This window comes from Rana temporaria, chromosome 3 (assembly GCF_905171775.1).
Source record: "Rana temporaria chromosome 3, aRanTem1.1, whole genome shotgun sequence".
NCBI classification, from domain to species: Eukaryota; Metazoa; Chordata; class Amphibia; order Anura; family Ranidae; genus Rana; species Rana temporaria.
Window position 1 is genome coordinate 437,897,020 of NC_053491.1, and position 62,846 is coordinate 437,959,865.

Genomic DNA, 62,846 nt, shown 5'->3' on the forward strand with positions numbered 1-62,846 from the left:
CCGCCCCATTTGAATTAAGCGGGCTTGCGCCGAGCGCATTTACGTTACACCGCCGCAAGTTTACAGGTAAGAGCTTTGTGAATCAGGCACTTACGCTGTAAACCTGTGGCGGTGTAACGTAAATGGGATACGTTACGCCGCCGCGGAGTAACGTAAGTGTCTGTGAATCTGGCCCACTGTTTTTGGCATATTTATTGATTGTTGTCTCAATATATGTGTTATACTCTCACCGGCCACTTTATTAGGTACACCTTGCTAGTATCAGATTGTTATTCTTCATGACATAGATTCAACAAGGTGTGGGAAACATTCCTCAAAGACTGTGGTCCATATTGACATGTTTGTGGTTTTTGACATTATACATGCTGTTTACCATCGATACAAATGTAAGTGCAATGCTTTTTAAATAAAACTGAATGCTTTTACAATACTGTACTATGTGAAGCCTTTATCTTGCAGTTACCTGTATATATGACCTATTGGTTAAAGGGATGAGGACCCGTTGGATTGGCTATCTGGGGTCACTTGATTGGTTGTATCTGTGAATGGGCTGTTTGGAGTCACCTGAGTGGGGGTTCAAACTCTTGCCATTAGATCTACTAACTGATAGCGTGCTCTTTGACCTCCCTATGGATGACTCATAAGAGGGCCAATGAGAGCTGCAGAGTTGGAGATGTGTCTGTGTAAATCCAGGAAGTGAACAGGCAGCAGCTTCTGCTGCCCACAGTTAAAATGGATGCAGCCAGACTTAGTAGAGAGAGATTTCTGCAGCATATTTGGCAAGCACAGAATCACAGTATATATAAAATAATATGCAAAGTGATTGGAGGGAAGCTTGCTAAACAAATAAAAAACAAATACATATAAAAAAAAAAAAAAAGTTTTTCTTTTGTTTCTGATATAACATTTTGTTTACATTTTGTAAATAAGTATTCTCCTTCACTGATGGGCACTGATAAGGCGGCACTGACGGACACTGATAAAGTGGCACTGATGAGGTGGCACCAATGAGGTGGCAGTGATGGGCACTGACATTGGGCACTGATAGGCGGCACTGATGTGCACTGCAGCACTGATGGGCGGCACTCATGGGTGGCACTGGTGGGCACTGATAAGCGACACTGATGTGCACTGAAAGGCTGCAATGATGGGTACTTATGGGTGGCACTGCTGGGCACTGATATGCAGCACTGATAGATGGCACTGATAGGCATCACTGGCACTGGCACTGGTAGGCATTGTGGATGGGCACTGATTGGCAGCTGCCTGAGTATTGATTGGCAGTTACCTGGGCACATATTGGAATTTCCTTTGCGGTCTCGGGGGGCATACTTGATGGTCCACTGTGATGGCCATCACTGGTGGTTCCAACGGCATCCTGGTGGCCCTGGGTGGGCATCTGAGGGGGGGGCTGTGCTGATAAACTTGTGTCTGTCAGACGCGAGTGAGGAAAAGCCGATTAATGGCTCTTCCTGTTTACATCGTGATCAGCCGTGATTGGACATGGCTGATCACATGGTAAAGAGCCTCCGTCTCTTTACTGAGATCAGTATAGCGGTGTGTAGCGGGCGCACAGTGGCTGTTATCCTGCTGGGGTCATATGACGTCCAGTCAGGATAACTGAATCACCGCCCGGCCGTCATTTTGCTATAGGCCAGGTGGGAAGTGGTTAATATTGGCACTGAAGGAAGTTATATTTCAGTGTGTGGATCTGCAAAACTCACTTTATCTGCAAATCGTTTTATTGATACATCAATAATTGGAGCAGCAGCGGTTCAATTGTTTTTTTTTATTTTTTATTTAAGCACTTCTCTGCGGCGCTGGTATTTTTGCACAATGCTTGTAACTGTCAGCCTTGCAAAGCCTCATGGGACTTGTAGTTCCGCAACAGCCGGAGGGCCGCCACCTGTGAAGTATAGAGGTCACTGAACTCTGAGCTAAAGATTTTGTCAATTTACATCCATAATAAAAAACGGCGCATCAAGCATGCAAAATGTAAGTTTTCACTTTTTTGTATCCTCTCCCTATAAATGTGAATAATTCTTCCCACAATATCCCTCTGTAGATTTTTCTCTCCATGCTCCATAAATGGTAACTGTTATTCCAAACAATCCCACCCATTCATTACACCACGTGTCATAATAAACTTCACCAAGCAGCTACGAGTTTCTTCCATTCGTCCCACACTGACAGATACAGAACTTTCTCAGGGAGGAGCGTGAGAGGCTCAGCGAGGCTTTCCCTGACATCCTTCACTTGTGACAACGTGTATCTGAGATCCACATACTTCTACTGTCTGTGATACCCTGAGACTTACTGTACACTGCTTTCCAATGGAGTACTCCGCTGTATGGACTGTCATCATCTTCTCCATCCTCAGAGTCTGCAAAGTGCACGGTAAGTCTGATCCTAAAATAAGAATCTCTAAGATTGTACAGAATCGTATAAAATGTTACTTTTTTTTTGTTAAATTTAAAATAATTATAGTTTTCTTTAACATGCCTAAAATGGATATTATAGTTTGCGCAGATTCCTCTAGGTTGAGTCACCGACCAGCTTTTCATTTTCTGCAGAGGGTTCCAGCAACAAGATTCCTGCAGCTTTCACATTTTCTGGGAGATCGATTTTTAAAGCAACTGTTTTGCTTCTCCAAAAAAATCAAAAGCATTCTTCCTGCAATGGAAGACATTGGGGTTGGTTTACTAAAACTTGAGAGTGCAAAATCTGGTGCAGCTGTGCATAGTAACCAATCAGCTTCCAGGTATTATTGGCAAATTGAAAAAGTTGAAGTTACATACATAGTTACATAGTAGGTGAGGTTGAAAAAAGACACAAGTCTTTCAAGTCCACCCTATGGGGTAGATTCAGGTAGAATGGCGTAATTTTGTGCGGGCGTAGCGTATCTCAGATACGCTACGCCGCCGTAACATAGTGAGGCAGGTTCTGTATTCACCAAGAATCTGCGCCCTAAGTTACGGCGGCGTAGCGTAAATCTGTATTCACCAAGAATCTGCGCCCTAAGTTACGGCGGCGTAGCGTAAATCTGTATTCACCAAGAATCTGCGCCCTAAGTTACGGCGGCGTAGTGTAAATCTGCTGGCGTAAGCACGCCTAATTCAAATTGTGAAGAGGTGGGCGTGTTTTATGTAAATAAAACATGACCCCACATAAATGACGTTTTTGACTAACGGCGCATGCGCCGTCCATGAATGTAACCCAGTGCTCATGCTCCAAATTAACCCGCAAAAAGCCAATGCTTTCGACATGAACGTAAATTACGCAAAGCCCTATTCGCGAACGACTTACGCAAACGACATAAAACGTAAAAAATTTGACGGTGGACCGACGTCCATACTTAACATTGGATACGCCTCATATAGCAGGGGTAACTTTACGCCGGAAAAAGCCTTACGTATACGACGTAAAAAAATGCGCCGGGCGTACGTACGTTTGTGAATCGACGTATCTACCTAATTTGCATATTTCTCGCGCAAATCTATGGAAGCGCCACCTAGCAGCCAGCGTAAATATGCAACTAAGATACGACGGCGTAAGAGGCTTACGCCAGTCGGATCTAAGCAAAATTCCGGCATATCTTGTTTTCTGAGTACAAAAAAAAGATACGCCGGAGCATCCTAGAAGTTACGCGGCGTATCAATAGATACGCTAGCGTAACTTCTTTCTGAATCTGGCCCATAGTTACATAGTAGGTGAGGTTGAAAAAAAGACACAAGTCTTTCAAGTCCAACCAATGTGTGAGATTTATGTCAGTATTACATTGTATATCCCTGTATGTTGTGGTTGTTCAGGTGCTTATCTAATAGTTTCTTAAAACTATCGATGCCACTGCCTGTGGAAGGGAATTCCACATCCTAACCGCTCGAAAGCCCTGTACACACGATCGGATGGATATCTGATGGAATCGAATCCAATGGATTTTTTCGTCGGATATCCGATGAAGCTGACTTTCATCAGTCTTGCCTACACACCATCGGTCAAAAATCCGACTGTGTCCAAACGCGGTGACGTAAAACACTAAGACGTGCTGAGAAAAATGATGTTCAATGCTTCCGAGCATGCGTCGACTTGATTCTGAGCATGCGTGGATTTTTGACCGATGGAGTTCCACACAGACGATCGTTTTTTTCTATCGTTTTTTTATCCAAAGGAAACATTTAAAACATGTTCTATTTTTTTTCACCGATGGAAAACAAACCGATGGGGCCCACACACGATCGGTTTGTCCGATAAAAACGGTCCATCGGTCCATTTTCATCAGACAAACCGATCGTGTGTACAGGGCTTTACATTAAAGAACCCTCTACGCAGTTAAGGGGTTTAATCTTATTTCTTCTCATTTTAATGGGTGACCACGTGTCTTATTAAACTCCCTCTCACGATTTTTTGTATCCCTATTATGGGGTCACTAGTATGATATTTGTAAATTAAAATCATATCCCCTCTCAAGCGTCTCTTCTCCAGAGAGAATAAGTTCAGTGCTCACAACTTTTCCTCATAACTAATATCCTCCAGACCCTTTATTAGCTTTGTCGCCCTTCTTTGTACTCTCTCCATTTCCAGTACATCCTTCCTGAGAACTGGTGCCCAAAAGCTGATTGGCTACCATGCAGAGCTGCAGCAGATTTTGCATTCTCCAGTTTTAGTAAATCAACCCCATTGACTATTTGGAGATAATAGTGGAAAATTGTTACCGAACTTTATAGGCACTAAGGTACACAATGTTATAATTACATTTTTTTTATTATAAATTGATTAAAAATGGATAACAATCAGACAGACAATTATTTTTCCGACGGAATGTTGGCTCAAACTTGTGTTGCATACACAGATTCACACAAAATTCCGATCGTCAAGAACGCGGTGACGTACAACACTACAATGAGCCGAGAAAAATGAAGTTCAATGATTCTGAGCATGTGGCGAATTGATTCCGAGCATGTGTGTTTTTTTTTTGCTTGTCGGAATTGCATACAGGCGATCTGAGTTTCCGAAAATAACTTTTCTTGTTGGAAAAATTGAGAACCAGCTCTCAAATTTTTGCTGTCAGAATATCCGACAGAAAAAGTCAGATGGAGCCTACACACGGTCGGAATTTGCGACCAAAAATTCACATCAAAAACGTTTCTCCGTAAATTACGCCGGCTCAATGCTTAGTCGACGTGAACGTAACCTACGCCCATCCCCATTCACGTACGACTTACGCAAACAACGTAAAATACGATGCTGTTCCGACATTTCCGACGTCCATACCTTAACATGACTTACCCCTGCTTTATGAGGGGTAAAGTTACGCCGGTCGTACGCCTTACGCAAACAGCGTATTTTAATACGCCGGGTGCAAGTACGTTCATGATCGGCGTATGTATCTAATTTGCATATTCAACGCGGAAATATACGGAAGCGCCCCTAGCGGCCAGCGTAAATATGCACCCCAAGATACGACGGCATAGGAGACTTGCGCCGCTCGTATCTTGGCCGAATTCAAGCGTAACTGATTCTATGAATCAGTCGCATAGATACGACGGCGCACTTTCGGACTTACGATGGCATACATGGAGATACACCGTCGTAAGTCCTTTGAGAATCTGGCCCTAAGCCACAACTCCACTTGATTCCAACACTGCAGCCTTTGGCAAACTCTTCAGCATTCGGCACATCTGGAAGCATTGAATGCCTGCATCCCCCATTGTGGTTCCTCCTGCCGGTCACTACTGGACACAGAAAGAATAAATGGGCAAGAAAAACATCCAACTTGACCAGCACCTTATCCATACACCCAATGTTGAGGTGCCCGTGTTTGGTGACCATGTTATATCCCAATTGCAAAAAAATAGGCAGCAAATCGCCCATACACCTTGAGGTTGGGGATGTAGAGACTAGCAGTAGGGACCATTGAGCACAGCAGGGACACAGGCATCTGACACACCTATAAGATGTAAGGGCTCGCTCACACCATCAAGCTGCACTGGATGCATGGGCACTGGTGTGTGCTGTGGGACCGAACCGATCTCAGCGCATTTTTTTTTTCACAGAACTTTATTGAAATGTCAGAATTGACATTTTAATATAGTCTTTGTCACGGCGATGAAAATGTGCAGAAGAATCGTATATGTATGCAGTACCTTTGCTCACCGCACTTGCAGGAGGAATGCTTTTTGGGAAGTGATAGATTTGCTTTAAAGGGTAACTCCACTTGGGCAAAAAATGAAATAATATACCATATATAATTACAACTCAAGTCATATTGTAACTAAATGTTATTGAAAAATTCATTTCCTTTTCCTTGTCAAAGTATTTTATTGAATGAATATGATAATCCAAGTACAAATCTTGTGTTATACATGTTGTAATAAGTTATCCAACTTACAACAGGTTTGATAAAAAAAAAAAAACTTCGTGGTCCACTATATATGTACAGATAAATAAAATTATATAAACTCAACAGAAAATAGGAAAGTAAATAAATCATTGCATCAAGATATTCATGACTGTATTTGTAAATACTATTTATCATATAAATTGTTTTACTTGGATCTGGAATATTGAAGTATAATTATGTAAAGCAGTACTTTATTACTGTTTAAATAAAATGAGTTATAAAATACAAATAAAAGGATAGACAAAAAAACAAAAATAAAAATGGATAGGATAGTAGGAAAATAGAGAAGGAAGTGTAGAAGTCCACTGAGATGGTTCGAGTAAGTGTTTGAACAGAACACTATAATGTTCACGATAATGTGACAGTAACACCCAAGCTCTAGAAATGTGGGGCCAGATTCACGTAGATCGCCGCATCTCTGCGGCGGCGTAATGTATCTTATTTATGTTACACCGCCGCAAGTTTTACGGGCAAGTGCTTGATTCACAAAGCACTTGCCTGTAAAAGTTGCGGCGGCGTAGCGTAAATCCTCCGGCGCAAGCCCGCCTAATTCAAATGATCCGGGTAGGGGGCGTTGATCATTTAAATTAGGCGCGTTCCCGCGCCGATGGTACTGCGCATGCGCCGTCCCTAAAATTTCCCGACGTGCATTGCGCTAAATGATGTCGCAAGGACGTCATTGGTTTCAACGTTAACGTAAATGGCGTCCAGCGTCATTCACGGACGACTTACGCAAACAACGTTACATTTTCAAATTTCGACACGGGAACGACGGCCATACTTAACATTGGCTACGCCACCTAGGGGGCAGCTTTATCTTTACGCCGCGTATCTCTTACGGAAACGGCATAAATTTACTGCGACGGGCAAGCGTACGTTCGTGAATCGGCGTAACGACTCATTTGCATATTCTACGCCGACCGCAATGGAATCGCCACCTAGCGGCCGGCCTAGAATTGCAGCCTAAGATCCGACGGTGTAAGTCACTTACACCTGTCGGATCTTAGGGAGATCTACGCGTAACTGATTCTATGAATCAGGCGCATAGATACGACCGTCGGAACTCAGAGATACGACGGCGTATCAGGAGATATGCCGTCGTATCTCTTTCTGAATCCGGCCCTTGGTTTTGTAAGTCATTTATTACCAATTCCTTTCCTTTTCAATCTGCAGCGCTATCATTTTCTGTAAAATGCAATGCAATACAGCTACCTGGAGGCATTCTGTACACAGATGGTGTACAGAATGCCCGGTAAAAATTTTACTTCCTGCTCATGTGATCGGCTTACCGATTTTCCCAGAAGTCTGCACTAAGATATAAGTCTGGTTTTTGACATCTCCAGCATCAAAATTGTTCTTTTTGGTGAGCTATTCCAAAAGTGAAATCATGTCTAAAGGGATGCAGACCCTGCCACTTTCCTCATTAGAACCCTGCAGGTGCAGCAGCTTGATTGATAATTATAAAACCACTGCCATACAGATTTACTAGGCACATGGACACAGACAAACAAACAGCTATTCCTTCAGGATTACAAAAGGTAGGAATCTGCAACAAAGTTTGTTAAAATCCTTGCAATCATAGTTAACCCAAAGGGGAACGTTTTTATTTATTTTATTGGAGTTACTCTTTAAGAGATTAAATTTAAATTGATTAGTTTGTGGCAAAGGATAGTGATCAAGCTGCCACTATACCCATTCAGGAGTTTTGAGTGATATTTGAGCTAGTCCAATCAAAATTGGACATATATGGACCACAAAGATGTTATTTCACACTTGGCAATTGCATTTAAGCAATTAAATGATACCGTTTTGTTTACAAACTATTCTGCCACGCTTGTGATTCATTTGATGAAGCTGAGTTAAAGAACTAAATGGGTTATTAAAGACAGCTTACATCTTTCAAATTTCCCTAGACGCAAATTCAATATTGAAGACAAATGAACATTGATTGGTCTATGTGTGTGTGGAGGCAGAAGCCACTTGTGTTCTAGAAACCAATAGAGTACATATGCAATGTACACGTGTAAATGTTAACACAAACACATTGCATACGTAGGGCCGGATTCACAGACAACTTACGCCGACGTATCTGTTGATACGCCGCGTAAGTTGTAGTATGCGCCGTCGTATCTATGCGCTGTATTCAGGAAACCAGATACGCCTGAATTTCTGCTTGATCCGACCGACGTAAGTCTCCTTATGCTGTCGTATCTTGGGTGCATATTTACGCTGGCCGCTAGGGGCGCTTCCATTGATTTACTCATCGAATATGTAAATGAGCTAGATACGCCGATTCACGAATGTACTTGCGCCCGTTGCAGTAAGCTACGTCGTTTAAGTAAGGCGTACGTCCGTCGTAAAGTTACCCCTCATAAAGCAGGGGTAAGTCATGTTAAGGTATGGGTGCGGGAACAGTGTCGTATTTTACGTCGTTTACGTAAGTCGTACGTGAATGGGGCTGGGCGTAGGTTACGTTCACATCGAAAGCATTTAGCCGACGTATCTTAGGGAGTATTTGCGACGTGATTCTGAGCATGCGCCGTTCGTTCGGCCATGCATTTACATGGGGTCACGCTTCATTATAATACTACACGCCCACTGCCTTGCTACTTTAAATTAGGCGGGCTTACGCCGGCCATTTTACGATACGCCGGCGCAAGAAAGGGAGCAAGTGCTTTGTGAATACAGTACGAGCCTCTCTATGTTACGTTGGCGTAGCGCATATCAGATGCGCTACGACGCTCTAAAGATACGCCGATCTCTCTGAATCTGAACCGTAGTGTACAAACAAGATTTTACATCTAATTGCCAGCAAAATCCTATGTAGAATCATATAGCCGTGTGCATGACCCCCCGAGATTAAGTGTTAAGAGCCTGCAGGATCGAGGAATGAAGCATTACTTAATTTAACTTTTTAGGGTAAGGTTAAGGGTTAGGATTAGGTTAAAGGGGAAGTTCTGATTTTTCTCCTCTTCTCCCCCTCCCATATTAAAAATGTATTTTTTGATGGGGGTACCTGGTTTTGACAGGCACCTGCTCCCACTTCCGCTCTGACCACCTAGGCGATCAGAGTGAAAGTTCACCGCCCCCCGCCGCACCTCTTCCAGCAGCCACTTGTGACAAGTGACAGTCACAGCTGGATGCCCACAGTTAAATGTCCTGGTGCCAGGGACTCGAAGACTGGCAAAGAACCGGGTTGGGTGAGGACATCACTGGATCCCTGGGCAGATAAGTGTGTGTTTTTTAAACGTCAGCAGAGGAGAACTTTCACTTGGATCGCCTAGGTGATACAAGCAGAAGTGGGAGTGGGTACCTGTCAAAACTAGGTTCCTGCTCTCCCCCTGAAAAAAAGGAGGGGGTGGGACTTAAAGCGGACCTTCCTCCTTTTGAGTGAAGCTGCTCTTTAAGTTGTGATAAAGTTAAGTGTGGAAGTTACTAACTAAATTTACTTTTTGGGTGAAGTCCAATTTTAAGAGTGTGGTAGGCTTAAAATGTAACACCTCTTTTATTGAGAAAAAGATGACATCACTTCCAATTTTTTTTCCTGTCGTACGAAAATTGTTGTGACTTTAGTAACCTATTAAATTTCTACTTGTGACTATTTTGCGAAAAAAGTCGTACGATCTGTCGTACGATATTCGGATCGTGTATACGGGGCATTAGGATTCTTTCGCACATGCTTTCCAATCAGGTTAGGTCAGTCCACGTAGGTCCAGTTTTCCAGACCTAAGTGTGAATGATCAGAGGTAGTCTAATTGTAAACTAAGGCCACATAGGTCTGCTGTCAAAATGTGGACATCTGGATATTCCCAGCTGACAAGTGAATAAAAACAAAGGGGCAGGGAAGGTGTTAAAATAAAGTGGGCCCCCCCCCCCCCAATCGATACAAGACCCTGCAGGTCTGATATGGATTTTAAGAGAGTCTCACACAAAATAACCCTGCAGGTCTGATATGGATTTTAAGGGAGTCTCATACAAAATAAGAAAAAAAAGCATGGAGTACCACCCATAACCATAATCCATACCAGACCCTAATCTGAGCATGCAGCCTGGTCGGGCAGGAAAGGTGGAAAAATGAGCATGCGCCTCTCCTCCTGAACCATACCAAGCCACATGCCCTCAGCATGTGAAGGGTATCTTGCCAAGAGAGACCCCTGTCCCAAAGAAAGAAAGGAAGAAAAAATCCACGGATATGTCTCATTCTGTCTCACTTGGCATGAATGACAGCTCTTGGTCACCTCAATGGAATGTAAACAAAGGAGAGAAGTCATTGGCCAAATATGGTTATATCCAACTTGATTGATCACGGATTTACATTGTGGGACTTTTAAAAATATATATAATTTGGTTTATTTACTGTTTACTTTTTTGTGAATGAGTAGGGGTACTATGTATCCCTTACTAATTAACATAGGGGAGAAAAATGTGGGGCCAACATAGTTTTAAAGAAGGTTCCCAGATTACGATAGACCACCCACCCATAGGCCTTCACAATCACCCAGCTAGGGTTAAAGTGTAAGTTAATTTTTACATAAAAATCAGTAAGGTGAACTTACACAGGACCCCCTCCTCATCCCCCCAGTCACACTGACCTGTTGCGCGGCTCCCGTTCAGAGCCCCGGTATAGCCGTTTCAGGGCTTAGCAAACCAATTAGACATGTGACAGCGCCGACCAATTAATGCTCCAAAACGTCCCTCCTGACGAGGTACATTTTGGGGATTCAGCTGCAGGGATTTCTAAGCCGCAGACCCCTGACGTGGTTAGATCGGGGCTCAGAACGGGAGATCGCCACTATCCAGGTCAGCGGGACTTACGGCAGAGGAGGGGGTCCTGTATAAATTCACCTAACAGATTTTTCTGTAAAAGTGAACTTACCCTTTAAAGGGAAGAAGCATTTGTCCTCATCAACATGGGAACAAGGTGCTATGCCAGGGTGGTCCCTTCTGGCAAAGTACCATCCCCATGTTGAAGGCATGTTCCTGGTATAGTTTAGGGGTGGGAGGGAAGCACACTTGCCCCCTTCCTTTTCTGGCCTGTCAAGCTTCATGTTCAGATATTGGACTGGGATTTATTTATAAGGGGAACTGCATGCTGTTTTTTTTTATTTTTTGCATGGGGTCCCCATTAACATCTATACCAGAATGTCTTGATTGATTGATTGATCCTACAGATGCACCAAATTCACAGGAAGGTAGTATGTCCCCCAGAAATGCAATTTAAAAGAATTTAACATTTTTAATATTTCATTTTAACCATTGTTAAAACCACTGCTTCCTGCAAGATGGAATTTTTTACCTTATGTTTGCTTTAGTACATGATCCCCTGGGGGAGTTCCCAGCCCCCCATGCTATTTGTTTGGAAATATCTTGCCTATTAGCCTAGAACAGGGGTCTCCAAACTGCAGCCTGAGGCCCAGATGTGGCCCTTTGCTTGCCTTAATCTGGCCCATGGGATACCATTTATTCCACTGGCACTATTCCTTCCACTGACACCAAAGACGGGCACTATTCCTCCCACTGACAACCAACTTTATGGCATTATTTAGTCCCACTGGCCACATTCTGGCCCCCTAAAGTTTGAAGGGCAGTAAACTGGCCCTTTGTTTTGAAAGTTTGGAGACCCCTGGCCTAGAACATGTCCATTACTGAATTCTAAGGCCCAGATTCACAAAGACTTACGACGGCGTATCTCCAGATACGCCGTTGTAAGTCCGAATAGCTGCCGTCGTATCTATGCGCCTGATTCATAGAATCAGTTACGCATAGATTTGGCCAAGATACGAGCAGCGTAAGTCTCCTACGCCGTCGTATCTTGGGGTGCATATTTACGCTGGCCGCTAGGTGGCGTTTCCGTTGCTTTCCGCGTCGAATATGTAAATGAGCAAGATACACCGATTCACGAATGTACATATACCCGTCGCAATTAGTTACGCCGTTTACGTAAGACATACGCCGGCGTAAAGATAAAGTAGGGAGTGGGTAACCGCTCAAAGAGAACCAGGTAATCTGATTCCTGTGGTCCGAGCCAAGGGTGCAGGCAGTGCAATCAAAATGCAGGTTAGGATGAAGGAAAAAAGCTGGGACAGCCGCACTCCAAAAAAACTCCTCCTTTAATTAAAAATCACAAAATACATGCCACAGCAAAAAACAGCACAACAAAAGAAAAGCTGACGTTTCGCACTATGCCTTAGTGCTTCTTCATAGCTAGTGTGTAAACAGTAAAATGAGTGAATATATACCTTACAGCCCAATGAGTGGGAGGGGGCTCTGGAAACAATTAAGTTAAACAGGGTCCCCTGTGAAGTTTGGGTGTGTCTCGACAGACAATCAGAGAGTGTCTCATGTGGACTATGTCTCATGCAAATTCATAGTGAATAGTGAACATTGGATAAAATGATGTGTTGACCCAATAGAGAAGTGGGGTGCAGAAAAATGTGAAAGAGAGTGTAGGAGTATGTGTAAGTGTGAAGAAATATATTTGGGTGTAAGAGAAGTGAAATTAAGTGGACAGGAAATGGAATGATATGTGTAAAACATGTATAACTTGTATAAGTAACAAATAAAATGAAATTAAGAAAACAAAAAATATGATATGAATTGAAGTGCGATAAAGTAAAGTGAAATTATTTAAAAAAGAAGAAAGAAAAACAAATAAAAAGTGAAATGGGAAAAAAAAAAAAAAAAAAAAGGGGAAAAAAAATAGGGGTGAATATGACGGTGGACCATAAAAAGGACATTACACCATAATATGGTGTAATGTAGTGAACAAAAAATGCCTAAAGATTGAGCATAGTGTAAGGGTGCACCTTAATTCTAATGGTCTTATTTGTTTTATAGTATATTAACTTGTGTTTTTTTATTATTTTTATGATTATTATTATTATATTATTTTTGTTTTTTGTATTTTTGTTGCCTATATGTGTTTGTGTACTTACTCATTAATGTAATAATAACTGAGACACCGGGCATCTATCTGGACTGGTTAAACATTCATTGTGAGCTGAACCATTAATACAAAGACAAAAACAAAAGCAAAAAGATGTTCACAGCTTTTTTCCTTCATCCTAACCTGCGTAAAGATAAAGTAGGTCTCTAGGTGGCGCAGCCCATGCAAAGTATGGACATCGGAACAAGCGTATCTTTTTACGTCATTTACGTAAGTCGTACGTGAATGGGGCTGTGCGTAGGTTCCGTTCACGTCACAGGCATTGAGCCGGCGTATCTTTGGACGCCCACGACCTGCCTACTTTGAAATACGCGCGCTTACGCCGGCCCATTTACACTACGCCGCCGTAACTTAGGACGCAAGTGCTTTGTGAATACAGCACTTGCCTCTCTAAGTTGCGGTGGCGTAGCGTAAATACGATACGCTACGCTGGCACAACGTAAAGCCGCCCTACGTGAATCTGGGCCTAAGAGTCTAAGAATGTCAGTAAAATTTGCAGAACCCATCTCAAACCAAACCATTGGTAATTTGTAGCCATATAATGTGATATATATATTTTTTTTTGGGGGGGGGGGGGGACATTGTGGACAAATGATGACACCTTGCAACCTCAGAAGCCAGTAAAATACACCTGTAACTAAAATATGAATGTGCAATTTATTGACCTATCGATCCTTTTCTATCATAAAGAAAAAGCGAGGTGAGAGATGGTACAGTGGTTAAATTAGAATTCTTAAAACTTCAACAAACCGAGCAAGAGCTAAACATAAAACTCATAACTGACATCAGGACGCAATTATTGTGCCCGTTGCCATGACATGTTTTCCAGCTAAGCTATATAAATTTTTGCCAAGGAATGCTTGCTCTGTCTGAGTAATTAGTGGGTGGGATAAACTCAGAAGAAACAAAACGGGTGTTTGTGAAAATGGAGAGAAAAGCGAAGGATATGCGTTAATGGCCGCCAGCCTTTGAAATAAGATAACCATATTGCGGGTCTTGATTTAATTAAACATTAAGTTAAACTTCTGGGGAAAAAAATGCAAAAAGCTAAGTTTTATCTGTATCTGGGATACTGGACAACTGTAAAGGCTTTAAAAAACCTGAACATAACCAGATGGAAATATATAAGCAGCCATTTTATTCTTAAAGGAGCAGGCTGCAAAGCATTTGTTTTTATCCTGGATTAACTGTCTAGTGACCTGGAACAAGTATGCAGGATGGGACTCAGCTCAGACTTCACAGGCTGCATGAATATACCAGGTTCTTTTGAAAATCCTAGTTCTGCAGCTGTTATACCGATCCAGTGGTTTGAAATCACACAGGTAGGAAAAAGGATCCCAGCAGCTCTCTCCATTTACCCCTAATGCACCACTTGAACAGGTTCAAGGGGAAATGGTGCATGGACATGCACTACATGCCCCTCTTTGACCTTTCTTCATCCCTTTCACAGCAGTCTTTTAGTCACATGTGGATGGGGCTTACTTTGCCCTGCATGCAGGGGAACCTTTCGCGTGGATCGCGCTCATCAATTCCCGGGACCAGGCAGGGACGGTGGTAATGTGGAGAATATACCATTAAGGCAGTTCCCTGACTTGGAGATAAAACTTTATACTCTGTGGAGTAAAAGACAGTAAAAGTACTGACCCATGTCACCACACACTGTAATTTGGTAGATGTTGCATTAGGGGGACGTATAGAGCCCTTGCCAACTCCACTAGTCCAGCGTACCTCTGTTACCTCACTCACAGTAACACAATGGGGTCCCGCTGAGCACCAAGCATGGACCTCATACGTGCTCATAGTAACTCCTTTACTTACCTGGTGACCAGGGAATAGGTCAGGGAATATGTCTCTGTAACGCAGTTCTGATTCCAGTTGCTACTGCTAGGGACAGAAACCCAGACATCGACCCCCTTACTCCCGGAGGACCTGTCACATTTACTAGGTATCACACCTGATGACTGGTTGCTTTCTGCCTTGAACTTTGCTTGGTTACTATTAACAACGACCCTCCTCTCCCTTGTCTTGCCGAGTTAACCCTTTTGTAGTGATGGTACTTCATACACCTTTGTGCTTTTCAGACCCTGGTTCTTTTGATACGCCAGAACCAACATGTCCCTCTTTGAATAAGTTTAAACCAGGCTCTGAACAGCTGATGCAGCATTACTTAACATGTCTTCAGTAAAACAGTTCAATATAAACAGAGTCCATTTCCTAACTCTAACTATAACTGAATGGCTGCCCAGGCATACCTCTGCAAGGTAGTAGCCCATCTTGGGGTTCTCCAGGTCCTGACTGATCTCTGGATCCCCAGTGTCTCTGATAGACTGCAAGGCACAGCAGTCCTCCCTCATAGCATATGTGGTCAAGCATGGGCCAACAAGCCAGTCTCGAACCTAGCCTTCTTCCCTATTTATGTTACCAGTAAATAAGCTGGATCCAGAAATCCTGAGAACATTGCACCCATATTTCACCACCACCCCAGCCTGGGCCAGCCACTAACTAGCAATAAACAACCTGCCTACAAACAGAGGGTGTCCTAGCTGCTAATTGACAGCTGTGTATAGATGTGTATAAAATGTGTATATATAAGGGTTATAGTCTGTTGTTTGCACCATCAAACTATGGGGATTCCCTAGATGTAATACGCTGTGGTTTTATGGCACTTAGTTGGGAACGACTGCTTTTTCATCTTTGCCTCAACCAGTGAACATATTATTTGCCAAATATCACTACCTTGTGTTTGCATTATTTATAATTCAGAAGTACCCCATCTGAGGGTTGGTTATTCCCCCACGGGCCAGCAAGACTTTACCACATGAGAGTACCCACTTATTGCATTATCAAATTCAACTTGGCATTGTTGAACCTCATATTTGGTAGATATGGTGCCATTTTTGCAATAAGATACATTTTCCTGTTAATCACTCACACTTGTCTGAGGAAGCGGGAACTCCTACGAAACACGTTGACCTCATCTCCAAAAGGTTGGTTAACTATTCATACTGACAGCAGATGTTGACTGTTGGTACTTTGCAAACAGCTACATGAAATGTGTGATTTTTTATATGTGTTACTATTTAAACGAAATTTGCATTTTTATATTTCTGCATCCATTGTGTTCACTGGAGGGGTATATAAAGTCCTACTACCTATATATATTTTTGAAATACTTCTACAAGTGGGTGTTAAATGTTTGCTGCCAATTCCAATATCTGCCCAAAAAAAGTTCTATGCTCTTCTTCAAGTTCTCAGCATTGTAAATCAGTAAGCCCCTCCCTACGTGTTACGCCACAGCGTCACGTGGCTTCCTCAGGGGGATTCTGACGTCACAATGCTGAGAACTTGAAGGAGAGCATACCAATACACACTGCTGAGCTGGTATTGTGTTTCAGTGTCAGGGACACAAGCAATTTGTAATATTGCGGAAACAGTATGGTACACTGTAAGCACCTAACAAATGTAAGTAACTTGTATGAAGTTTAAATAAAGCTGTTTTCATTTTAAAACAATATAAGCACTACTGTGACGATTCTTTCCCTTTTCAATATGGCCATGGTTACAATTGACATGCTGTGAGGGAATCTATACAGATGTAGTAAGGAGGAAGAAGGAGGGCCTGAGAGATACATTGATAAGTTCTGGAAGGGCTAAAAGTGATTTTTGACCTCGCTTTGAGTTGTGGGGGTCGCACGCTATCAGGTGAGAGCACATCTGATGGTGGGGGAGCACGAGTGAATTGTATACCAACACTGTAAGGGGAAGAGTACTGCATGAGGAGGAGTCACTATTTAAAGGACTGTTTTTATATATATATATATATATATATATATATATATATATATATATGCATTTTGCTTTTTTTGATTATTAATTTGGATCACATGTTGAAATTTGAGGACTCTATATTAGCAATTCACGATTTTCAACCTATTCACTTGCATATGGTTTATTAAGAGATGTTATGATCAAGGTTATCTGTGCACATGGAAGTTTTTCACTAATTTAGCACATAAATAATATTTATATAAAAAAAAAACTATCACCTACCCAAAACTCTACCCAAAACTAAAAAAAAAATAAAACGTTTTGCCTTTAATTATTTTTTAAACTGTTCCTAACAAGCAGGTATCTGTCTCTACTTTCTCATTTCCCTGCAATTAAGGGCATAATAGCACCTTTGCTTCCAAGATGAAAATATAAGGTAGAGGGCGCTCAACCACACAATAGTGATTGTGAAATGTGGGATACCACACAACAACGTGCAACAATTAATAAATTAATAAAATTGTTTTCCAAAAGCATATGTGAACAGTGGTTGCTATACCATACAAAATATATAAATCAATATACAGCAGAAATGTCCCACACAAACGTGCATGGATACGCAGATTCCTCTGCAGTGTAAGCAAAAAACACTAAAGTTCACTGTGTTAGACACCACAAAATATGTATAAAAAAATATATAAAAAAATAGAGTCCCAATAGCATGCATAGAAAGCCAGACGAATCTTGACAATTACTGTGATCTTCCTAGTGGAGAAAAGTAGAAAATGCCACCACCGTACTTTTCAAATTTCACTTGTTTCCACCCAAGGTGCTTTGTATATAAAATGCTCTTACCAGAGCCTGTTGACCACTTTACTTAAAAAGATAGTCGTACAGGCTAGTGCAGGATTGTGCCTACACACACATGGATATGGACTATTTGAATCTTGTTTCCAGGCGTTCCAGATAAGGAGGATATGCAAAAAAAGAGAACTGGTAGACGCCGATAGCGTAATAACGTTTTAATAATAAAAACAACTAAAAACAACGGAAAGCCAAATGGCCTCTTACTTTAAAAGTGCCTACCCGGCACTGGGACTGCAGGCCTGTCACCGCCAATCTGCGGTTCAAATTTGGGTTATCAGGATCGGATACCACCGCCGTAGTTCCACCATAAACTCCTTACTGTCAGCTTCACCAGAGCGGGGGGGCGTCACGTGACCAGGACCGCCTCCGACGTACGTTTCCATTGACCGTCTTCAGGGGTTCTCTTTTTTTGCATATCCTCCTTATCTGGAACGCCTGGAAACGAGATTCAAATAGTCCATATCCATGTGTGTGTAGGCACAATCCTGCACTAGCCTGTACGACTATCTTTTTAAGTAAAGTGGTCAACAGGCTCTGGTAAGAGCATTTTATATACAAAGCACCTTGGGTGGAAACAAGTGAAATTTGAAAAGTACGGTGGTGGCATTTTCTACTTTTCTCCACTAGGAAGATCACAGTAATTGTCAAGATTCGTCTGGCTTTCTATGCATGCTATATTTTTTTATATATTTTTTTATACATATTTTGTGGTGTCTAACACAGTGAACTTTAGTGTTTTTTGCTTACACTGCAGAGAAATCTGCGTATCCATGCACGTTTGTGTGGGACCTTTCTGCTGTATATTGATTTATATATTTTGTATGGTATAGCAACCACTGTTCACATACAGTATGCTTTTGGAAAACAATTTTATTAATTTATTAATTGTTGCACGTTGTTGTGTGGTATCCCACATTTCACAATCACTAGTGTGTGGTTGAGCGCCCTCTACCTTATATTTTCATTATCACAATTCAGTATTGTTCTTTGAGGAGCAGCTTATTTAGTTTAATCTAGCACTTATTTGTATTTGGCGCGGAATCTCTATTTCTCATTGCTTCCAAGATGGTCCCTGAAATCTCAGGGGAACCCTGTGTCTACACTAGACATGGGCTCTCCCAATATGTTGCATGGAGCCCATAGCAGAGGACAAATTGGTCCTATAGTTGGCTCTCCTTATGCCCCGTACACACGATCGTAATTTAATATAAAAAAGACATCCCCATTGACAATGTCTGTTTTGACGAAACGTGAATGGGTGTAACGTGCTGACAACAGGCTGTAACAGGGAGGACGGGCTCTTTACTTGCCGGCTGGCAAACAACTTTTTATGCTGTTTTTTTACAATTGACATGTAAGTGTATTTCTGCTTTTGTATATTAAATTTATCTACGGTATTACACGATGGTCTGTGTTATTCCTTTGGCATACTGAGCCATTGTATCGATTGCATGGATTGTTTGTGAGCGGAAGAAATCCAACATCTATTGGCAGCTCTGATGCGGGTGTAGTTTCGATCCTTGTGAACAGGTTAAAGGCCGCGGCTGGGTCACAGTCGGCTGCTCTGTACCCTTGCCCTCTGATAAGCTTACATCCATCTACGGTGGTGGGCACCTTTCAGTATCTGTGTGGCACCGGGTGCTTTTTAAAGAATCTGGACCCTTTCAGTTGAACTATAAGCAATTAATTTCCTGAGATCTTTTTGTGGAGTTATGCTGATATTATTATTATTTTCTCCTTTAATTTTTTAATGGTTGGGACCTCTGTTTGTTGACTCACAGGGTTTCAATTCACCAGTTAGGTGTTCATGGTTTAGTGCATTTATTTTTTGGCATCATAGCCATCTTATTTTGTGATTATTTTATTATTATTTACTTATGCTAGGTGAAAATAGTTGGTATTATTTAATGCTGACCTTTTCATAGGACTGTTTGGTGTTTGTTCATCCTGCCGTGTTTTGGGCTTATCAGACCCTGGATAACAAACTCCCAGGAGACCTATTCACATTCATTCTTATGGATGCGGTTTTTGCCTATTGGTTGACACATGGTTCACATCTAGTTCCTTATGTTTATTGGTGCAGCTACCTTCTTTTTTCTGTTATCTATTTGTGTGTTATTCCACCAGTACTGCTGCCTTTTGTTTTTTATTTTTATCTAAGTGCAGTTGTTTGTGGTTTATATTCACTCATCACTACATGTGAGGATCAGTGGCGGCCCGCTGTCACACTACTCCAGTGTATAGACATTGATAGAACCTAGTCCTAGAAGTAGGAACTGATATTTTTGTCTAATGCCTGTGAATTTGAAACATGTCCTTATATGAGCAGGCAGAGCTATTTTTATTACTTGCAGAAGAAGAAAAATATCTGCTTGTTTACATGAAGATGGAACTGGAAAACACAAGGAGACGCTGGGAGTACTTTACGGTGTTTAGTGAAAGATACACATACTGTTCATATTTTCAGATATATCACTCAAAGTGTACCTGTGCTTTGCCCATGCACGCCATATGCGTTGGGGATCATGGGGCTGATTAAACAACTAAACTGCAACTTTAAATACAGAAGTTCTGGCTGGTCATTTGACATCCTTAGCTCCTCTTCCAACCTGTGGCGGTAATAGATGGTCTTCAGCACTCCAGAGAATGCTGATGATGTTATGATGCGGTACTGTACTGTGACCTCAGGCCAATATGGTAATGCACTGTCTGAGGGTGTGTCCATGACAGCCCGGGCTCACAGGAAGTGGGTTGAATGAGATAGACCTTCACTCAAAGTAGTAGTGCACAGTCCTCTGTGTTCAGAGATTACGTTGTATGTGCATATGCGTATTTAGTGCATCGGAGTACAAGCTTATCCACTTCAGCTCCAGGCCTTTTCTGGCACTTTTTGTTTACAAGTAAATGTAGCACCCTCTAGTGTGCTAGAATAAAAAATGTCTGTAGTGTAGGAAATATGTTTAGGCTTGGCTGGCAGCCAAGCCTGTGTTTGTTATCTTGGTCAGGTGAGTGACTCAGGGAGGGCTTGTTGACCCTCTACTTCTGGAACTTGCTAGAAATTTCCAGAAGAATGGGTGTGGAGGTGAGGAGGAGCTGTCTGTAGTATTCTGAGTGCCCTGACCAATCCCCAGCAGATGAGTGGCAGGGGGCAGGCCCCCTCAAATACTCAGGGTCAGCCCAGCTGGGGCAGTGGAGTTTGGGTGGAAGCTGGAGACGGGGTGTTAGGCTGTCAGTGGCCCTTGAGGGTGCCCCCTAATCTAGGGGGAGGTGTGACCTCGGGCCTGGGCTCGGGTGCAGAAGGGACCCTCTTTACGACCTGTCATGACCAGAGGCACAGGAGCAGGAGAAGGACAGCAGGAGAACACTGCTGGACAAATCTCCAGGGAGGAAGCCAGCCAGATGGGCTGGTGAGTGTTACAGTTGGAGAGGACTGAGAGGCATGCCTTAGAGGACTGAGGAGAGCAGTCTGGGATGGATGCAGAGTCAGTCTGGGAGAACTGCTGATGAGTGGCCAGGAGGGCTGGTGAAAGGGGCAGCTGCAGCCAGGTGGGCTGGCAGTGCCTGAAGTGGTGGTGCTGGAATCAGTAGCCACAGGGGGATAGGGACTTTCTACACAAACAATGGGCCTACAGTCCCTCCTTGTAATAGGCTTTTGCTACCTATCTGACTGAGTCTTTTTTTGTCAGATCACCCAACAGTGTGCCAGCTTAGCAGGAACAAAAATTGTCTCTGGACAGCCGCACTCTGAACAAATTGTAGCCTTTTTTTAAAAGAGGGACATCACTACAAGTCACAGCAAAATAAAATAAAACCCGACCCTTGACGTGTTTCGCACTGAAACTAGTCCTTAGTCACAGCTATGACTAAGCACTAGTTTCAGTGCGAAACGCGTCAGTGGTCGGGTTTTATTTTATTTTGCTGTGACTTGTAGTGCTGTCCTTTTAATAAAGGCTACAATTTGTTCAGAGTGCGGCTGTCCAGAGACAATTTTTGTTCTTGCTTTGCTAAGTGCATTGCCTGCACTACCTGCACCTGAGTTGTCTGCAGCGGAGGATATTCATCTGGGTTCCCACCTGGAGCGGCTACTCCCTTTTCCAGTGTGCCAGCTTAGCTGGTCCTGGGAATTGTAGTGCTGCAATCAAGAGTCGTGCAGGCGGCAGATGAGAAGTGTATATACGGACTGTATATAGTTGTGTCCCTGAAGAGTCTTTTTGCTGAAAGTTAAGTGAGCACCAATAATATTCCTATACAAGTTTATTCCCCCCAATAAAACATAAAAACAAAGCATTGGACTGTTCTTCTGACTCAAGTGTGCTGTGAAAATGTAGTGTGCCTGGCTGTGCAAGGTGGGGAATTCCTTTACACTTGTGGCTCCTTAAGGGCTGCGCTACATAAAAATCTGTGTTTTTGCTAGAAAATTACTTAGAACCCCCCAAACATTATATATACAGCCATGGCCAGAAGTTTTGAGAATGACACAATCATTTATTTTTACAAAGTCTGCTGCCTCAATTTTTATGATGGCAATTTGCATATACTCCAGAATGTTATGAAGAGTGATCGGATGAGTTGCAATTAATTGCAAAGTCCCTATTTGCCATGAAAATTAACCTAATCCCATTTAAAAGAAAAAACATTTCCACTGCATTTGTGAAGAAGGCTTGCGTAAGGGCGCCTAATTCAAATCGGCGAGTAGGGGGCGTGTTTCATTTAAATGAAGCGCGTCCCCACGCCGAATGAACTGCGCATGTGCCGTCCCTAAATTTCCCGCCGTGCATTGCGCTAAATGATGTCGCAAGGACATCATATTTTTTAACATAGACATGAATTACGTCCATCCCGATTCATGGACGACTTACGCAAAAAAAAAAATAAAAAAAAAAAAAGGTGGGAACGACAGCCATACTTAACATGGCAAGTCTAACTATACGCCGCAAAACACCAGCTTTAACTATACGCCCGAAAAAGCCGACTAGAGACGACGTTAGAGAATGCGACGGCTGCGCGTACGTTCGTGGATCGTCGGAAATAGCTAATTTGCATACTCGACGAGGAAAACGACGAGAACTCCACCAAGCGGACGCCGAAGTATTGCATTTAAGATCCGAAGGCGTACGAAGCCATACGCCTGTCTGATCTAACCCAGATGCCGTCGTATCTTGGTTTGAGGATTCAAACCAAAGATACGACGCAGGAAATTTGAAAGTACGCCGGCGTATCAGTAGATACGCCGGCGTACTCGCTCTGTGGATCTGCCCCTCACTGTGCATGGGGCTTCATACAGTAGTCACCAAAACAGGTTATCTTTCTGAAAGATTTGCCTTCACCTTTTGTACTGTTAACAACTCTAATTTTAGATTCCCCATCATTTTCTGACCTGATCACAATGGTCATCAGGACAAAATCAGCAATAAAAATCTGGCAGAGGTTCTAACCCTTCCATGCACCATCAAAAAAATCTAAAAAAAAAATGTTTTGCTTTTACAACTTGCCACAAACCTAGGAACTTCAAACTGAAGATATTAGTTCATGTAAAAAAAAAAGAGCCCCTTGTCTACAAACTTGTTATAGGTGCAAACTGAAAATGTATTAAAGTCAGAAATTACAGCCAACACATTTCTCCCAGTACAGGTTTTTTCCTTTGATCGCCCCTTCGCCCTGACACCACAAATCTGTCATCTGCATGGACTCATCTACCTTTTGTTATTCTGAGGAAACTAAAACATAATGCCATCCAACCACCCCACCACATCTCCACAGCATGGAAAACATCAGATCTTAGTCCTAGAGGAACAATGTGTTTTTTCCTTCATTAGTCAACACCCCGTGTGAGCAACACGGCAAATTGTTATGACTCCATTTGCTATTTTTACTAAAATAGCATTCAGGAGTATTGTTAACGATATGATATCTGCAAACACGGCCTTCCCGGGAACTCAGTCATCATCCTTTACAGCAGCAAAATAAAATAAAAAAAGTTATAGTAGGCTTAAAGAGACACTAAAATCAGGGTTTAAAAAAATTATATTCTCTTATGTATTCCTAAAGTGGCATATCCTAATGCTGCGTACACAGGATCATTTTTCGGGTTCTAAAAAAGTTTTTTTTAAATGTCATTAAAAACGATCGTGTGTGGGCTTCAGAGCATTTTTCGGGGTTCTAAAAAATGGGCAAAAAAAAATTCGAACATGCTGTATTTTTTAACGATGTTTTTAACGTTGTCGTTTTTCGGGTTGTAAAAAATGGTCGTGTGTGGGCTTTAACGATGTGAAAAATCTGCACATGCTCATAAGCAAGTTATGAGATGGGAGCGTTCGTTCTGGTAAAACTACCGTTCGTAATGGAGTAAGCACAGTCATCACACTGTAACAGACAGAAAAGCACAAATCGTCTTATACTAACACAAAATCAGCTAAAGCAGCCCCAAGGGTGGCGCCATCCGCATGGAACTTCCCCTTTATAGTGCCGTTGCACGTGTTGTACGTCACGCGCTTTGCTAGAGCATTTTCTTTTTTCACGATCGTGTGTAGGCAAGGCCGGTTTAATGATCAAGTTGAAAAAAAAATCGTTTTTTCTAGAGCCTGAAAAACGTCTTTTTTTTTTAACCCGAAAAATGATCGTGTGTACACGGCATTAGTCTCCAAAAATAGTCCATACACATCCATTGCATCCTGTAATCTATTTTTTATTAAATTGTTACTTACAGTGATTTTGTGCCCTTCTTGAGCTCCCAAACATCTCTTTTTCTCCTTCACTTCCATTGGTTTAGAAGTAGTAGTGGAAGTCAGTTGTGGCCATGTGCACTTCTCTTTGCATGCTACGAATCCCATAGTCCCTAGCCCATGCTGGGAGTGAGCAAGAGAGGGTGGCTACATTCCCACAGTAAGTGGGACCATGGAGAACAGACATAGAAACCCTCTAAGACCTTGTACACACGAGGGGACATGTCCGATGAAAACGGTCCACGGCCCGTTTTCATCGGACATGTCCGCTCGGAGATTTCTGTCTGATGGTTGTACACACCATCAAACCGAAATCCGCGCGGACAGGATACGCGGTGACGTGGCCACGCCATTGCCGCGACGATGGCGCGGCGACGTGCGCGACCCTGGAAGGTCAATGCTTCCACGCATGCGTCGAATCACTTCGACGCATGCGAGGGCTTTCGGCCGAGCGGACATGTCCGGTAAGTCGTACAGACGACCGAACATGTCCGACGGACAGGCTTCCAGCGGACATGTTTCTTAGCATGCTAAGAAACATTTGTCCGCTGGAAACCTGTCCGATCCGACGGAAAATTGTCCGGTCGGCCGTACACACGACCGAACATGTCCACGGAAACAGACATGTTCGGTCGTGTGTACGAGGCCTAACAGGAGGTTAGATCACATCCACAAAAAAAAAAAAGAGATTTGTAAGAGAGCAATAGAAGGAACGTTTTAGTTAAGAATACATACATAAAGTGGAGTTCCAGGCTTTTTATGTTTATTAAAAGTCAGCAGCTACACTTTTTGTAGCTGCTGACTTTTAATAAACATAAAAAGCCTGGAACTCCACTTTATGTATGTATTCTTAACTAAAACGTTCCTTCTATTGCTCTCTTACAAATCTCTTTTTTTCTTTTAATAAACAAACACTTACCTGTTCCACGGTCCAGCGATGCTTCTCTGTCCCTCCTCTCTGCCGGCGCCTCCATTGACACTGTGGACACCCGTCAGTGACAGCTTTCGGAGGGGGTGCCTAGGCGGCCCGTAGGCGGAAAGAGGAAGTGGGACAGGAAGTCCCACTCCAAACAAAGCCCCCACTCCCCCCCCCCAAAAAATACATGCCAAATGTGGCATGCAAGGGGACTAGGAATGCTTAAAGCGGAAGTTCCTCTTTCGGGTGGAACTCCGCTTTAAATAGATTTGTTTAAACCAAAGTTTAGTGACACTAAACTCTGGTTTAAACTGGAATGCTCTGGTTTTCGCTGTTTGGTGGGAGCATGCAAGTTTTTTATTGCAGAAGAGCAATCTGCATGTCTCTTCTGCAATAAAAATACACCTACCTGCCTGTTTGCTACATCCTCCGAGCTACACATGCGCAGCCTATCTGGCCCGACCAATAGCCCCCTATGTGATAGCATTTTGCTATGATAGGTTCTCTTTAATATATATAAATGTCCATGCTCAGGTGTGTGGTACAAGTCTCAAGATACAAATATAGAATCAAACATGCAGTGCTATTTTATAAATATTAACCATAAATGACATATGTAATCATAAGAGTGCAGAAGGTACAAGAATACAAAAGTCCCCAAAATGGTCCAAAAGGGAAAAATTCCTGTGCAAGTGGAAAGAAAACAGTTCAGCGAAAACGCAGAATCTTCCAACAATCCCACAGCAGTGCAGAACCCAGTGAGTAACCAGAGAAAACATCCACTTACCAAAAGAGACATGACCATTACTTGTTTAGCAAATGGTAACTGTTAGTTGGGGCCACCCTTCGACTGATGGATCATCACTGTTGCAGACCCTTGAACCGCAATGTTATTCAAAAAACAAGTGTAAAACCTTATAAAACCTGATAAATAAAACCAGTACACTTACAAGATAGCAAGGACTACAACTGGCATCACAGCACATAGACAAAATAGATACAGAGTTCCTATGGGCTGTCCTGATTCTATATAGGTTCTCTTTATTGGCACTTTAGGGGTCTATATTTCTCCTGTCCTGATCTTCCCTACTTTTCACTGAAGCAGATTGCATGCCATTAGCTTCTTCCACAGCCACAGTGGCCAGGGAAATTGGCTGCCAAACCAGGAAGTGACGTAATGCACATTGTTTCCATGTTCATTCTACCCCAGGGACATCTCTCCTCTGTATCTGGCCACACCCGCCATTTGGTTCCTAGGCCTGTAGGTAGGACACCAAAGTCCAGGAAACATGACAGGTGCGGTCTATGGAAGCGATCGGGTGGCTGTACAGTTGCCCCATCACTTAATGATCCTTGCGGTAAAATTACATGCTGAGTCCCTCAGGGATCACCCCTGTCGCCCGTGCTCTTCAACATCTACCTCTACCCACTACTCAAAATCATCAGCAACCAGGACCTGCTCTATCACTCCTACGCTGATGGTACCCAACTTTACCTACGCATCACCAACAAAAGAGACCAATACTACGCACTGGAAAACTGAATCTCATGGATTGACGATTGGATGACGAAGAGCTCCCTCAAACTTAATGGATCCAAAACAGAACTCCTCTTCCTCCATGCAAACCGAAAAAAAAACCCTAGCACGACGTCCACACCACCCACCATCCTTGGACAAACCATCACCCCCAGCACTAAAGCCAAAAGCCTCAGGGTCATATTTGACTCAGACATGACAATGGATGCACAAATACGATCAGTAGTCAGTGAATCTCACCATCTTCTTCGACTGTTGCGTAGACTCATCCCCTTCATCCCGGAAGGAGATACACCAACAGTAGTTGGAACAATCATCAATTCCTGACTCGACTACGCAAACTCCCTCTACCTAGGACTTCCCAAATACCAAATTTCACATCTACAAGTCATCCAGAACACAGCAGCCACACTGGTAACTGGAAAAAAAAACTGTGAATCAATCACCCCATCCCTGAGGACCCTCCATTGGCTAGCCGTGAAGGATCGGGTTACATTTAAGACCCTCTGTCTCACTCACAAATGTTTACAAGGAAAAGCTTAGCAATACCTCTGCGACAAAATAAAACACTACACCCCAAACCGCTCCCTCCGGTCAACTAACTAGAACCTCCTCCACATCCCCAAGACCCGCTACAAATCAAAAGGCGAACGAAGATTCGCAGTCCAAGGAACCCGGCTATGGAACGCTCTACCCGTGGACATCCGCTCGGAAAAAGAAGCTTAAAGCGGGGGTTCACCCTATAAACGCAAAAAAAAAAAAATATTTTCTTCTACCATAAAATCAGGCATTGTAGCGCGAGCTACAGTATGCCTGTCCCGATTTTTTTATCCCCGTACTCACCTTGTACTCATACATCGAAGATACCGACTCCCCTCGGGGAATGGGCGTGCCTATGGAGACGGAGGATGATTGACGGCCGGCTCTGGCGCGTCACGCTTCTCCGGAAATAGCTGAAATAGGCTTGGCTCTTCACGGCGCCTGCGCATAGCCTGTGCGCAGGCGCCGTGAAGAGCCGAGACCTACTCCGGCTGTCTTCGGGGAGAGTGACGTGCCAGGGCCGGCCGTCAATCATCCTCCCTCTCCATAGGCACGCCCATTCCCCGCGGGAGCCGAAATCTTTAATGTACGAGTACACAGTGAGTACGGGGGTAAAAAAATCGGGACAGGCATACTGTAGCTCGCGCTACAATGCCTGTCTCGATGGAAAAATCATGTCAGTGAGGGTGAACTACCGCTTTAAGGAAGAAGCTTAAGACCCATCTCTTCTGAAGACACAGGCAGACACTGGCTGCAAAAGAGCCTTGAGGCGATTTATTTCTCGTTTGTAGCGCTATACAAGTTACTCAATTATTCATTCATTCATCCATCAGTAATAGGACACTCTTGCTACTTACTACTTAGTACCACCACCCTACCATCCTTTTTTATACCTTCAAAATTAAAAGTCCTGGTTTGAGTTGTATGCCCCTCGTTTACCGATTTTTTTCTTTGCAGGTCTAGATAGATTGGGCTTAGCATGTGGCTGAGTAGGTCTAGAGTTAGTTAGGCTTTTCCTTTTCTTCCACTTTAAAGCGGTTCTCCACCCTAAAGTGGAGTCCCGCTGATCGGAACCCTCCCCCCCTCCGGTGTCACATTTGACACCTTTCAGGGGGGAGGGGGGTGCAGATACCTGTCTAAAGACAGGTATTTGCACCCACTTCCGGCCACACGCTACGGGCGAAAGACGGGTTTTTCTGACTTCCCGTCTGTCGCCCGTTGTGTGCTGGGAACACTCGGCTCCCAGCACACAGCGTGTGAGCCAATCGGCAGGCGCAGCGCGACTCGCGCATGCGCCGTAGGGAACCGGGCAGTGAAGCCAGAGCGCTTCACTTCCTGGTTCCCTCAGCGTGGATGGCGGGGGGAGCAGCAGAGAGACGAGCGATCGCTCGTGCTCTGCTGCGATCAGCGCTGGACTCCAGGACAGGTAAGTGTCCTAATATTAAAAGTCAGCAGCTGCAGTATTTGTAGCTGCTGGCTTTTAATATTTTTTCCCCATGGCACATCCGCTTTAAGGATTAACAACATGTTAGTTGTGCTTGATATGACTCACTCATGCAGTTGCTATGATATTGGGGAACATAATATTATTCTCTTGATAAATGGACAGCTATGAATTACAAGTATGCACTGGTTATAGTATTTATATCCCCAGGGCATGACCAGTGTTGTTTTAATAAAGACTTTTTCTCTTTCATTAAAAACACTAACACGTCTCAACAATAGCATGGCACAGGAGCTCGTCTGAGCAGAAGTGCATATTAAAATAATAGTTGAAGTTCTGTACAGGAAACAAGGTGCTTTTATCATTCCTCTCCTTCTTTTGTTAAAAACATGTAATAACTTTGTGTTTCACATCACAGTTTTTGAACACTATCTTGGCTAATGTATGGGGTACGTGACTGCAGTGGAGTGAGTACTGTGACTGCATCCAAACTTTTCAGAATTGTTGCTTTTTTGTCAAATTACATCCTTTCACCAGACTGGAAAAACTCTGGGCTAGATTCAGATAGGTTAGCGGATCTTTAGATCCGCATAACCTATCTGATTTACGATCCGCCAGCGCAAGTTTTTGAGGCAAGTTCGTTATCCAGAAAGCACTTGCCTGTAAAGTTGTGGCGGCGTATCGTAAATCCCCCAGCGGAATTCAAATTCCGCGGCTAGGGGCGTGTAGAATTTAAATCAGGCGCGTCCCCGCGCCGAACGAACTGCGCATGCGCCGTCCGCTAAATTTCCCAGCGTGCATTGCTCCAAATGACGTCGCTAGGACGTCATTGGTTTCGACGTGAACGTAAATTACGTCCATCCGTATTCGCGACCGACTTACGCAAACGACGTAAAAAATTAAAAATTCGACCCGGGAACGACGGCCATACTTAACATAGGATACGCCGCATATAGCAGGGGTAACTATACGCCGGAAAAAGCCGAACGCAAACGACGTAAAAAAAAGCGCCGGGCGGTCGCTCGTTTCTGAATCGGCGTAACTCCTCATTTGCATATTTGTCGCGTATACAAACGGAAGCGCCACCTAGCGGCCAGCGTGAGATTGCAGCCTAAGATCCGATGGTGTAAGTCACTTACACCTGGCGGATCTTAGGGAGATCTATGCGTATGCGATTCTATAAATCAGTCGCATAGATACAACGGCGTATCAGGAGATACGCTGTCGTATCTCTATCTGAATCTGGCCCTCTAACTTTATTTTATACAGATTATGACAAATTACGCACAACTTTTATCAAGACTATTAGCTAGATTCAGAGAGAGTTAAGCCGGCGTATAAGTAGATACGCCGTCGTAACTCTGAATCTAACCCGTCGTACATTTAAGTGTATTCTCAAATTGAGATACACCTAAATGTAGCTAAGATACGACTGCCTGCGTCGTCGTATCTTAGCTGTCTAGTTCTGCCGGCCGCTAGGGGCGTGAACGCTGATTTACGCCGGCCCATTTACGCTACGCCGCCGTAACTTAGGAGGCAAGTGCTTTGTGAATACAGCACTTGCCTCTCTGACTTACGGCGGCGTAGCGTAAATACGATAAGCTACGCCGGCTCAAATATACGCAGCCCTACGTGAATCCAGCTATATACCTTCTAAAATACCCAGTTATTTGTATGTGGATTTCATATCCCAAGGGGATGGTGTTTATCAGGGCTTTTTTTCAGGGGGAACGCAGTTCTGGCACCTCCTGGACTGACTGTATGTAATGGCAAGGAGTGCTGCGGTGTGCTTCAGGGTATTGATGCTCACTGCTGGGGATCTATATTTGCCGGGGGGGTCTATTGTTGCTGAGGAGGTCTATTGTTGATGGTGGGGGATCTATTGTTGCTGGGGGGGTCTTATGTTGCTGGGGGGGGGTCAGTTGTTGCTGAAAGAGATCTACTGTTGGGGGAGGCGTCTATTGTTGATGGCTGCCAGAGAGTCTATTAATGCTGGCTGTGCGGAGATCTGTTGATGCTGCCGGGAGTCTATTGATGCTGGGGGGGGGATTTTGTTGTGGGTGGTCCATTGTTGTTCGGGGGATCTATTGTTGCTGGCTGCAGGGGATCTATTTTACTGCTTTTCTTAATATCATTACCAAATTCCTTACAAATTACTTAGCACCACAAATATATACTTGGTTCTAGATTGCCTAAAAGGGGCAGTACTGGGAGGTGGGTAGAGGGCGGAGAAAAGAGGTGACCCGGAAAGGGGGAGTTCCTGTACCTATTGTCTGGGAAAAAAAGCACTGGTGTTTATTAACATTTGGACAAAATACAATGCAAATATTCCCTAGCACTCAGCCTTACTAAATAGCAAACAGTGGTCTGCCTTGCAAACATACATATAACCTGTCACATAAAGACACCTTCCTATCATCAAGTCCAACTCTAATCTATTGTAGTGACTCACCCCCTATAGGGCCCACCGAATGGTCTCAAGATTCTTTCCCCAGTAAATGCACTAGCAGCCAGGCATACAGTCTCAGTCACTCTTCTGGCTCAGTAAACAGTCTAGGGGTATCCTTTTTCTGATGCTTTATAAAAGCTGGAGTTGGATGGGTGCTGTAACTGTGGGATACTCCAGTAATGTTAAAGCGGGAGTTCACCCGAAAAAAATGTTTTAACATTAGATTGAGGCTCATTTTGTCTAGGGGAATCGGGTAGTTTTTTTAAAATCGAAGCAGTACTTACCATTTTAGAGAGCGATCTTCTCCGCCGCTTCCGGGTATGGTCTTCGGGACTGGGCGTTCCTATTTGATTGACAGGCTTCCGACGGTCGCATACATCGCGTCACGAGTAGCCGAAAGAAGCTGAACGTCGGTGCGGCTCTATACGGTGCCTGCGCACCGACGTTCGGCTACTTTCGCAAAATCGTGACGCGATGTATGCGACCGTCGGAAGCCTGTCAGAAGTCTGTCAATCAAATAGGAACACCCAGTCCCGCAGCCCATACCCGGAAGCGGCGGAGAAGATCGCTTTTTAAAACGGTAAGTACTGCTTCGATTTTAAAAAAACTACCTGATTCCCCTTCACAAAATGAGCCTCAATCTAATGTTAAAAATTAACTTTTCGGGTGAACATCCACTTTAAGTAGTAACTTGAGGACACGTTTCCTTCTCAAAGTTTCCAAGCACAGTCCTTGCAGCAGAATATAATGGACTAAACTACACAGGGACACCATAAGAAATGTCCACATTTAAAGGGGTTGTAAAGGTTCATTTTTTATTTTCTAAATAGGTGCATTGTTGGTTCACTTACCTCTTCCTTCAATTTACCTTCTAAATGTTTTTTTTTTCTTTGTCTGAATTTCTCACTTCCTGTTCCTCCTCAGTAAGCTTGCCCCCTTCATCCGAGCTGTTCTGGCTGGGGGTTAGTCAGCGTGTTCGCCCCCTCCCTTGGGACTACATTCCTGCGGGGAGACGCTGTGAACAAATGAGAAACAAACCTTTACAACCCCTTTAAGCACTGACTGACTCTGATGCAAGAGGGAAAGCAGCAGCACACAATCACTGGGATCTCACACGTGTCTGTCTGCACCCACAAATGCCACCCCCATCAAATCATTCTCTGTATCTATTACCTTTAGAATGTAAGCTCTACGACTAGGGTCCTCCTGTACCTTCTGTATTGAACTGTACTGTAATTGTGCTGTCCCCCCTCTACATTGTAAAGCGCTGCGTAAATTGTTGCTGCTATATAAATTGTGTATAATAATAATATAATTATGTCCTTGGGCAGGGGTCAAGTCAAAAAAAGTGTGTGTGTGTATATATATCATACCCCTTTAACAAATAAAGTGCAACATTTATTGTGCCAGTTTACGAGGACACCTCCAAAATTTGCATGCATTAAACAAATCTAGAACAGATGTAACAAAATAATTTAACCTGTATGATATACTAATAAAAAAACACCACAAATGTGTGATAACAGTTCCCTCGCCCCTCGCAGGGGATTTCTAAAACAGAAAAAAGTTGCAATGACTGGGGGCCCCTTCTGCACTATGTCTCTATGCAGGCTCCGATATGTGGGGCCCCTTCTGCCGCAAGATGTCCACACACATGTGTTGGTCTGTGCAGAGGAGGGAGGTCGGGAGTGCTGAGTGTGCCGGCCCGGAGCTTCTCTTCTCAGGCTGTCTGTATTGTTTGTGCAAAGTTGTGCAAAGCACTCACTCATCTGTGCCCATCAAATGCAGCCTGTTCAGTGCCCATCAAATGCAGCCTTGTCAGTGCCCCCATCAGAGAGCAGGTGTCCCCATCAGACAGACCCCCCCCCCCATCAGAGTGCTCCCCCGTCAGAGTGTCCCTATCAGAGTGTCCCCATAACAGTACCCTCATCAGAGAGCAGGTGTTCCCATCAGAGTGCCCCCCCCCCCATCAGAGAGCAAGTATCCCCATCAGACAGCCCCCACCCATCAGAGAGCAGGTGTCCCCATCAGACAGCCCCCCCCCCCATCAGAGAGCTCCCCCATCAGAGTGTCCCCATAACAATGCCCTCATCAGAGAGCAGGTGTTCCCATCAGAGTGCCCCCCCCATCAGAGAGCAGGTATCCCCATCAGAGAGCCCCCCCCCATCAGAAAGACTCTATCAGAGTGTCCCCATAACAGTGCCCTCATCAGAGAGCAGGTGTTCTCATCAGAGTGCCCCCCCCCATCAGAGAGCAGGTATCCCCATCAGAGAGCCCCCCCCCCCATCAGAAAGACTCTATCAGAGTGTCCTCATAACAGTGCCCTCATCAGAGAGCAGGTGTTCCCATCAGAGTGCCCCCCCATCAGAGAGCAGGTATCCCCATCAGAGAGCCCCCCCCCCATCAGGGTGTCCCCAGAGTACCCCATCATAGTTGTGAGCCATCACAAAGTAGAAACGTGTGCCTGGATAAGTCCTTGAAGGCAGGGATAAGGTGCAAAGCTTGACGAAGGAGCATGCTGCAGGGGGGCAAAAGCCGGGCGGAGGAACTTGCTGAAGAGGGCGCGGAGCACAGGTGATGTCATTGGTTGTTAGGACAATGGCGGTTCTAGCAGCCAATGACAGTATTGCAGCGGGGATCCAGCATTGCTGGGCATCGCTACTTAGTGAAGGATCGCAGGGGCGGCTGGTGCTCAACATTTTTGGGGGGGCGCAAACAAAAAAAAAAAAAAAAACAATTGCAGCCTCACTGTACCTATCAATTGTCACCACTGTGCCATGCCATCAAATGCAGTCACTGTGCCATCAAAACGCAACCACTGTGCCATCAAAACGCAGCCACCGTGCCATCAAAACGCAGCCACTGTGCCATGCCATCAAAACGCAGTCACCGTGCCATGCCATCAAAACACAGCCACTGTGCCATGCCATCAAACGCAGCTACTGTGCCATCAATTGTCACCACTATGCCATCAAACACAGCCACTGTGCCCCCAATTGTTGCCACTGTGCCCCCAATTGTTGCCACTGTGCCCCCAATTGTTGCCACTGTGCCCCCAATTGTCACCACTGTGCCCCCAATTGTCGCCACTGTGCCCCCAATTGTCGCCACTGTGCCCCCAATTGTTGCCACTGTGCCCCCAATTGTCACCACTGTGCCCCCAATTGTCGCCACTGTGCCCCCAATTGTAGCCACTGTGCCCCCAATTGTAGCCACTGTGCCCCCAATTGTTGCCACTGTGCCCCCAATTGTCACCACTGTGCCCCCAATTGTAGCCACTGTGCCCCCAATTGTAGCCACTGTGCCCCCAATTGTTGCCACTGTGCCCCCAATTGTCACCACTGTGCCCCCACTTGTAGCCACTATGCCCCCACTTGTAGCCACTGTGCCCCCACTTGTAGCCACCGTGCCCAGTACCCCCCCCTGGCACTTACCTTTATGGCTTCTATGTCCCTCGATGTCCCTTGTCCCGCCCTCGATGACGCTTCAGCCGCTGGCCCTGATAGGCACTTCCACACAGCCAGTCAGCTGCTGCTATTCAGCTGACCGGCGCTCAATGTCCGGTCAGCTGAATAGTGGGCAGCAGCGGCGAAAATATACAGATTCATACAGTGTATGAATCTGTATATTTTACTGGCTGTGAGCGAGCCAGAGGGGGCGGCGCTCCTGCGTCCCTATGGACGCACCGCCACTTCCTTGCTCGAGCGGCTCGGCTGCTCTAGTCCTGCAAAGGGAACGGCATTCCTGCTGTGAAAAAAGTGCAGGGACGCCGTTCCCACCCGTTCCCGCAGGACTCGAGCCCTGTCCTTGGGTAGTTGGATGCCTCCTTCCAATATCATCCAGATATTTCCCCAATGAACTTTTCAGACCAGATCCCCAAAAGGAAATCCCTCAATCAGCTCCAGCAAAGTTCAGCAGAATAGGTTCCACAGCTAGTACAGCTGGGACCTCAGTGAGCAAATGAAGAAGCACAGTTAGACTGCCCAGGAGGAAAGTAGCCCTTCAGGCTGGGATCTTATCTTCCTGGTCAAAAAACACCTCTGTCCAGGCCTCAATCTATTTATGCTCCTTCCCAGCTACTGGGCACCCTTCACGAAGGATTGGCTGGGGCCACATAAATATTGAGACTGTAGATTTGACTTTCCCAACCCACTACCTTCAAGAACCATCCAAAAGGCAGGGGGAAGCAGTCAAACCCACAGTAAAACTCAGAGCAGTCCAAAGCAGTCACAAGCAGTTCCACTAAGGAGAGATAAAGAACTTCATTTACCTAACCTAGCACCTATCCAGGAGGGTGACAACACCACCAGTGGGACAAATCTTAGAAAATAAAAGGATAACAGCTCAGTGAAGAAGGCCTAGGTGCCTCCTACACCTCATTTGACAGAGGCCATACTCCTCTGGCTGGAGCAGTTGGCATAGGATGCCAAAACACAGGCAGCACCAGAGAGAGTGGCACAGTGAAGATCTTAAAGTGGAGTTCCACCCATAAATATAACATTACATCAGTAGTTTTAAAAAAATGTCATTAGTCCTTTACGAAATTTTTTTTTTTTTTTAGATGCCTTCAAAGTGTTGTTGCTAGGCAGAATAGTTAATCTTCCTTCTTCCTGCACCTAGGTGCTTAATGCTTCCTAACCTACACCGCACAGACTTCTGGGAATGTAGTGGGTGTAACTTTCCAGGAGTCTGTGCACTCCCCAGTCTCAAAGAATTATGTGACTTGGACAGCACAGGTGCTGAAACCTGATCTGACACTGCTTGTGCAGCACTGAGCATGTGCGAGATCTGCAAGGCTGAAATCAGGAAGTCATACAGTCTGGCTTCATGATGCCCACACTTAAGATGGCCCCAGTCAATTTCTATTTTATAAAGTGTCTAAATGCTGTAACAACCTAACAAAACGGACCTTAGTTTACAGGCCAACTTTACTAGAATACATTAAGCTTGTGTATTACAGGGGTATTTACATTTAAAAAGTGAAATTGTGGCCGGAACTCCGCTTTAAGTAAGTATTTAGCTATGTGGTTTACACAGAGAAAGGAAGAGAAACCTTTGGGCAACTTCACAACTTCATTGCTAACTCACTATTCATAGTGTTAGTCCCTAACTAGTCCCTGGCTTCAGTTTGTTCAAGGTCACTGATTTGGAACAAGCATTAGATTAGAAAGTCAGAGTGAATTTAGATCTCCAAGTCTGAAAGTTTGTATCCCGATTGAAATCACTGTAGCCATCGGGTCACAGTACAGCCCAGCAACTAGCTTTTTCAGAGGAAGAGGTCAGCAACAGAAACAGATTAGTCAACTGGAGAGCAGATTTATCTGCAGACTGTTCATTTCCTGCCAATGGTATATACCAGGGATGGCGAACCTTGGCACCCCAGATGTTTTGGAACTACATTTCCCATGATGCTCATGTACTCTGTAGCATAGATGAGCATCATGGGAAATGTAGTTCCAAAACATCTGGGGTGCCAAGGTTCGCCATCCCTGGTATATACAGTACATTTGAGGATTGCAGAAATAGCAGCTAAAGCCTTTATATGTGCAGCAGCAGATACACAGATATCTGAAAATGCTTTTTTGCGGCTTTCTTTTTTTTTTTTTTAAACAGGCTTGATATGTCGAACCTAGGGGTCGAGGAAATAAAACAATTACACAAGCCCCCCAAATATTAGCACTTATCTTAAAAGTTACTCAAGTTTTTAACTAAAATGTTATATATGATATTCTATCTACAGGATTCTCTTTCTGATGTTTTACGAGTAATCGGATATCTGATGGAATCTAATCCGATGGTTTTATTCGTCGGATATCCGATGAAGCTGCCTTTCATCAGTCTTGCCTACACACCATCAGTCAAAAATCCGACCGTGTTCAACGCGGTGACGTAAAACACAACGACGTGCTGAGAAAAATGAAGTTCAATGCTTCCGAGCATGCGTCGACTTGATTCTGAGCATGCGTGGATTTTTGACCGATGGACTTCCACACAGACAATCGTTTTTGGGGCCCACACATGATCGGTTTGTCCGATGAAAAAGGTCCATCGGTCTGTTTTCATCAGACAAACCGATCGTGTGTACAGGGCTACAGGCTTTTGCATACAGTGTATAATGTTTTTCTATGTATGCTCTGGACACAAGCATCAATATAAATTAAATTATATTATATACAGTATTTAGAATGGCTTTTGTTAACTATTTCCCTTACAAATAACTGAAGGTTCAGCCAACATACACTTGAATAAGTGGGCAATATATATGTGTGCAAATTTATGGCAGGAATGTTTTGTGCCTGCTGAGATCTGTCCCCATAAGTTCTCCAGCATATTTTACAACCAGAATAATTGGTTGTCAGCATTTGAGTCATAGATAAGAATGGGGACTTTTATGTATACAGATCACCCATTGCAAGCACAAAAATGTGAAAAATAGGAGAGGTTACCAGGACTTAGAAAAAACACACGGGGGTAGATTCAGATAGATTAGCGGATCTTTAGATCCGCGTAATCTATCTGATTTACGATCCGCCGGTGCAAGTTTTTGAGGCTAGTGCTGTATTCAGAAAGTACTTACCTCAAAACTTGCGGCGGCGTATCGTAAATCCCCCGGCGGAATTAAAATTCCGCGGCTAGGGGGCGTCTACAATTTAAATCAGGAGCGTCCCCGCGCCGATCCAACAGCGCATGCGCCGTCCGCGATTTTTTCCAGCGTGCATTGCTCCAAATGACCTCGCTAGGACGTCATTGGTTTCGGTGTGAGCGGAACTTGCGTCCGGCCGTATTCTGAATCGACTTACGCAAACAACGTAAAAATTCAAAACTCGGTGCGGGAACGACGGCCATACTTAACATAGGATACCCCTCACATAGCAGGGGTAACTATACGCCGGAAAAAGCCGAACGCAAGCGACGTTAAAAAAAACAACGGGCGGGTGTTCGTTTCTGAATCGGCGGAACTCCTCATTTGCATATTCGTCGCGTACAAAAAAACGAAGCGCCACCTATCGGCCAGCGGGAGATTGCAGCCTAAGATCCGACGGTGTAAGTCACTTACACCTGTCAGATCTTAGGGAGATCTATGTGGAACCTGATTCTATGAATCAGCCGCATAGATCCGACCGTCGGAACTCAGAGATATGATGACGTATCAGGAGATAAACCGTCGTATCTCTATCTGAATCCGGGCCTAGGAGACCAAAGGTTTGTGGATATCTGACCATGACATCTACTATATGAATGAAAGTACCCCTCTACATTATTGTGTATGGGTCTTTCCAGTGAAAGGAAATGTTAATGCTACAACATGGAAACTCATTTTAGGAAAGCTCTCCATTGTGACTATTCACTGTGCACAAAGCTGGCTCCTACACAGAGCTCAACCCTTCTGAACACATATGAAATGAATTGAAAGCCATATATTCTCATCCAACATAAAAACCTGACCTTTGCGAATGCTCTTTTGTCTAATTGGACATAAATGCCAATTGTTTTGGAATGGGATGTCCAACAAGCTCATGGAGTGTGATGGCCAGGTGTCCAAATTTTTGGCCATATAGGGTACATATTCACTAAAATTGAAAAATGATTTTCAATAATCTGAAAGGAAATAGAAAATACACAGCATATACAACATAGACTGTTATAAGATAGCAAATGTATGTAACCAGTACTTTATGCAGACATTAAACAAATTCTCTTTTTCCTTTAGCTCTTCTACCAATCCCCTTAATAATCTTGGAAGACAAGGTTGAGCTGAATGCAGAGACAAAGGTGAGCTGTGTGTTACCGTCCAGTGATTGCCATTGCTTGGAGGTAGAGCTAAAAATCGTCACTAAAGAGAAGCTCAAGAACTGTGTCTCCCATAAGGGGAACTTCTCTAATGTCACCTGCACACTGGATGTCACCAAGGAAATGAATGGGATAGAGCTGTCCTGTGAGGCTCACTTCAAAACAAAGAGCAAGCCTTATAAGCTAAATATTCAGAGTAAGTATGGAACTTTAATATTCACCACTCTGTCAATATAGCAAATAGCTACTTGGCCTTTATGCCCTACACAGCACACTATGAAGTAGGTTGCTAAACAACAGCCCAGAGTGTTGGACAAAGGGGCAATGGAAGAATAGGTACTACAAGCATCAGACTTTTAGCTAGATTCAGAGAGACTTAGGCTGGCGTATCAGTAGATATGCCAGCCTATATGCCAGCGTATCAGTAGATATGCCAGCCTAAGTCAGAATTTGCGTCGGCGCTAATTTAAGCGTATTCTGGTAACCAGATATGCTTAAATTAGGCTCAGATATGAGCGGCATAAGTGTCTTACACCCTCGTATCCTAAAGTGTAATTTTTAGGCTGACCGCTAGGTGGCGCTTCCATTGCGGTCGGTGTAGAATATGTAAATCACTAGATACGCCTATTCACGAACGTACGCCCGGCTGACGCAGTACAGATACGCCGTTTACGTAACGCATTAGCAGGCCTAAAGTTATTCCATCAAATAGCTGGAATAGTAATGTTAAGTATGGCCGCCGTTCCCGCGTCGAAATGTGAAAATTTTACGTCGTTTGCGTAAGTCGTCCGTGAATAGGGTTTTACGTCATTTACGTCCACGTCGAAATCAATAGGACCGTGCGGCGTACTTAGCCGCAATGCACACTGGGATATGTAGGCGGACGGCGCATGCGCCGTTCGTAAAATACGTCAATCAGGTCAGGTCAAGCTCCATTAACATAAAACACGCCCCCTCAGCCGAATTTGAATTAGCCACCCTTACGCCCGCCCGATTTACCATACGCCGCCGTAACTTAGCAGGCAAGTACTTTGTGAATCATGTACTTGCCTCGCAAAATTACGACGGTGTAGTGTAAATGCCATACGCTACGCCACCGCAACTATGCGCTCGCCATCCTGAATCTAGCTATTTGTATCTGGACTTGTTCTGCACTTTGATTCTTCAAATAAGCTCTAACATTTTTGCTACAAACCTGCCATATCATTACCATACAACATCAATAGTTTGCCCAGAATTTAGATTTGCTCACCCATACATGTGACTGTGCAAGTGTCTATTGTCTTTGGTTGGTTACTTCTAGTGATGAGTGGAGTGATTTGGGTAAAATAGATTTCTCAGTGTAATTACTAATTTTATTTATTTATTTTTAATAATTAATTTTTATATGTTCTTTTAGTTGTGTGTGTTTGTGTTTTAGTGTATGGTGTCAGAATCTCCTAATTAGCTATGTTATATTCTCCGTCCCTGCCAGGAGAACTGGCTACTGGCAATAATTGCATGCTAGAAATCCGACATGCTGGTTATACCTAAGTCAACCAAGGATCAACTTGGGTACAAGTAGCCAGTCTATACATGGATCGACTCTCGGCCGGTACCTGCTGAACAGGTCCACATTCGAACCATCTATGGCCGGTTTAAGAATATAATTTCCCTAATTTTCAATGCATCTCCTCTTAATTCTTGCTGTGTCTCTGGGACAGGAAGTGAATGGAAATCTCCTTGACAGGATGCAGAAAAAATAGGATTTTTTTACTCACCGTAAAATCCATTTCTCTGAGTTCATAGACGGACACAGCATCCTTTGACAGTAGGGTTATATCCGCTTCCCTTTAGGAGAGTTTAGGCAGAAAAAAAGTACTTTAAGTGTTAACAACACATTCCTCAGTGCAGCTCCTCCCAGGGGGCGTGGCCCCCCGGGTATAACCCACACCCTGCTCTAGCAGCCTCAGTTCGTAACAAGCAGTACAAACAAAGAAGGGGTGGGTGCTGTGTCCGTCTATGAACTCAGAGGGTTCGTAACCATTTCCTACTCAAAAAAAAAGTTTGGGCTGTAGGGGGCATTCTCACCTGAGAATGCACTCACTGTTTGATTATATGCAATAACCTCAGCAGGGGAAAGCATTGAAAGCAATGGGAGGGCAGGCAGTTCCTGCAGCTAACCGCGGCCATTCGCATGTAATTTCTCATGGAGCGATCACACATGAATGGTCGGCCCTGGACGCAGCTTCCCATTACTTTCAGAGGGGCTGCCTCCCACAGCTAATCACAAGAACCCCCGTTGGAGTTCTCACATATAATCTGAGTGCAGACTTGCATACATTTTAACATTTTATTTTGCCTCATTAGTGAACTGCTCCATCTACTATTTTTTTTTTTGAAGAACACTCTCTAAATACTGTTAGAATTTTCCATGGAGATTGCAGTGTACAGTATACAGTTTGAGGCACTGGGCAACACAAACAGATAAATCTTGGCAGAAGAGGGATGATGACTCACACCTAAATTGTTTTCATAAGGCCAATTTCGCATATCTGTTCAAGAATTCTCCTCTGTCTGGTAAATCATCTGATTTCTTAACTCACTAGTTTAATCTAGCATTAAAAATACATAACATCCAAGCCAGTCTAGAGTTCACTTCATGTTCATTTCCTGTGTGACTTCATTATCTTGTGACAGCACTCTGCTACAGTTACAGTGCAATTTATGGAATAATATGAATACATTTGCAGGTTTAGAAATCCTTTGGCCGGATTCAAGTAGATTTGCGCATTTATTACGGAGGCGCAGGGCAACGATTTTGCCCTGCGCCCCCGCAATTTTTTTTGCGATGCCCTCGATTCACGGAGCAGAAGCTCCGTAAATTGCGTGGGCGCGCGGGCAAAATGCCCGGTGCAAGCGCGCGCAATTTAAATGATCCCGTAGGGGACGGGAATCATTTAAATTAGGCGCGTTCCCGCGCCGAGCGTAGAGCGCATTCTCCGTCGGGAAACTTTCCCGACGTGCATTGCGGCAAATGACGTTGCAAGGACGTCATTTGCTTCAAAGTGAACGTGAATGGCGTTTAGCGCCATTCACGATTCACTTACGCAAACTACGTAAATTTTAAATTTCGCGACGCGGGAACGACGGGTATACGTAACATTGGCTGCCCCTGCTAATAGGGGCAGCCTTACGCAAAAACCGCCGTACGGAAACAACGTAAATTGCATACGCAGGGCTCGCGCAACGTTGTGAATCGGTGTTAGTATGCAATTTGCATACTATACGCTGAGCACAACGGGAACGCCACCTAGCGGCCATCGCAAAAATGCAGCCTAAGATATGCGGGCATAAGAGCCTTATGCCACGCATATCTTAGGCTGCAGTTGGCGTAACGAAGTTCCTGAATCAGGAGCACTCGTTACGCCGGGGGAAGTAAGCAATTGCGCTGTGTAACCTATGGTTACACAGGCGCAATTGCTTCTTGAATCCACCCCCTTGTTTTAAGCTGTACTCTATCTATGCATAAGACCCTTTTCGCTGTCTTTGAGTCTGTTTTTCAGGTGGACTTAATTGGAATTTATATGCAACTCTATGAGCAGGTGGATATAAACAAACTTGTGTCTGTTTACATCCACCTGCCTTCAAGTCCATGTAGATCTGGACGTCCCTTTCTGATTTTCTGGACATAAATGTAACAGATCAGAGGTTGCCTGGTGTAAATGGACAAAAGTCAGTTTACATCTATCTGCCCATAGAGCCATCACGGGTACCCCACGGATGCAGACACAAACTGAACAGGCATGGATGTCACAAAACTGAGAATTTACTCATGTGGAGCACCGGCCTGTGAAAGGACCCAAAGAGTTATGCTGGCCTCACGTATAATTTTCAGGCAATTTCAATCACAGTTACCGCCATGATTAACCCCTTCACGCCTAAGGGTAAAACAAATCTTAATGCCTAAGCACAATTTTGCAAGATTGAGATGTGTTAGTAAAACCGTACATATCATCACAACTACTTTGTGCATCCAGGTGGATTATAACTTGGGGTTTTTTTCAGGACAAATTGGGTTTGGATATGGTATGACAAATGGTAATGGATATCTTCAGATTTTTTTTATTATTATTATCTAATGAAAACTGTCACAAAATAGTAAAAAAAAAAAATATTTTTTAAATGGAACCATATATTTCTTGCTACTACCGTAACCTACCACCAAATAACAACCCAAAATAAATTCTTCTGCTCTTGACAATTGCAGCAATACCACATATGTGTATGTTAGTTGTTGTTTGTACCCGTAGTACAGCCCAGAAACAATAGTGCACATTTTGCTTTTTCTTTTACACTGATACAAATTTAAAAAAAATTAAATCATGTACAAAAAATACTTGACCCAAGCACTAACCCTGGGGCTGACCTAGATCAAACCTTGATCTAGGTTTTTTTTTTTTTACCTACGCACATTTTTTTTTTCAATCTCTGCAAGGACAGAGAAAGATACAATATATCTTTCTCACCCATTCACAGAGACAGAAAACACTGACTGATCACTGTGATAGCCAATCAGAGGCTATCACAGCGATTAGGTGACCTGGAATCGGACGTTCCAGATCCCGATTGTTAGAGCGGGGCCCAGGGGGTCTATCACATAAAATCCCAATAAAATACATTTACATTTTTGGCTGTAACATGACAATATGTGGAAAATTTCAAGGGGGTAGGAATACTTTTTCAAGGCACTGTACAAGTGAAAATGATTGCAGAACAGTTTCTCATGTAATGAGATGCTGCAGTAACCTTAATGAGATGGAGATATATTAGAGGTTCTAAAGCAGGGATCCTCAAACTATGGCCCTCCAGCTGTTGCGGAACTACACATCCCATGAGGCACTGTAAAACTCTGACATTCACAGACATGACTAGGCATGATGGGAATTGTAGTTCCTGAACAACTGGAGGGCCGTAGTTTGAAGACCCATGTTCTAAAGGCTTGCTCACACCATGTCAGCTTGATCGCATTGGCGTGAACTTGGCACCATAACAAGCAATGACGCTCTAGGGCACAGCATCATTCATTGCTATGTTGATGGTGGCTGTTTTGCCCACACCATGGCAATGCATGACTCCGGGGCAAGCAGCATGGGCCTCCCCTAGCATTCAGAAGAAGACATAGTTCAGCCTTTTCCACCTCCCACCTTCTGCCTTGCTGCTGGTAAAGCTCTTATGTGAAAAGGGTGTGACTGTGTGATTGGGGCCTCTATGATAGAAGGACTGTGTAATTTGGGGGTTCTGTGATTGGAGGGGGCTTTGTGACTGACTGAGGGGTTCTACGATTGGGGGGCTCTGTTATGGGGCAGCTGTATAAATGCGGAGCTCTGTGATTAAGGGGACTCTGATGTGGTGGGAAGTCTTTAATGTGATGGGAGGACTCATGTATAGAGGGCCTTTATGTGTAGGGATGACTCTGATGTCATGAGAGGTTCTCATATATAGGGGATGACTCTGCTGTGAAGGCGGGCCTCCGATGTGATGGGGGCCCTCTGACATGATGGGAGATCTCCAATATGAACTTAATTTTATCAGGGAATTTGTGTGCATTACTCCCATTAATAAGTAACATTTTATGTTTTTTACATTTTAGACTGGGGTGCCTTGAGATTTTGCATGGTGTGCCGTGTCTGAAAAAACATTGAGAAACGCTGGATTAACTGGCTGTGCTGCTAAATACAAATTTTGATATGTCTTACATCAGATTACTGAGATTGGGGCGTCATTACTTTTCCTGTTTTCTGTCATTGTCTTCCAGCTGAACCTGAGTTCACAGACTGCTCTGACAAGTTGGTGTGGCTTGAGGGACAGGAGAGCAGCTTCAACTGCCAGGCCAAAGGACACCCTCTACCCACCGTAACCTGTGAGAAAAACAACACCATCTATAAGGTCGAGGAGAAATTCACAGCTATGAGAAATATGTCTGGAGAGTATACTTGTAGAGCCACAAACTTTGACACCATCACAAAACCAGTAACAGTGTCTGTGGAATGTAAGTATCGCAGAGAGCTCTGGAAATGGTTGGCATTGGATGGTTTTTCTTGAGTGTAGGAATTAAAAAGGAACTCTGGCAACATCCTATTCACACCTTCTGCTACCAAAATAGGGCCAGATTCTCGTACAGCGGCGTATCTATAGGCGGGCAAGTGCAGTATTCTCAAAGCACTTGCTCCGTAAGTTGCGGCGGCGTAGCGTAAATCGGCCGGCGTAAGCCCGCCTAATTCAAATGTGGAACAGGGGGCGTGTTTTATGTAAAATAACCATGACCCGACGTGATTGACGTTTTTCACAAACGGTGCATGCGCCGTCCGTGGACATATCCCAGTGTGCATTGCTCCAATTACGCCGCAAGGACGTATTGGTTTTGACGTGAACGTAAATTACGTCCAGTCCCATTCACGGACGACTAACGCAAACGACGTAAAATATTAAAGATTCGACGCGGGAACGACGTCCATACTTAACATTGTACGCCGCATGTACGCCACCATATAGCAGGGGTAACTTTACGCCGGGAAAAGCCTAACGTAAACGGCGTATCTGTACTGCGTTGGCCGGGCGTACGTTCATAAATTCGCGTATTTAGCTGATTTACATATTTCTAGGCGTAAATCAGCGTACACGCCCCTAGCGGCCAGCGTACATATGCAGTTACGATCCGATGGCGTAAGAGACTTACGATGCGTAACTGATTCTAATGCCGCGTACACACCATCACTTTATGTGATGAAAAAAAACGACACTTTCTGTGAAGTAAAAAATGACGTTTTTGAAACTTCAATTTTCAAAGACGAAGTTGCCTACACACCATCGTTTTCTCACAATGATCTTGCAAAGTGAGGTTACGTTCCACCACGTTTTACCATTGAAGCTTGCTTCATAAGTAGCTTCTGGGCATGCGTGGATGAAAAAACGTCTTAGAAAACGACGTTTTTTGCTACACACGGTCAATTTCTGTGAAGTAAAAAGTGCACTTTTGAAAAACGACACATAAAATTGAAGCATGCTTCAATTTTTTTTTGGTCGTTTTTTACAAGACATAAAACAACGTTTTCCCCCACACACAGTCAATTAAAGTGACGTTTTTAAAAACGTCATTTTTTTTCATCACATAAAGTGATGGTGTGTACGCGGCATTAGAATCAGGCACATAGATCCGACGACACAACTGGAGATACGCCGTTGTATCTCCTTTGTGAATCTGGGCCATAGTCTACCAAATTAAGGTCTGCTGGGAGGGGGATGTAGGGGGCTGGATGATATAGAATAGGAGGTATTGCAAGTAATGAATAAATAAATAAATCTGTATCGCCAAGGATATCGGACCAGTGGTGTATTTTGGTTTTGTGCTGCCCTAGGCAAGACTAAAATCGAGTGCCCCCGATCTAAATTTGCCCCACTCCTTCTTGTTTATGATCCAGCCCTTCATCTGTAAACCCCACCCCTTTCCCTTTAGGCTCCACCTCTTCCTATATATATATATATATATATATATATATATATACAGTATATACTGGGGCAGATTCAGGTAGCTTTTACGGCGGCGTTATTTGAAATCTGCGCCGGCGTATCGTTACGCCGATTCTCAAGAGCAGATACGCTAAAAAAATAGACTTCCTCCGCCGACGTAACTTGAATGCGGCGGCGTATAATTGTGTGCAATATTACGTTGACCACTAGGGGCGCTTCCGTTGTTTTCCGCGTAGAATATGCAAATTACCTAGTTACGTCGATTCACGAACGTACGTGCGCCCGGCGGTAGTTTTTTATGTCGTTTGCGTAAGGCTTTTTCGGGTAACGTTACTCCTGCCATTAGGAGGCGCAGCCAATGTTAAGTATGGACGTCGTTCCCGCTTCGAAATTTGAATTGTTGATGTCGTTTGTGTAAGTCGTTTGCGAATAGGGCTGGATGTAATTTACGTTCACGTCGAAAACCAATACGTCGTTGCGGCGTACTTGAGAGCAATGCACACTGGGATATGTACACGGACGGCGCATGCGCCGTTCGTAAAACACGTCAATCACGTCAGGTCATCACACATTAGCATAAAACACGCCCCCCTTCCACATTTGAATTACGCGGGCTTACACCGGCCCCATTTACGCTACGCCACCGCAACTTACGGAGCAAGTGCTTTGTGAATACTGCACTTGCTCCTGTAAGTTGCGTTGGCGTAGCGTAAATACAATACGCTGCGCCGCCGTAACTTGGCGCACAGGTACCTGAATCTGCCCCATTGTATATAAAGTATATGCCATGCGCCTTTTCTTCTAGGTGCTCAGGGCAACCTGGAAAAGTGGGGTTGTCGGGCCAGGATTTGGATAAAAGTTAACAGCAGCAGTGAAAAGGAGGAAAAGTAGGGAGGGTAACTTGTGTATTTTATATCTGCCTGGAAGAACGGGGAGGGGTGGGGGGCGGGACAAGCACTGTCAGATTACATACAGTGAGAATCTCCTGTTTACTCAGCGGCCCCTGTAATAGGAAGTCCCGCCTCCTGGGCCAACATGTTCTGACCAGTGTTCTGTCTATCATAGAAGCCGGTCCAGGAGACGTGACTTTGAATTAAAGAGGCTGGTGAGTAAACAGGAGATTCTCGTTGTATGTAATCTGACGGCATTCATCCCGCCCCTGAGATGGGCATTGATCAGGCTGTATTTATGGCAATGGGGAGGCTGCAGATGGGCATTAATCAAACTGCATTGATGGGCAATTGTGAGGCTACAGATTGGCATCGATTAAGCTGCATTGATTGGCAATGATGAGGCTACAGATGGGCATTGATCAAGCTACATTGATGGAAAATTTTGAGGTTGCAGGTGGGCATTGATCAGGCTGCATTGATGGGCACTGACCCTTATTTTGCTTCAAAGTTCTTTATTTAAAATTGTATTTTGTTCTTGAAACATCCCTCTTAAAATGAAGGTGCGCGTTATACGCCTGTGCGTGTTATATGCCAATAAATACAGTAATAGTCACAATACAACGCTCCCTTATAAATGAATTTTTAGACCCCTTTCACACTGTGGCGGTTTTTAGGCGCTATTGCGCTAAAAATTTCACACTGGAGCGTTGCGCTAGCATGACGGAAAAAAAGTCATGCTAGTCACATCTTTGGAGCGGTGAAGGAGCGGTGTGTATACCGCTCCTGCCTATTGAAATCAATGGGACAGCGCGGCTATACCACCGGCAATGCGCCTCTGCAGAGGCACATTGCGGGCGATTTTAACCCTTTCTAGCGCCCTGAAATTAGCTGTAAAGCGCCACTAAAAATATCGGTGCTTTACCGCCACCGCACCTCCCGCCCCAGTGTGAAAGGGGCCTTAAAGAAGTCCATCTCTGAACAACGGGAATTGATTTTTCATCCATTGTTAACATTCTATTTTTTCATTTTCTTTCAGATGAGCCTAAAATACTGAGCATTGTTGTGCAGCCCTCCATGCCTGTGCTGGAAGGGGCAAATATAACATTGACTTGTGAGGCAGATGCAGTACCCACTCCAACCTATAGCTGGCATCCTCAGACGCCTCATGTCACATTCCTTAATAACAACAGGACTATACAGATCAAGGAGGTGACCAGTGCACACGAAGGCTTCTACATCTGCATAGCACAGAACAAGTATGGGATCAAGACACTGCAACAGAAAATTGTTGTGGACAGGGAGGAGATCGGTGAGTCTGCCTTTGCCCTTTTAAGCTTAACCTTAAAGCTGAGTTCCACCCTATTTAGCAACTACGACCCCACCGGTAGCCAATCTCTGTGCCATTACTTTTTGGATATTTTTTTTTTGTTCCGTTTAAATATCTTTTTCTCTTCACAAATCCCCTGACTTCTGGCCCACCTCACCGTGGTGAGATATACGCAATTTCCGCTCTCCTGTTGTTTCCTGGGAAATCAGGGTCATCAATTCCAGGAGTCAACGCGCATCTTCCGCTTCTGGCATCGCGTTATTTCAAAACTAGAAATCACGCAATGCCAGGCAGAGTTAGGTGCCATTTTTTAACTATGGACTCTTTTGTCATTACATTGGGTACCAAGCGGCGGCGGAGAAATAATCGTTAGTAGCGGTGGCATGGGCGACAGCAGCAGGAACAGTAAACTGAGATGGTTCTGAAAATTAATGTTGCACAGCACTATGAAGGGGGGCAAACATTGTGGCACTTGTGACAGGAAGTCAGGTAAATCTGTGGGTGTTGTCACAGACGGGACATACATTTCTGCCTTGTTTAGACAATACACCAATTGTTATTAGGCGTCGGCTGCAAATGTGGCCAGGAAAGGCTAAAGGCCGTTGAAAAACTTCAGCTGTTCAGAATGAGGCAATTAAGGCCTCTATAAGTAATCCAGAGGATTACCACGGAATTGCTGAATCATCCTGAGTCTTTGTGAGTAAGGAGAGCAGTGCCAGAAAGTCTTCTGAGGAGGTGAAGAGAGGATTGATTTTTCTGTGTGATAAAAATCAAAAGACTATTGTTTTTCTGCTGTATGACCAGCACTGTCTACCCAGCAGTAGGCTGTGCTAGACTTCATAGATAGGTTCCTGTGTGGAAGGTAGACACCCAAAGTGACTAGGAGTTATTTTATGTTTGATTTTGTTTAAGCTGTTTGGATGCTTGCACTTGTTCCAGCAAGATGGAAGAATAAACCAAAATCTTTGTTTTCAACCATCTTCGACTGCCTGTCTGTATAAATTCCGTGTGTGGTGAACCCATCCAAGGGGTAACACACCCCGCTACCGAGCTAACCCCTTACATACTGCACAGCACTATGGCAACCTGTCATGAAGAAACTGAAAGGGTGCCAGATTGGGAGGTGCATGCTGGCTAACCAGCTGCACCTAATCCCAGAAATAAACACAAGCAGGCTTCAGATGCCCACAACCTTCGATAGCCCCTGCCTGCTTCCGAGATCAAGTAATATTTTATTGATTTCTAAAGCCTGCTACACACGATCGGATTTTCTGCGGATAAAGCAAAGGACTTTGGTCCGAAGGGCGTTGTCAAGGAATTTGTCTTGGCAAAGAATTGTCGACCAACAAACACAAAAACTACGTGGTTTTTCAGCTCTTTAGTGCCACCCTTTGGGCAACTTCTGCTAATTTTGTGTTATGGTTAGCGTTGCTTCAGAGCAGGCGTGTTTGTACTTTGGAGTTTTGTCTGACGGACAAAACACAATTGTTGGCAGAAAATTTTAAAGCATGCTATGCAACTTTTGTCCGCGGAAAATCCAACAATTGTCCGATGGAGCATACAAACGGTTGGATTTTCCTGTCATCACACAATTCCCGTCAGATAATCCAATCGTGTGTACGAGGCTTAAGAAAGAAGCTGGATGACATTACTAACATTATGTAAATATGATGCCCTGTACACACGGCCCGAATTCGCGTCAGGAAAAAAACGTTGTTTTTCCTGACGAGATTCCTGGCAAGAATCTATTGCCGGCCGAGTGTACACATGTACAACGCCGTTCTTTAAATGGCACGAACGCGGTGACGTCATCGACTAGGACAAGCATGCGCTCGTGACATTCGATGCTGTCGCTGCCATCTTGCTTCACCCTACCTATGCCTTGGAAGCTACCGTGCATGCGTCAAAGTCATTTCGAGCATGCGTGGGTTTCCATTGAGACAGGTAAGTATACAGGCGCTCGGGTTTCTTGGCAGGAAAACACTATGGAGAATCACAACGAGAAAATAGAGAGCAGGTTCTCTATTTTTCTCGTCTAGATTCTGGGCAGTTTTCTCAATGAGAAACCTCAAAGCCTCATACACACGCTCGGCAAGAAAGCTCTGCCAGCAGTTTTCTTGCTGTTTCTTTCCGAGAAAACCGTGCGTGTGTACGAGGCTTAATAGTAGAAGTTGTAACAACTACAGGGGACTGGTTATGGAGACTGGAGCTTCCCTTTAACCCCTTAGGGGCCAGGGGTGTTTTTTTTTTTTCCTCCATTGGAGAATAGACATGTGCAAATCCAAATTTTCCAATTTTCAAATTTTCGAATTTTCAAATTTCCGAATTTTCAAATTTCCGACTTTCAAATTTCCGACTTTCAAATTTCCGAATTTCGGAATTTCGAATTTTGGAATTTCAAATTTTCTAAATTTGGAATTTCCAAAATTTGGAATTTCCTAATTTAAAATTTCCGAAATTTAAATATTCCGACATTTCGGAATATTTAAATTTCGGAAATTTTAAATTAGGAAATTCAAAATTTGGAAAATTCGAAATTCCAAAATTCGGAAATTCGAAATCCAGAAATTCGGAAATTTGAAAGTCGGAAATTTGAAAGTCGGAAATTTGAAAATTAGGAAATTTGAAAATCAGAAATGTGAAAATTTGAAGATTTGAAAATCGGAAAATTTGGATTTTTTAATTTCCGAAATTTCAAAATTCTGAATTCCGAATTTAGCTTCAGGTAGTTAGCAGTTAGATTACAGACTGTCCAGCCTTTCAGTACCCGGTTACCTTGATCCCCGGAGGATGGTCGAGACCCTATTGGATTGCCAGCCTCTCTTGGCTCTCCTTAGGCGGACTCCCCACTGAACAGCTTCCTCTCCAAGGAACAACGCTTGGGATCTTCTTAGCATTAGGGACCCAGTCGATCACTGGGGCCCAGACACAGCTCAAATGTTCCGGACCAACGTGGTCCCGGAACGAGGAACACCACATTGCACGCGCACCCCGGCCTGGAAGGCCATTTTGCCGGGGCGCCGTGATGTAGTCACCCTAAAGGTGAGTGCCACACTGCAAGAAGACCCAGATCAATGGCGTCTGTCCCATAAATACCCTCCCCCAGCATGCACAGCGAGGAAAATCCCTCCTCATAGGCTGCTGGGGAAAACCACCCAAACTTTGACTCCTCTGCTGCCACCCATCGTCCTGGGGTGGAATCAGCACCCCAGAAACGACAGAATGAGCCCACAGCACAGCCAAGCTGAGACAGAGACCCACATTTTAACAAATTAGACTGGTCAAAGCTAACTAACTCTCTGACCCCCTCTAAATTTAAATTAGCACCAGTTCTTAGAAGTAACCAGGTGTATTGTATGTATTCTCTATTTTTTGTTCCTTCTCTTACTTCTTGGTGAGGGGTGGGGGAAATGGATGAGTGGTAGTGCTGGTGGGGGGTGGGATGAGTGGCAATGCTGAGGGGAGTTCTGATCAGCCAACTTAGGTGCTCTTAATCAAGGTCATCTGCTGATCTGAGAACTGTAGTGGGGACTTTTAATGGCAACTATAATCACAGGTAGTGTTACTCTCTGTGTCTCCGACTTTGTGGTGTCTCATAGCAGTGACACCTATGCTGCAATCAGGAGATGGGGTCTCCTCCAGCTTCTCCCACTTCACATACCTCACCTCACCAGTCAGCTGACCTCTAGTCTCTGCCCCCCAGCCATGCATGAACTGAATAGGCGGCTGCGAAGAGGCTGAGTGGGCGGCCGCGGGATCCAGGAACAGCCCAGCTGGATGGCCACAGGCTTTAGGGACAGCCCTGCTGCCACAAAAAGGCTGGGAGAGCAGTGCGGGCTTAAGGAACAGCCCAGGATTCGGTGACCCCTGGCAAATCACCATTCGACCCCCAGGTTGAGAACCACTGTCTTAGAAGCATCTTTACTCAGACAAGGCCCAAGGACATCTGGTTGCCTACTTCCAAGCGACACCTTACTCTGATGATACCAGACTAGATCTTCAGCAGGCATACCACCTCAGTCAGCTTTTCTTCTAGCTCTATGGTCTCAGCATCCCAGGCCCTCAGGTTGCCCACCTGAGACCTCACAACAGCAGACATAGCAGCAATGCCTGATGGGGCAGAATGCCCTCCAGGCTGGATTAATCCTCTCCAGGAAAAGACCCGAGCTCCGTATGCTCACAGAATATTCTGTATACAGTCTGCCAGGATGTCTTCAGAGCCTGTCGCTCTGGGATTGGCCAGGATTGTATCAATATTGATACTGCTATCTGCATAGCTCCACACCTATCATCCAGAAACTTCTGGAGCTCTCTGGATGCAGAGGGAGCTATCAGACTGGCAGTAGCTGAACACACTGAGCAGACCTGACTAGCAGAATTTAGCTGCACTGATTACAGTGAGCAAACTATGCTTTTACCCAACAAACAAATCAAAGCCACACTGCCTACAGGGCGGCAATTAAATTTGCCTATCAAAATACATACTAAATGTATCTATCTATCTAAGCTGAGCACTTATCTATGGTGCTACACAATAAAACCTACATAATAAGTAAAAATAATATCAAAGGGTTGCCTTCACCTTTCCTGACCTGCTTTATTGCAATAAATTATTCCAAAAGTGTAGGTGCCCTTTATACTGTGGGAATATAAAGCCATTGAAAGATAATTAGTAGCAATTATGTTTCTGTTTTCATATTTCTATTCATCAAATATTTTTATCTTGTTTTAGAGTCTGCAACAAATCCAGCACTATTTGTGCAAGACAAAAACAACAACAGAGGTGACACGACGGACGCAGCATTCTCCAAGATTCTGGCCCTGTTGTTATCTTCGAGTTTATTATATTATTTCTGTTAATTGCATCTGTATTTGCCACGTTAGAAAACAAAGCACTCAAAAAGCTATGTGCACTATGAAATTCTCGGTGTGTGTTTGGATTAAAACATTCCTTAATAAAATGTGTTTGCTGTCTTTATGTTACCCAGAATAAAGTCTTTGTTATAACGAAATACTTTGCAAATACTGAAAACAGAAATCACTTTGTCCATTTATTAGTGACAGAAAACCCAGACTTAAAGGGGTTGTAAAGGTTTGTTTTTTATTTTCCAAATAGGTTCCTTTAGGCTAGTGCATTGTTGGTTCACTTACCTTTTCCTTTGATTTCCCTTCTAAATGTTTTTTTTCTTTGTCTGAATTTCTCACTTCCTGTTTCTCCTCAGTAAGCTTGCCCCAATCATCTGGCTGGGGGTTAGTCAGCCAGAACAGCTTACTGAGGGGGAAAAGGAAGTGAGAAATTCAGACAAAGAAAAAAAAACATTTAGAAGGGAAATCAAAGGAAAAGGTAAGTGAACCAACAATGCACTAGCTTAAAGGAACCTATTCAGGAAATAAAAAAATAAAAAATTTTTACAACCCCTTTAAGGGGCAACTCTACTTTTGTGGAAAAAAAAATTGCAAATGAACCACTTGACCTCCGAAAGGTTTTACCCTCTTCATGATCAGGCCATTTTTTGCTATTCAGCACTGCACTACTTTAACTGGTAATTGCACGGTTATGCAACACTGTACGCAAATTACATTTATATCATTTTTTTCACACAAATAGAGCTTTCTTTTAGTGGTATTTAATCGCTGCTGGGTTTTTTATTTTTTGCTATATAAACAAAAAAATACCAAACATTTTGAAAAACAAATATGTTTTTCTTCGTTTCTGTTATAACATTTTGCAAACAGATCATCTTTCTTCATAAATTTAGGCCAACATGTATACTGATACATTTCTTTGGTAAAAAAAATAACCCAAATCAGTGTATATAGCATTTACAAACTATGGTGTATACAGTATATATGTGAAAATAGATCAATTATGATGTATTGATGGTCTGTTTCATTTCTTGAGGCCCTAAAATTCCAGGACAGTACAAATACCCCCCAAATGATCCCCTTTTTTTAAAATAGACAGTCCAAGGTATTTAGTAAGAGGCATGGTAAGTTTTTTGAAGTTGGTAATTTTTTAGAAAATTAGGAAATTAAATAAAATGTGGGGGTTTTTTTTCCACAATTTTCTTTTTTTACATACTATCACCATTGTTATGAGAGCTTCCTGCCCTCCATTATAAATGCACACAGGTGCTTACTTCATCTCTTTTACTACATCTGAAATGGCAATCTAGGCCTCAGTGGTCTTTGGCTTCCCTTTATCTGCGGTTCATACTTTGCTTCATTTGAATGGACACTGAGCAGAATAAGAGAATTTAATGACTAAGTGTTTTTAACCTAGTATGGCATTGTCAATTGCATTACTGTTCAGATGATTAGATGTGACATTCCACAAGCCTCTGATAAATGAGACTTGGCTACTCTGCAACACGTCAGGCAAAGGAAGACGCAACCCAATACTTGCAATCAGGACAGTGTATGCATTAGCAACCTTTTTTTTCCCACACTATTTAAAATGTTTGCACAGATATTAATAAAATGGTTCATTTTACTTAAACTAACCGTTGTGATCGTTTGAATGTGCCAGTAAAATCCAATTTTGTTCCTAGGGGGACACATTGGAGTTTACAAACTATGGTGTGTATATATATATAAAATTATATATATAAAATTGATCAGTCCTGCTGTATTGATGGCCTATCTAATTTCTTGAGGCCTAAAAATGCCAGGACAGTACAAATATTCCTGAAATGGCCACTTTTTAGAATGGAGACAGTCCAAGGTATTTAGTAAGAGGCATGGCGAGTTTTTTGAAGTTTTAATTGTTTGTCAATTTTTTTTGAAAAATTAAGAAATTAAATAAAATGTGTGTTTTTTCCACAATTTTTTTTATATACTATCACCAGTGCAGTACAGCATCATCATTTAATTAGTGTGGTGGTGATCAGGGACACTGACTGGTGACAATATGTAAAATATATATAAATATATATATATATATATATATATATATATATATTTATTTATTTTTATTTTATTTTTTACTTTTTTTTACATACTCTTTTTAGAGTAGTTCAGTGTTACCATGGTGATTTTTTGTTTTTTTTTACACTGTGATTACTTGTTACAGTGATAATCACTGTAACAGCAATCATTTGGCTTTCATTCATAACTCATTGTTTACTATTGTTTTTTTTTTTTTTTTTTTTTTGTGCGTGTACTCGAGAGAGGAGCCTGACTGCAGGAGTTGGGAGTAGGCAGGCCTCCCCCAGAGGCAATCTGCCACCTTTTTCCATGCGGGGTCCTCCCACACAGCCCACCCTACCTGCTCCGCTTTGAAGCCCAACGGGGCAGAGGGACTCCCTATAAGGGAGTGAGAGGATTTGCCCGCTCAACCAGCCCCGTTAGTCCTTCGCCTCTCTTTTTTAGAGACCGCGTGGTCAAAGTGCGTGCATGTTAACCCAATTTCGAGTGCGTGTAAGTGTGGTGGTTTTTGTGGGAGGGGGGTGGACGTACTAAGCACAGGCTTACCTCGCATAGCACACCCACCGGGAGCCGGGCTGAGACCACCGAACTCAATTCACATGTAGCCGAGACTGGGATCCGAACCCCTAGCTGCAGAGGTGAATGGCTTATCAGCGCAGTGCCAATCGCGTTGAGCCACCGCAGCTCCCATTGTTTACTATTGTAATGCTGTAATTGGCCCAAAGCTATCACATGGTACAGGGTGCCGGTGATTGCCCCAGGTACAATGTGATCACTGGTGACCAATCACAGATCACACACAGTAGAGTAGTAAACAATGATGTTTTTATTGTCCGATCTGAGGAAAATTAATAAAAAATGTTGAAAATCAATGTTACGAAGACAAAGATCTCATGAGCATTGAGGGTATCACCACACTCTCCTTTGAAACCACATGTTGCTGTACTAAAACACTATAGACTACATGTATCATGGCACATGTAATATACTGTAGCCTACCAGATCTTCTTTTTGCATTACTTTGTACATTTTGTTCCCCTTTTATTTGTTCATTCACCTGATGATTCTGCCAGTAAAACCTTTCTTGTCCTGGGTGCCAACTGTACTGTATCTATGGAGGAGAAGTGTTGTCACCCCAAGTTGCCCACCTGATTTGGGCTGCAAAAACCACACCTCCTCTCGCCTTCATCATATAAAAGCTAGTACTATAGCCTTTTGTAGTTCAAAGAAGAAAAGCTGAGAAGATTGTTTGGAATCTTCGTTCAGTACACAGGAAGTTTGAACACAAGAGGGGTTATTTACGAAAGGCAAATCCACTTTGCACTACAAGTGCAGTCGCTGTAGATCCGAGGGGGACATGCAAGGAAAATAAAAAACAGCATTTTTGCTTGCCCATGATTGGATGATAAAATCAGCAGAGTTTCCCCTAAATTCAGAGCTTCCCCTCAGATCTACAGCGATCTACAGCGACTGCACTTACAAGTGCACTTTCAAGCGCACTTGTAGTGCAAAGTGGATTTGCCTTTAGTATATGACCCTCAAGGTTTCCAGCAGGATCAACAGGCATGCAGACACCACATCCAAGGACAGGTAAACTGCAATATTTAACCATTTTGTTTTAGGTTTTAATATGTCACAAGGCATTATTCACATCAATAACTCTCCAGTATACATCTGAGCAGATAGGAAGGGTCAGACAACATTTTAAGGCAAGTGGAAGCCTGAACCATTTTTTTTTTTCCTGATGTGTAGCTGACTATATTCTTTAAAATCTGACTGTGCGATCCCTGTACCACCCCATTACCAACTCAAGTTATTTACTGAACTTAACCACTTAAGTCCCGAAAGGATTTGCCCCCTTAATGACCAGGCCGTTTTTTTGCGATATGACACTGCGTAACTTTAAACAGACAGACAATACCATGGCCACGCAATGTTGTACCCAAATAAAATTGATGTCCTTTTTTTCCCACAAAGAGAGCTTTCTTTTTGTGGTATTTGATCACCTCTGCAGTTTTTTTTTTTTGCGCTATAAACAAAAAAAGAGCGACAATTTAAAAAAAAAAATTAAAAAAGATTTTTTACTTTCTACTAAAAACATATCCAATAAAAAAAAATGAAATTTCTTCATCGATTTAGTTCAGTATGTATTCTGCTATATAATTTTGGTAAAAAAAAATCCCAAAAAGCTTATATTGATTGGTTTTCACAAAAGTTATATAGCCGGATTCAGGTAGAGCGGCGTATATTAGAGCGGGCATAGCGCAGCTCATATGCGCTACGCCGACGTAACATAGAGAGGCAAGACCAGTATTCACAAAGCACTTGCTCCCTAAGTTACGGCGGCATAGCGTAAATGGGCCGGCGTAAGCCCGCCTAATTCAAAGTAGTAAGTCTTTGTGAATCCGGGCCATAGCGTCTACACAGTATGGGATAGATTTATGGACTTTTTATTTATTTTATTGTTTTTACTAGTAATGGCGGCAATCAGCGATTTTTAGCGGAACTGCGACATTGTGATGGACGAATCTGACACAGAGACCCCTTTCACACTCGTTTTCTGGGGGTTTTACCACTGTTTAACCACTTCCATACAGGGCACTTATACACCTTCCCGCCCAGACCAATTTTTAGCTTTCAGCGCTGTTGCACTGAATGACAATTGCGCGGTCATACAACACTGTACCCAAACAAAATTTTTATCATTTTGTACCCACAAATAGAGTTTTCTTTTGGTGGTATTTGATCACCTCTGGGATATTTATTTTCTGCAAAAAAAATTTAAAAAATGCCCGAAAATTTAGAAAAAAAAAAAAGTTTTTTTTGTTTCTGTTATAAAACATTGTAAATAAGTACGTTTTTTTCTTCACTGATGGGCACTGATGGTACTGCACTGACGGGCACTGATAAGGCAGCACTGATGGGCACCGATGAGGTGGCACTGATGTGGTGGCATTGATGGGCACTAATATGTGGCACTGATGGGCGGCACGGATGGGCACTGATAGGCGGCACGGATAGGCGGCATGAATGGGCTTGGATAGGCGGCACGGATGGGCATGGATGGGTGGCACAGATGAGCACAGAGACGGCACGGATAGGCGGCACAGATGGGCACAGGTAGGCGTCACGGATGGGCACTGATAGGCGGCATGGATGGGCACTGATAGGCGGCATGGATGGGCACTGATAGGTGGCACGGATTGGCATAGATGGGCACTATCGTATGTGTTGTACTAATGGATGCCAATCAGTGCCAAACAATGCCTGCCAATCAGTGATGCCCATTGTGGGCACTGATTGGCATCCATTGCGGCACTGATTGGCATCCATTTTTTGTGTCCTTCCCATCCCTGGTGGTCTAGGGTGGCATACCTTTTTTTTTTGCATCCCTGGTGGTCTAGTGGGCATCCCTGGTGGTCCAGTGGGCATCCCTGGTGGTCCAGTGATAATCGATCAGCACAAACCCCCCCCTGTCACAGGAGCAGCCGATCGGCTCTCCTCTACTCGTGTCTATCGGCTTTTGGACACAGCTGATCACATGGTAAAGAGTCTCCGTGAGAGACTCTTTACCTTGATCTGTGTTGCAGGACGTCAGACTGACACCCTGCAACAACGATCGCCGTGATGCGCGCTCCCGGGGGCGCGCAGCGGCTCAAAATCCTGAGGACGTCATATGACGTCCACTCAGGATTCTACAACCACTTTGCCGACGTCAATATGTCATTGGCGGGCGGCAAGTGGTTAAGCATTTCGGCCGCTAACGGGGCACATTTTAGCCCAAAGAAGGGGATAAAAACTCCAGTGTTTAGGGGCTTCCGAAGTGCTTTTCAGGCGTTTTGGAAGCGCTGCCCATTCATTCCAATGGGCAGTGCATTTTGGGAGCGCTTAATATAAAGGCTACCAACCCGTTCCAAAGATACTGCTTGCAGGACTTTTCAGGAAAGTCCCGCAAGCACACCTCCGAGTGTGAAAAGTCACACTTGAATGAATGGGAGGTGGTTTTCAGGCGCTTAGCAGAGGCTATTTCCAGCGCTAAAGCACCTGAAAAGTGCAGTGTTACCATGGTGATTTTTTGTTTTTTTTTACACTGTGATTACTTGTTACAGTGATAATCACTGTAACAGCAATCATTTGGCTTTCATTCATAACTCATTGTTTACTATTGTTTTTTTTTTTTTTTTTTTTTGTGCGTGTACTCGAGAGAGGAGCCTGACTGCAGGAGTTGGGAGTAGGCAGGCCTCCCCCAGAGGCAATCTGCCACCTTTTTCCATGCGGGGTCCTCCCACACAGCCCACCCTACCTGCTCCGCTTTGAAGCCCAACGGGGCAGAGGGACTCCCTATAAGGGAGTGAGAGGATTTGCCCGCTCAACCAGCCCCGTTAGTCCTTCGCCTCTCTTTTTTAGAGACCGCGTGGTCAAAGTGCGTGCATGTTAACCCAATTTCGAGTGCGTGTAAGTGTGGTGGTTTTTGTGGGAGGGGGGTGGACGTACTAAGCACAGGCTTACCTCGCATAGCACACCCACCGGGAGCCGGGCTGAGACCACCGAACTCAATTCACATGTAGCCGAGACTGGGATCCGAACCCCTAGCTGCAGAGGTGAATGGCTTATCAGCGCAGTGCCAATCGCGTTGAGCCACCGCAGCTCCCATTGTTTACTATTGTAATGCTGTAATTGGCCCAAAGCTATCACATGGTACAGGGTGCCGGTGATTGCCCCAGGTACAATGTGATCACTGGTGACCAATCACAGATCACACACAGTAGAGTAGTAAACAATGATGTTTTTATTGTCCGATCTGAGGAAAATTAATAAAAAATGTTGAAAATCAATGTTACGAAGACAAAGATCTCATGAGCATTGAGGGTATCACCACACTCTCCTTTGAAACCACATGTTGCTGTACTAAAACACTATAGACTACATGTATCATGGCACATGTAATATACTGTAGCCTACCAGATCTTCTTTTTGCATTACTTTGTACATTTTGTTCCCCTTTTATTTGTTCATTCACCTGATGATTCTGCCAGTAAAACCTTTCTTGTCCTGGGTGCCAACTGTACTGTATCTATGGAGGAGAAGTGTTGTCACCCCAAGTTGCCCACCTGATTTGGGCTGCAAAAACCACACCTCCTCTCGCCTTCATCATATAAAAGCTAGTACTATAGCCTTTTGTAGTTCAAAGAAGAAAAGCTGAGAAGATTGTTTGGAATCTTCGTTCAGTACACAGGAAGTTTGAACACAAGAGGGGTTATTTACGAAAGGCAAATCCACTTTGCACTACAAGTGCAGTCGCTGTAGATCCGAGGGGGACATGCAAGGAAAATAAAAAACAGCATTTTTGCTTGCCCATGATTGGATGATAAAATCAGCAGAGTTTCCCCTAAATTCAGAGCTTCCCCTCAGATCTACAGCGATCTACAGCGACTGCACTTACAAGTGCACTTTCAAGCGCACTTGTAGTGCAAAGTGGATTTGCCTTTAGTATATGACCCTCAAGGTTTCCAGCAGGATCAACAGGCATGCAGACACCACATCCAAGGACAGGTAAACTGCAATATTTAACCATTTTGTTTTAGGTTTTAATATGTCACAAGGCATTATTCACATCAATAACTCTCCAGTATACATCTGAGCAGATAGGAAGGGTCAGACAACATTTTAAGGCAAGTGGAAGCCTGAACCATTTTTTTTTTTCCTGATGTGTAGCTGACTATATTCTTTAAAATCTGACTGTGCGATCCCTGTACCACCCCATTACCAACTCAAGTTATTTACTGAACTTAACCACTTAAGTCCCGAAAGGATTTGCCCCCTTAATGACCAGGCCGTTTTTTTGCGATATGACACTGCGTAACTTTAAACAGACAGACAATACCATGGCCACGCAATGTTGTACCCAAATAAAATTGATGTCCTTTTTTTCCCACAAAGAGAGCTTTCTTTTTGTGGTATTTGATCACCTCTGCAGTTTTTTTTTTTTGCGCTATAAACAAAAAAAGAGCGACAATTTAAAAAAAAAAATTAAAAAAGATTTTTTACTTTCTACTAAAAACATATCCAATAAAAAAAAATGAAATTTCTTCATCGATTTAGTTCAGTATGTATTCTGCTATATAATTTTGGTAAAAAAAAATCCCAAAAAGCTTATATTGATTGGTTTTCACAAAAGTTATATAGCCGGATTCAGGTAGAGCGGCGTATATTAGAGCGGGCATAGCGCAGCTCATATGCGCTACGCCGACGTAACATAGAGAGGCAAGACCAGTATTCACAAAGCACTTGCTCCCTAAGTTACGGCGGCATAGCGTAAATGGGCCGGCGTAAGCCCGCCTAATTCAAAGTAGTAAGTCTTTGTGAATCCGGGCCATAGCGTCTACACAGTATGGGATAGATTTATGGACTTTTTATTTATTTTATTGTTTTTACTAGTAATGGCGGCAATCAGCGATTTTTAGCGGAACTGCGACATTGTGATGGACGAATCTGACACAGAGACCCCTTTCACACTCGTTTTCTGGGGGTTTTACCACTGTTTAACCACTTCCATACAGGGCACTTATACACCTTCCCGCCCAGACCAATTTTTAGCTTTCAGCGCTGTTGCACTGAATGACAATTGCGCGGTCATACAACACTGTACCCAAACAAAATTTTTATCATTTTGTACCCACAAATAGAGTTTTCTTTTGGTGGTATTTGATCACCTCTGGGATATTTATTTTCTGCAAAAAAAATTTAAAAAATGCCCGAAAATTTAGAAAAAAAAAAAAGTTTTTTTTGTTTCTGTTATAAAACATTGTA

The 62,846-nt window shown here is 43.7% G+C and overlaps 1 protein-coding gene across 1 annotated transcript; it reads left to right on the plus strand.

The window, feature by feature from the left end:
* The first annotated feature begins 2,171 nt into the window (after positions 1-2,171).
* LOC120933284 (intercellular adhesion molecule 5-like) lies at positions 2,172-54,087 on the plus strand. The gene is made up of 5 exons (XM_040346410.1): positions 2,172-2,397; positions 39,301-39,576; positions 45,178-45,411; positions 48,819-49,091; positions 53,842-54,087. The coding sequence occupies exons 1-5, from the start codon at positions 2,334-2,336 to the stop codon at positions 53,967-53,969; spliced, it is 975 nt and encodes a 324-aa protein (XP_040202344.1). The 5' UTR covers positions 2,172-2,333; the 3' UTR covers positions 53,970-54,087.
* Positions 54,088-62,846: the final 8,759 nt, after the last annotated feature.

Coding starts and splice junctions, on each gene's coding strand:
- LOC120933284 (XM_040346410.1), top strand. CDS start 2,334: ATGGAGTACTCCGCTGTATGGACTGTCATCATCTTCTCCATCCTCAGA. Junction 45,412..48,818: donor AGTAACAGTGTCTGTGGAAT/GTAAGTATCGCA, acceptor ATTTTCTTTCAG/ATGAGCCTAAAATACTGAGC. Junction 49,092..53,841: donor TGTGGACAGGGAGGAGATCG/GTGAGTCTGCCT, acceptor ATCTTGTTTTAG/AGTCTGCAACAAATCCAGCA.